The sequence below is a fragment of the Trichomycterus rosablanca genome, chromosome 5 (assembly GCF_030014385.1).
Source record: "Trichomycterus rosablanca isolate fTriRos1 chromosome 5, fTriRos1.hap1, whole genome shotgun sequence".
NCBI classification, from domain to species: domain Eukaryota; kingdom Metazoa; phylum Chordata; class Actinopteri; order Siluriformes; family Trichomycteridae; genus Trichomycterus; species Trichomycterus rosablanca.
Window position 1 is genome coordinate 44,453,487 of NC_085992.1, and position 60,948 is coordinate 44,514,434.

The following is a 60,948-nucleotide window of genomic DNA, read 5'->3' on the forward strand; positions in this document are numbered from 1 at the left end:
TGGCGCTCTTTTCAAAGCCAGGCACCTTTTCTCCAGGAACCTGGTAATGTGTGGCATCACAATACCTACTGTGCTGTTGCAGTGCCTGAAGGGGAACCAACTCCACATTAGTGACCAAAGTTTTGGGAAGTTTATCAGTTATGGTTATGTAATGTCCGTGGTTAATGTCTTGGACCACTGATCAGAAGGCCAACTGGCAACTTGCCTCTCCTGCGCCCTTCAGTCATGCTCTCAACTCTCAGTTGCTTGTATGGTGTCCTGTCTCAACTAGATTAAAGCGTTTTCCAAACACATGCATCTTCAAAAAGTTTCCTCACGTTTATATTTTAGTTATAAACAGTGAGGGTGGGAGTAGTAATCGGTCATGTCTGAGAGACTGAGAGACGCTTATAGTCCGGATTTATCCGCCTTTTTGGATTCTCAAAGAAGCTTTAAGGGGAAGAAGATTTTTATGTGATGGTGATGTGAAAGCAGCGGTGCATCAGTGGCTACGCGCTCAACCTAAAACATTTTTGCTGATGTGGGTCACATTACAAATTGAATGTTCCTGTCTTGCCCATCATTCTGATTTCACTAGTATTATGTTTATGACATCATAATTAAGTCATCCTAAAATGATTTGGCTTGAATGTGGTGACTCCCACTTGCACGATGAGTTATACTGATACAAACATCCTGAAAGTGAGGACGATACAAAAATCTACCTAACTTTACCTGCACCAAACAGAAAACAGGCGCAGTGGCTGGCATGGCTCCTCGGTGAGGCAGCAACCCTTGAATCGCGCAAGGCCGAAAAAGTATGGGAATTTCCCATAACACAGGGAATTCCCTAAGCACTGGTTGTGTATGGTGCGCACTTGAAAGCCAAGTACGCTGTACCCGTGTTGGCAAAGATCAGTGCTACTGAAATTTTTTGATAAGCCAAAGTAGGACGTTGTGTTCTGAAGTTCGGTTCAGACAAAATGGTATTGTATGATGGAGTGTGAGGAGCACTGGGGCTTTCCCTGTTCGATTCTGCCTGTGTGTGTGTGTGTGTGTGTTGTTGCCCAGCTTCAGGCCTTCCTCAATAAAAATACCCCATCCAGTGATCAAAAGCTACAAAGACTCTGATGATGACTCCGTTCTCTGATCTTTCCTCTTGACCCGGTAATTCACAATGGCTTGCCAAGCAACAACAAACTGAAAGGTATGATTAGAAGATTTAGATATTTTACCCATTGCTAACTGGTGCTTGAAATCAAGCATACAATCACCCAGTCTCAACAGGCAAACACTGGAATTATAGAGTTTAATGGAGGGCTGTTCCATTTGTTTATGGCCAAAAATATGTGAATACCCCAATTATTCAGTTCAGGGTTTTATTCTGTCTGGGTGCTAATACACTAATCAGCCATAACATTAAAACCACCTCCTTGTTTCTACACTCACTGTCCATTTTATCAGCTCCACTTACCATATAGGAGCACTTTGTAGTTCTACAATTACTGACTGTAGTCCATCTGTTTCTCTACATACTTTTTTAGCCTGCTTTCACCCTCTTCTTTAATGGTCAGGACTTCCACAGGACCACCACAGAGTAGGTATTATTTAGGTGGTGGATAATTCTCAGCACTGCAGTGACACTGACATGGTGGTGGTGTGTTAGTGTGTGTTGTGTTGGTATGAGTGGATCAGTAACAGCAGTGCTGATGAAGTTTTTAAATACCGTGTCCACTCACTGTCCACTCAATTAGACACTTCTACCACTTCTACCTCCCACCTTGTAGATGTAAAGTCAGAGACGATCGCTCATCTATTGCTGCTGTTTGAGTTGGTCATCTTCTAGACCGTCATCTGTGGTCACAGCACGCTGCCCACGGGGCGCTGTTGACTGGATATATTTTTGGTTGGTGGACTATTCTCAGTCCAGCAGTAACAGTGAGGTTTTTAAAAACTCCCATCAGCACTGCTGTGTCTGATCCACTCATACCAGCACAACACACACTAACACACCACCACCATGTCAGTGTCACTGGAGTGCTGAGAATGATCCACCACCCAAATAATACCTGCTCTGTAGTGGTCCTGTGGGGGTCCTGACCATTGAAGAACAGGTTGAAAGGGGGCTAACAAAGCATGCAGAGAAACAGATGGACTACAGTCAGTAATTGTAGAACTACAAATTGCTTCTATATGATAAGTGTAGCTGATAAAATGGACAGTGTGTGTAGAAACAAGTAGGTGGTTTTAATGTTATGGCTGATCAGTGTAGGTTCATACACTAAATTATATAAAAATGTATGCTTTCACCTTTGTGTCAGCAGTATGGAGAAGGCTGTTTGCTGTTTTAGCATGACTGTGAGCAAAACAAGGTCCATAAAGACATGTTTTGACAAGTTTGGTATAGAGGAACTCCAGTGGCCTGAAGAGAGCCCTGACTTTAACCCTGCTGAGCACATCTGGGATACATTTGTACGTTGCAAGCCAAGATGTCTTAGCCAACATGACTGCATTGTCCTACAAATCCTTTTTTGTTCCACATACACTTTCTAAACACAGCAGTTATAGCTACAAAGAGGAGCAACTCCATATTAATGCCCATCGATTAGCAACAAGATCATGGTCAGATGTCCTTTAGGCCAGGGGTGTCAAACTCAAGACCCGCGGGCCAAATCTGGCCCGCCACGTTATTTTATGTGGCCCGCGAGAGCTTAAAAGACATATGATTGTTGTGATGGTTCGAGTAGTTACAGAGATGTACTTATAATTTAATGGGACTCGTGCGCCTTTAAGCGGCATCCGTTGACACTGTAGTCATGGCAACTAACTCTGACTTTGCTAAGAAGCCGTGTCACTTTTACGTTTTAGCGGCAACAGAACGCAGGGTAACGTAGTCAGTAGCGTAAACAATAATAAATAGAAGTTCATTCTCTTGCAATCCAATACAGAAGCATGGACTGTAAGTAGTACACATTTATATTCTCAGTTGTTTGTAAATGTTAAGCGAGTATGTTACAGCGTTTCAGTTTCAGTACGAATTTATCGTAATTCTGTAATTAAATACGGTTGTTACCATTACTACAGCAATTAGTATTTTTGCACTAAATGTTAACTCGTTAGCACTATTTTACGTTTGGTTAAATTTTATATTGTACTAGATGTAACACTTCTGATGCACACAGTGTACAGCTGGGAGTTGTCTGTCTGTCTAGCTGAGAACGGGGGAAAACTCTTAGCGAGGGCAGAACAATTCTTAAAATACACTGTAAAATCGTACATAAACTGCATCTCCTACAATGCATGCCGATTTTGTGACCTGCAAAGTGACACATCCCGCCACTAGATGATGATGAGAAATATTTACACATAATCCCAAAATGTACAAGAAGAGAAAATTGAAGCAGAAGGAGGAAATTTAATGAAAGATGGGAAAGTGAAAACAAGTTTCAAACAAGTGCTTCAAGAAGAAAAACCGGTATGGCTCTTGTGTTATGAGGCAGTGTCTGTGGTAAAGGAGTACAATATAAATGTAGATATACTGTACATTATAAATATACAGTATACATTTGGCATTTTGACACCAAACGCAGAATTTAGCCTCCAAGAAAAACAACAAATTGTCCAAGACTTAAAAGGCAGACTGCAATAACAGCAGGATACGCTACAATCGGCCCTTTGAGGGCCACCATAATGCAGATGTGGCCCTCTGTGAAAATGAGTGTACTTTCAGATTTCACTGTCAGCAATTCACTGTCTAGCCCTGCTAGAGCATCGTTGTGTGTGTTAAGGAGAGAGTGAGCTGTGTGAATAAGATTGTCTTTACTGTAGTTTTTGTGCACTGCAAGCATCTGTGTAACAAAAAACAAATTCCTTGTATGTGTGAGCATACTTTGCCAATAAAGCCTGATTCTGATTCTGATCTTTTGTGGTGTTACCAGGATGTGGAAAGCTTAAGGAGCAATAACAACTCAGCCATAAAGCCACTTAAGCTTGTAGTAAGTGCCAAGCTCCAAACACCTGGAAGCAAACCCAGCACTTGTGTCCGCTTCATCCCAATCAGGGTCATGATGGGTCTGAAACCATCCAAAAACTCTGGCCTGAGGGAGGAACAAATCCTGAACAGGGTGCTAATTTATCATCATTTACTCACTACAAGGGGTAATTTAAGAACAGCCTTTAAAATGCTTTTGGGAGGTGGGTGGAAACCAGAGAATGTGAAACAAATAACTGACAGAATGGAGGTGTGGCTTGAACCCAGGGCTCCAGGAACCTGATGATGGCAACACAATACCCACTAACACCTACTATTACGCTGCCTGAAGGGAAACCAACCCTGCATTAATGACCAAGCATATCAGGTACACATGGTTGTAATGTTCAGAGTGGTAGTGGTTCAGTGGTTAAGGTACTACTGATCTGGCAACATACCTCTGTTGGGTGGTTGAGTAAGGTCCTCAAACCTTGCTTAAATCGTATCCCATCTCATCTGAGAAAATTTGGTAATACATGTTTGTCTTCATGTACACAAAGTATTTTTAGCCCCTTGACTGGAAATTGAAAAGAGCAGAAGGTCAGGTGGGTCATATTACAAAATGAATGTTCCTGTCTTGCCCAACATTCAGATTTCACTAGTATTATGACATCATCATTCTGTCATCCTAAAATGATTTGACCTAAATGTGGTGACTCCCACGTCGCAGGATGAGTGATACTAACTGCTAAAAACATCCCGAAAGCGAGGACGATACAAAAATCTACCGTTATGGCTCAATCTCCTGTACGTCTGGGTTTTCTAATGTAAAAGGTACAGCCACATTTGAAGCAGAAGGTAGTGTGAAACAGAACTGCTTACTTGGCACTGGGGAGAGGAAGTAGGTGCCATGCTAACGTTAAAATTACTGGTATCATAGACAACATCTCCTTCCTCTAGACAGCACAGTGGCATAACAACATTCAAAACAATGGCTTGAAAAAGTGAGCCAGATCAGCATTTTTGAGCAAGTATCAAAGCCATCAGGGCCTCTTCAAGAAAGGGGTATGAACAAATGCATCCCTAACAGGTGTATAAAAGCAATGATATAAAATCAATCAAATGCATATATGTTTCTGCTAATAGTTAAGAAAGGTCCCTTCCTGTTCTAGCATGACTGTGACCCTGTGCACAAAGCAAGGTCAATAAACACATGGGGTGTGTTTGAAAACCTAGTGAGCTCTCTCAGTGGCATAACTACCGGGGGTTTTTGGGGGGCAGGTGCACTGGGGCCCATGGCTGGGGGAAGGGGGGGGGGGGCACCACGACATGAACTCAACCCTCCACCGCACCACCTCCCCATTGGCTGCATTCGCCAGGTCTTTATTATTATATTACAATATTGTAGCAGCGATATGTAAGTGACATTCAGCTAATCAAAATGCAGCACCCGGTTTATACACGTGCGTTCGGATGTCCTGTAGTTAGTTTATGAGACTCGCCGTATGGCCCCAGCATTGAAGTTTGGGTGCTGGAGCGAGGTAGTCTAAAGTGTTGTAACGCTCATTGAAGTCCTGACTAAACAGTTAAAGTGACTCTACCTTGTCGTGTGCCTTTATTCCCACACCTCCACCACCACATGCAGCAAAAGACCCGTAACATCTCCACCGGACGTGCAGCACTCACAGCGGTTAAATGAGCCGACCCTGTACAGTAGCAAGTGGCTAATGCTAGCGGTAATGTGCAGCAATAACAAAAGTAAAAACACAACAATATTTTTGTTAAGTAAAATATTAAAATAACTAAAAGTCAGTGAAATATCAGAATACATGTAATCAAAATATATACAGTGAGTCCACATCTGTGTGTGTAAAATCTGTTGAGGGGGGCCTAATTTTTTTTTTTTGCACTGGGGCCCATGAGCTCCTAGTTACGCCACTGAGCTCTCCATCATTTTAGACAGCATTTTACGTCATCCTACGCGCAAGGCTGTTTGTAATCCTAGATGCCTAAATATGCTCACTAGTAAGGTATCTTAAAATTTCACCAGTATTTTGACTCTAGAACGATGGAGAATCCGATGCTGCCTTAGCGGTGAAGGCAATCCCAGCATTCAGTGCGGCACAACTTTTCTCACAGAAAAATTAAAAATATGGCGGACGGTGCAGAGAAACGAACGAAGTTATTTTCAAACGTAAATAAATTATTATTGATTTTTAATTTGTATAAACTTGCACAAGTGTCCTTTATTTGCAAATTCGGGAGGGAGATGTTAGTTGACATGCTAGGTCCTTGTGCCACCTCATCCCATTGGTTTGAATGGCATGATGCTAACTGTGTTAGATTAGTTAGCGAAAACTGATGTAATCGCTAAGTAGCACTTTCGAATAACCTGCCTTATAAATCGATGACTTATTAGAATCCTCTCTACTTAGGCAGCTCAGCACTGTGTACGGAGAGACACACCCTGACAGCACTTTTTTCCCGTCTATGTGCAGGTGCCATCAATCAGCCAGCAGAAGTTGTAATTGCATTAGTTTTGAGAGAGAGACCCCATCCGACTTGATCCCACCCATATCTGAACAACAGGCCAATCGTTGTTTATGTGGTTGCTCAGCCGGCAGGCAGAGCTGAGATTCGATACGATATATTCGAGATCCCAGCTCTGGTTCCAGTGTGTGTTTTTACTGCTGCGCCACCTGAGCGGCCGTTCAATGTATTTTTAATGGGTGCAGTGAATATAGTCAGATTATTTGTATGAGCACGAAAAAGTCACTACAATTTTTTAACACAACACAGTTTAAGAACTGAAGTTGGTGCACCAATATTTCTGACTCAGCAGATTTGGTTCTATTTTTAGAAAACCAACAATAAATTCAACACGGAACAAAAACTATTTCACTTAAAGGTTAAAGCTCATGACCGCTTTTTCATTTATGCTGTAGTGTAGCTCACAATAGGAGGGGAAAAGCGCTCAAATATGCACAGAAGTGAGGAAAAAACCTTCAGCATGTGACAGGTAGGACCAAAAAGACCCGAGGAACATCATTTTTATGTCTGTCTTACATGCTAAATAGGACAAAGCCACTCTAGCACAAAGTGAAAGTTTTTTAGACAGGAAGTACGGGGGGAAGGCCCAACTTCAAAGGTCGCACTCCGGAGGTGGTTTAGCAAAGACACAAAAATAAGAACAAACTTTTCAGCTTTTGTGAAGAAAGTAACCCGACTGTGAGCAGGTTTCATCTGGCTGAGAACTTCTGAAGTTTGATTTTGGATTGAGAATCTAAAAAAAAAATGAACCAGGATCTCAGTGAAGTGTGTAGTTTTAGAATTTCACAACAGCGTAAAGTTGCAGGGTCGTCACATTTCAGATCATGTCCTTTTTTCCGATAAGAAGAGGAACTTTATGAGTAGAATGACGGGCAATGAAAACAAATTTTTGTTGCTTAGTTTAATGGATCCAATCAAATGCAGTCTGAGAGTTTCAATCAATACTGAAAAGGTGATGAATCGTTGATACATGATGATATTTATCACAATGCAACACAAATATATATATATACTGATTAGCCATAACATTAAAACCACCTCCTCGTTTCTACACTCACAGTCCATTTTATCAGCTCCACTTACCATATAGAAGCACTTTGTGGATCTACAAGTACTGACTGTAGTCCATCTCTTTTATGCTGTTCTTTAATGGTCAGGACCACTACAGAGCAGGTATTATTTAGGTCGGTGGATCATTCTCAGAACTTCAGTGACACTGACATGGTGGTGGTGTGTTAGTGTGTGTTGTGCTGTGCTGGTATGAGTGGATAAGACACAGCAGTGCTGATGGTGAATTTTAAACACCTCACTGACACTGCTGGACTGAGAATAGTCCACCAACCAAAAATATATCCAGTCAACAGCGCCCCGTGGGCAGTGTCCTGTGACCACTGATGAAGGTCTAGAAGATGATCAACTCAAACAGCAGCAATAGATGAGCGATCGTCTCTGACTTTACATCTACAGGGTGGACCAACTAGGTAGGAGTGTCTAATAGAATGGATCCACTCATACCAGCACAACACACTAACACACCACCACCATGTCATTGTCCTGTGAGGGTCCTGACCATTGAAGAACAGCATGAAAGGGGGCTATTAAAGCATGTAGGGGAACAGATGGACTACAGTAAAATTACTCTAAATTTTGTTTATTTACAGAGTGCAGGGTCAGCTATTGTACAGCACCCCTGGAGCTGAAAGGGTTAAGGGCTTTGCTCAAGGGCCCAACAGTGGCTGCATGGCAGAGGCAGCATTCAAACCCAGAAAGTTTCAATTGATAGCCTAAAGCTTTACCTACCAGGCTACCACTGTCCCATATATGCATAATATGCATGATGGATAGCTATATTCCCAGAATGTAATGTATTTTTCTAAAATGTGTTGTGTTTTTAGTGTCTCTGAAATGATCATTCTGTGTGACAAATATGCAAAGAGAAAGGCAGTCAGAAGGGGGCAATTACTTTTGCACAGCACGGTGTAATTTATTGCTTTATGTAAGACGGGACTTGCCGAGAGGAGTGGTTGAATCCTGTTTATACAACCTATGAGCAACAACTAGGGAATGTTACATGCGATCATGCTGTTGAGTAACATGAGTATCAACACGTGACATAAATGATCCCCTCCAGCAAGACTTTCCTCAGTTCTTTGTTTATTTCCCATGGTCTCCAGTGTCAATACAGAGCGTCCTCTCCTCCTCCAGGATGAACATTAAAGGGTGCGCTGGTATATGCTGATGAGCCAAAACATTACAACCTCCCGCCTATCAGTCAAAACAGCTCAGTCCACCAAAACATGAACTCCACAAGACAACTGAAGGAGTCCAGAGGTATCTGATATGAGGACATTACCAGCAGGTCATTCAACTGTACCCGTGTGGTGGATTTACATGGGTAAATAATGCACACATGGTCGGCCGTCCATTGATCTTGGAGGAAACAAGATTTCTCAGATTAGTTGATCAGCTCATTGTGAGTGCTTTTGACAGTGAACAGTTAGCATAAGCATTTTCACTGGCCTGTGACTACTTAGCTTTACACACAGAATGGTTCAATGCACTGTGTATTGCAAATTATTCACGTCATCACTAGTATTAAAATGATGTGCTACTTGAACTACAGTAGCCCTTCTGTTGGTCCATATCAAACGCCATAGTGTTCATGTCCTCTAGTATCAATAAACCTTTACCATGCAACAACCTGTCTGCAGTTCATGGCTTGTCCCTCTTACCCCGTCAGTGGGTACTCGCCACGGCCGCCTGTAAGCACCCCTTGCTTTTCCAGCCATAATACATTGTACCCTATTTAGGTCACATGGGTTCTGATGCTAATAATTTCTGCTTCCTTCAGCATGAGTGCTAAGGGAAACTACTATCAACCCAACATTTAACATTTGATTTTTTGTAATGCATTTTCTCCCCCTTTTCTCCCTTTTAGCGTGTCCAATTGCCCGATTGCGTCATGCTTCCCCTCCACCAATGCCGATCCCTGCTCTGATTGAGGAGAACGAAGCTAACCCATGCCCCCTCCGACACGTGGGCAAGCATGCCGTATGCATCTTATCACCTACACTGCACTGTGTACGGCGAGACACACCCTGAGAGCACTCTTTTCTCATCTCTGTGCAGGCACCATCAATCAGCCAGCAGAGATCATAATTACATTAGTTATGAGAGAGTCCCTATCCGACTTAATCCCACCCATATCTGAACAACAGGCCAATCGTTCTTAATGTGGCCGCTCAGCCTAGCCGGCAGGCCAGCATTTAATACTTGTGATTACGCTCGATTATATATCTGATTCTGACATTCCTAAAAATTGTCATGCACATTGTAAAAAGTGGTTTTAATGTTTGGCTCTTCAGTATATAGTGTTTATACTTTACCTTTGCATCACCTGAGCTGGGCAATAACACAAACTCAAAATTCAAACACTTACTCACTCACTTTCTATCCAGTTAGGGTCACATGGGCGGGCTGGAGCCTATCCCAGCTTTTCAATGGGCGCAAGGCACACAGTAACACCCTGGACGGGGCGCCAGTCCATCACAAGGAAGACACACATACACATACACATACACACACACACACACACACACACACACACACACACACACACACACACACACACAGACACCTTGCTGTGAGGTGACAGTGCTACCCACCAAGCCACCGTGCCGCCCAAAATTCAAACAGGTGTTTAAAAATATTAAAAACAGCACTCAGAATACAAGTACTTTATTACTTTAGGGGAATACGTGTGTAAAGAAAATTAGACTTAAATGATCTAATCACCTTTGGTTTTATTTAACACTTCATGGTTCAGCTGATTCTTCCACACCCATTTCTAACAGGGGTATAAAACCAATGCTATAAAACAAATGAAATGCTTCCACCTTTGTGGAGACTAGAATAGACTTTATTTTTTCAGCTGTTATGAGGTACCCAAGATCATAGTACGAAAAATTTGGTGTGAAGGAACTTTAGTGGCCTGCACAGAGACCTGAACTCAAACCCATGAAAGACCTTGGACAGGAAGTAAAATGTATTTTGTGAGCCAGTCATTTTCATCCAAAATCAGCCCCAACCTCACAAGCTCTTTTGTGCATGCACCCACCTACCCACTCACTCACACATACTAAAATCTTGTAAAGCTTTCTAAGAAAAGTAGAGGCTATGAGTTGCCCACAAAGGAGGGTAACTCCATAGTGATGACGTGTTTGGGCCCTTGATTTTACCTTAAATGTACACACAATGTCTTTTATATAAACAAAACACATCTTCTAAATGAAACAGCTGCTTCTTTCCTAATGGTACTACGGCATCACACATCATCATCAGGGGGAAAAAAAATGAAAATGGAACAAATATGAAAAATTTGAAGAAATCTAAGGTGCATTACGTGGAGAATTTTATCTCATCAGCTATAAAATGAAATTTGGACTTTTCAAGACAGGACACTGAGCACAAACTGAACACCAGCAGAACTCGATACAATATGGCCTAGTCTATCTCTTAGAAGAAGAAGAATGTCTTTATTTATAATAAAGATTATCTCATCTATCATCTATTATTATTTTTAATTTATTTTATGTTGTATTTTATTATGTAGATGAGTGTATATATTTTGTCATTAAATGTTTTTGTAAAGCACTTTGTGATTCTTATCTGTGAAAAGTGCTATATAAATAAATTTTACTTACTTACTTAATTTGTCATATACTGTATATATTTAGGGCGGCACGGTGGCCTTACAGCAAGAAGGTCCTGGGTTCGATCCCCAGGTGGGGCGGTCTGGGTCCTTTCTGTGCGGAGTTTTCATGTTCTCCCCGTGTCTGTGTGAGTTTCCTCCAGAAGCTCCGGTTTCCTCCCACAGTCCAACAACATGCAGTCAGGTTAATTAGAGACACTGAATGACCCTATAGGTAAAGCTGGGATAGGCTCCAGCATCCCCCCCCCCTTCCTCCCCACACACACACACACACACACACACGACCCTGATTGGATAAGCGGTTGAGAAAGTAAATGTATACACTGATCAGCCATAACATTACAACCACCTTCTTGTTTCTACACTCACTGTCCATTTTATTAGCTCTACTTACCACAAAGAAGCACTTTGTAGTTCTACAATTACTGACTGTAGTCCATCTGTTTCTCTGCATGCTTTTTTAGCCTGCTTTCACCCTGTCCTTCAATGGTCAGGATCCCCACAAGACCACCACGGAGTAGGTATTATTTAGGTGGTGGATGATTCTCAGCACTGCAGTGACACTGACATGGTGGTGGTGTGTTAGTGTGTGTATGAGTGGGTCAGATACATCAGCACTGCTGGATTTTTTAAATACCGAGTCCACTCACGGTCCTCTCTATTAGACACCCCTACCAAGTTGGTCCACCTTGTAGCTGCTCATCTATTGCTGCTGTTTGAGTTGGTCATCTTCTAGACCTTCATCAGTGGTCACAGGATGCTGCCCACGGGGTGCTGTTGGCTGGATGTTTTTGGTTGGTGGACTATTCTCAGTCCAGCAGTGACAGTGAGGTGTTTAAAACTCTATCCGCATTGCTTTGTCTTATCCACTCATACCAGCACAACACACACCAACACACCACCACCATGTCAGTGTCACTGCAGTGCTGAAAATAATTCACCACCCAAATAATACCTACTCTGTAGTGGTCCTGTGGGGGTCCTGGGAGAGTCCTGACCATTGAAGAACAGGGTGAAAGGGGGCTAACAAAGCATGCAGAGAAACAGGTGGACTACAGTTAGTAATTGTAGAACTACAAAGTGCTTCTATATGGTAAGTGGAGCTGATAAAATGGACAGTGAGTGTAGAAACAAGGAGGTGGTTTTAATGTTATGGCTGATCGGTGTATATATTTACACATGTACTGTACAATGAAGTGCCTTTTTCGCATATTCCAGCTTGTTTGGAAGGTGGGGTTAGAGCGCAAGGTCAGTCATCTCCAGGCGGCCCTGGAGCAGACAGGGTTGGGGGTCTCGCTCGAGGGCTCAACAGTAGCTACATAGAAGAGCCTGGATTTTAACTGACAATCTTCTGATTGATAGCCCAAAGCTCTACACACTAGATTACCACAGTCCCCTAATACCTATTAACAATTTTAAAGGGATTTTGAAATTGCCAGTCCATTAAGAGACCCTCATAATTTTAAACAATTTGCAGGAAGAACCAACTAAAAGGTAAATTTTGTAATATTTCCCCTTATGCAATTAGAGAACTAGATTCTGGTTTCCACTTCATGAAAAAGGTGCCACGGTACATTCACATCAGCATGACCTGGAGCTGGCTGGGTGGAGGTAGACGTGCCAAAGGTAACGTGCCGCAGTGCAGGTGGAAAGTCAACATTTAGATCGGGTTTGAAATCCGGTTAGCTGCGTTTCCCTGTCATTGTTCAAGCACCAGGAAATGCAAACCTGTTCCTACAATTAGTGCTAGTGATTGGAAGTGAGTAAGCCAACTAATACTAACTTCTGGTAAAGGAAGTGAACCGGGCTGAGATTTCAGCTTGTAGTTTTTGTAATTAAATATACCATTGCATAGAGTGGATATTAAAAAAACATCTACACACCCATGTGCCAGGTGGTTGTAATGTTAAACTCAAACCAGGATAAATTATTACAGATTTATTTCTACTTTTAATGTGACATATAATCTGTACAATTCAATTGAAAAACTAAAAAAAACAAAAAACACCTGGAATCAATTAGAGCAACCGTGTCTTGATGTTATGTTAAAATAATCACACTGCTGATGTACACCAAACAGCCATAACATTAAAACCACCTCCTTGTTTCTTTACTCACTGTCCATTTTATCAGCTCCACTTACCATATAAAAGCACTTTGTAGTTCTACAATTACTGACTGTAGTCCATCTGTTTCTCTATATACTTTTATAGCCTGCTTTCACCCTGTTCTTCAATGGTCAGGACCCCCACAGAGCAGGTATTATTTAGGTGGTGGATCATTCTCAGCACTGCAGTGACAATGACATGGTGCTGGTGTGTTAGTGTGTGTTGTGTTGGTATGAGTGGATCAGACACAGTCGCGCTGCTGGAGTTTTAAATACCGTGTCCACTCACTGTCCACTCTATTAGACACTCCTACCAAGTTGGTCAACCTTGTAGATGTAAGTCAGAGATGATCGCTCATGTATTGTTGCTGTTTGAGTTGGTCATCTTCTAGACCTTTATCAGTGGTCACAGGATGCTGCCTATGGGGCGCTGTTGGCTGGATATATTTTTGGTTGGTGTACTACTCTCAGTCCAGCAGTGACAGTGATGCGTTTAAAAACTCCATCAGCATATCTGTGTCTGATCCACTCACAGCTTCTACCTCTGGCAAAACTTTTTACAAGGTTTTGGAGTGTCACAATCTTCGTTCTAGTTCATCCCAAAGGTTTTAATGAGGTTGAGGTCAGGGCTCTGTGTGGGCCATTCAAGTGCTTCTACACCGAACTCACCCAAGCGTTTATGGACCTTGCTTTGGCCACTGGGGCACAGTATTCCTAGAGCATGCTATTTTTCTAGGTGCTAAATGTCTTGGTATGCTGTAGAATTGAGATTTCCCATTACTAAATGAAGGGGTCTTAGGCTAACTGATGAAAACCAACCCCACAGCATTATTCCTGGATCACCAAACTTTACAGTTGGCACAGTGCAGTCAGGCAGGTAATGTTCTCCTGGAATTCAACAGGAGGTTATTTTTTTATCCTGCAACTGTTTAAAGAGGAGGCTTCTCTTTACTTTACCTACTGTTTTAGTGCAGGCACATGTTGTGGAACCCTGCATTGTGCATTGCACACCCATTCTGGTAGTGTGTGTGTCCTAGGACAATTCATTCTAAACATAAATTAATAACCTTTTCCTATCTGGCCTGTGAGGGAACTCGCTACATATTTATCCATTAGCCATTGCTGTTGACCCATACCAATTAATAGCACAAATGACGTCTATGGAAGTGTGTCCTTCCTGTAGCTATTTATAGACAAGCTTTTGGTAATTTACTGGGATTTCTGTGGGCAGGTGTAACATTTTTATTGGATGGTGTTCAGGTGTTAAGGTTTTTTTGTTTGGCGCTGTAGCTTTTTCCAATAATGTGTGGGTGGTTTTTGGTAAATTTTGGCCCGGGAGAAGTTCAGGAAGTTCCCTTACCTTTACCATGATTGCTACTTGTAAAGTTGCTTTGTGACAATGTCTATTGTAAAAAGCGCTATATAAATAAAGTTGACTTGACTTGTTTACATGAAAATCTTAACACCAACATTTTCAGTGATTAAAACAGGTGCACCCTGCATGAACTGATTTTTCCATTTTGGAACAGAGGACACTGGTTGCACTGTGTTTAGGACATAAATACACTCACCGAGCACTTAATTAGGAACACCTATCTGGTACCTTTTTTATAAGCTACACCTACCATACAGATGAAATCTGCAGGTAAGCAGTTACTGACTGTAGCCCTCCTGTACCCCAAGGACACATAATAACCAGATGATGTTTGGACGATGGACCATTTTAAGTACTGCAATGACTTAGATGATAGTGACCTGGCACTGTGTGTTGTCTTGGTAGAAGTGTATCAGGTGCAGCAGTGTTGTTGGGATTTTTAATTTCGATATTTGGTATTTTACTGTGGTACCTTAAAAATGAATCGTAATTCTTTCAATACATAGATGTTCCTTACTAGTAAATGTAAACATCCTGTGCTATTGTTTTGTATGGAATGAGGTGGTGCTGCTTACCTTACTGCTTTGATGCTCTGCATTTAAAGTTCCCTCAAGGTGGTCCTTATATTTTGCCACTGAATCCAGCACAGAGATGGTGGAGAGAACCTGATTCACAGTGTTTCACAAAACCCTGAACAAGCCATGAAATGTGGACTGCGTTTGCATTTGAGAGCGCAATCATGTTTCCATGACAAGGCTTCGTAGATCTTTAATATGATTTAATTCAACAAAACAATTAAGGAAGCCACTTGATTCTTTTGCGGGCTTTTATCTCCTCATGTCACCGGTTGCAGAAAGTTCTGGTATAAACTAAAATACATTTTATAAAAAAGGCACTTGGGCGCAAGCCCACTACCTTTGGGATCCAGGGTTTGAATCCGCCAGCAGCGCTATCAGCAGGTCACATGTATATATACAGGATAAGTCTAAGAAAGAGGGGGATGACAGAGGCCACCACGATTGACCATGGAGCTTTTCAAAAATCACAGATTTAACAGATTTTTTACAGAAAAGTACCACATTTCACAGCAGTCATTAAGTAACACCCGTGTATTAAATGATAGTATGAATGGAAGCTACAACAGCACAGCCTACCTTAATGGTTGAACCTAGAACATTCAGGGATGTTGCCAGGCTTCATGTTCTGTCTCAAAGACCCCCCTCTGCGCCCTCAGAATTGGTTGAGAGTTTTACAATCTCAGTTACCTGAGTCGTGTTTTTAGCTGGTTACACTTCAACATCTTGGACAGTTTGACTAATTGATTGCAGACTGAATTGCTGTAGGATTGCTCGGACCACCTCACAGTGCAAATGAACCAGTAAACATAAACAGGCACATGAATGTTAAATCGCTTAACACAAACCTTAAATGTTGAATGACAGCAATTTGCATCATTCATAACACAGGAAAAGCCTCACTTCACGGTTCGTGACACAATTTTCACAGCCGTGTATCTGGTAGGACCTTTCTCATCATGTAAAAGCAGCACAAGGCGTAAATGTGAGAAAAATACCTGCTCTGAGCCATGCTGTTCGACCTGATGTTTTTTTTTTTACCTTGTGTGTGATACACAGCTCGTCCTGAGCACCAGCTGGACGTTCGACCCCTGGTACATATGAAAGAAACGCACACAGACATGAGCCCTGCCATTCCACTGTATTCCATCTTTCAAAAAAGAAAGACAAGATTTTAATATTACTTAACAATATGTTAAAAGGTAGCCAGTCAGGCTTCAGTGTTAATACATTATACACTCTAGAACAGATCGATCGTGTGAGTATTGTTCTTTTCTTTCAATTCGATTCTGAAAGTAGTCTGATACAAGCTGGCTACAAGTCGAAGAAAAAGAAAAAGAAAAAGAAAAAAAACGAACACTTTAAACTGCTGTTAACTGGAACTGAAAAACCCAACAAGAATAAATCGGTCAAGTATAATCCATCTTTTGTGTGAAGCAAGTGGCCATGGGTGGGCAGCTGAAATGCCTGAGTCCCCGTTCCCTTCTCAGCTAACTGTAATGAAGTGCACTGTTCGAAGCCACAGATACTGGGAAAAGAAGTTTCTTTTTTAGCTTTTAAATTGACTTCAGCTTTTTTTTTCCTGCTCAGCAGCCTTCATTCTAACTTGGAGAGTTTTCCAAGCTGGGAAGTCCAGCTACAAGTGAAAATGAAAAAAAAGAAAAAGAAACAAAAATCACAGAGTGGCATTTCTGGTTGCTTTTTTTTTTTTTTTATCCCTTACCATCTTTGCCCATTTTCTTCTCTTTAGAAACTGCAAAGCTGAGTGTTTGGTTCTCCTAAAGAACCATCAGCGACAAGGACAAGGCAAGGCATTATGGGTAATGTAGGCCAGAGGAGCAGCTGGCTGGAGCAATAGCAGCACTGGGATCAGCAGTCAGCCTGGTGAAAGGGGTGGAAAAGGAGGGCTAGAGAGAGAAGGTGGCTGATTGAATCCTGATCGTCTCTTCCAGGGAAGAACCTTCCTTCCTGGCTAGTGAGCAGCAAACGTAGCTTTTTTCAAGCTGAAGTTGGACCAGTTGATGGACAGTCGCTGTCTGGTCAGTCGGGCAGAATCCAAGCAGAACCTGAGGGCAACATTAGATTAGATTAGATTCAACTTTATGAGAACAAAAATGAACGTAAGTCCTTGTGAATGAGCATTGAGACCTTGGTTAGCCTTAACCTGAGTTTGCCGGCAGAAGTTTACATACAACTAAGAGACATGGATGTCATGGCAGTCTTGCAATTTCAATTGTTCCTGTACTTTTATTTGTGACGAATGATTATAATATTTAATTTATTTTATTAGGATTTCAACATCATGTTTTACACACTTTGGTTACATTCATGACAGGACAGGTAGTTACTGGTTACACAAGATTCATCAATTCAAGTCTTTAATGTCAAACAGAGTCATGGACAATTTAGTATCTCCAATTCAACTCACCTGCACATCTTTGGACTGTGGGAGGAAACCAGAGCTCCCGGAGGAAATCCACAGACACAGGGAGAACATGCTCTCAGGACCTGTACTGCCGCCCTAAATGATTGTATGTTTTTGGCAGTTCTTGGATTGCATCCGCCTAGTGGGACAAATTTCCTCTTGGTAAAAAGACAACTGTTTGCTTATGAACAATTTTTTGTATAGATGATCTTAGAACCTGAAGTTGCTCAGAAATTGCTCAAAGATCTGCTTTCTAAGATGCATTCAGAATTTACATTGTAAAGTTTTTGACTTCTTTTAATGGATGCAGTTGAATTAGATCTATTTGTATAAAACACAGAGATTGAGTCAACCATCAACCACTGATGATAATTAGGGAGGACAATTAAAAAGCACTTTTTACTCCACTAAGTTAAGCGTTAAGTTACCACTGTTGGGTCCCTGAGCTCTCAATTGCTTGCATTGTGATACAGTGGTGTTCAAAAAAATAGCAGTGATTTTAAAAAAGCGAATAAAGCACAAAATCATTATAATAACTTTTATTTCCATAAATGCAAATGCACTGAAAATACTACACTTTCAATTCTAAATCAAAACATTAACAAAATTTAGCCAGTTTGTGTTCATCCTTTACAGAAAGTTAAGAAAAATGAATATTAGGCTGTTCAAAAACATAACAGTGCCAGCATTTTTCTTTAAAAACTCAAAAAATGTAAGTATAAACTGAATTTTTTTTTTGAGGTTTCACTTTACTTTAAATTACTGAACTAATATTTAGTGGCATAACAATTGTTTCCAAGATCTGTGTTGTATGGAGTCGACCAACTTCTGGCTCCTCTGAACAGGTATCCAGTCCAGAATGATTAGACGACATTCCACAGTTCTTCTGCAATTTTGGGTTTTGCCTCAAAAAAACGTGTTTCAGATGTCAGAACACAAGTTCTCTCTGGGATTGAAGTCAGGGGATTGTGCTGGTCACTCTATTACCTCAATCTTGTTTGTCTGTAACCAAGATGTTTTGGGTCATTGTCATGTTGAAACACCCATTTTAAGGACATTTCTTCTTCGACATAGGGCAACATGATCTCCTCAAGTATTCTGATATATCAAACTGATCCATGATCCCTCGTATGTGATAAATAGACGTAACACCATGGTATGATAAACATCCTCATATCATAGTTTTGTACCACTGTGCTTTACTGTCTTCACAGTGAACTTTGGCTTGAATTCAGTGCTCGAGGGTCGTCTGACATACTGTCTACGGCCACTAGACCCAAAAAGAACAATTTTGCTTTCACCAGTCCACAAAATGTTGAGCCATTTCTCTTTGGACCAGTCAATGCGTTCCTTGGCAAATTTGAACCCATTCAGGACACGTCTTTTTCTTAACAACGGGACTTTGCAAGGAGTTCTTGCTGGTAACTTGGCTTCACTTAATCATCTTCTGTACTCACTGGTAACTTCAGATGTTCCTTGATCTTTCTGGAGGTGATCATTGGCTGAGTATTTGCCATTTTGGCTATTCTTCAATCCATTTGAACAGTAGTTCCACGCTTCCTTCTGCATCTTTCAGGTTTTGGTTTTCACTTTAAGGCATTTGAGATCATTTTAGCTAAGCAGCCTATAATCTGCTGCACTTCTCTGTATGTTTTTTCCTCTACAATCAACTTTTTAATAAAAGTACGCTGTTCATCAGAACAATGTCTGGAACAACCCATTTTACCCAGTATATAAGAATAAAATGTGCTATGACCAACCTGTAAAACATTTGCCACCCTCCTACATTAAATAAGGGACAAAATTGACACCTGTTCTTCTGCAGAATGAATGACTTCACCAATTGAACTCCTCACTGCTATTATTTTGAACAACCCCCTTTCAATCAATGCTTCAATTACTCAGAATGAGCGGCATGCACGTCCTAATTGTTGGGTTTGTTTTGTTTTCATTACTCTACTACACTTTCAAGTAAATTTTTTGCTACTAAAAACAGTGATTCATCAGGGTAATGGTGTTGGACTGCTATTTTTTTGAACACCACTGTATGTCTCAACTGTAAGTGAGTTTGGATAAAAACGACTGCCAAATACTATAAATGACACAGCTCACCATTTAGTCCTTGCATTTAAATCCTGCATACAATCACTTCTAGCAGTCACTTAGTGTAGCTAGAGTACCTGCTAGCATATTTATGGAGGTTGGGAAACATGGTCCACATTTGGAAAACATGGTCCATGTACGCAGTAATCTGATTTGTTGCACCACTGTGGGCAGTGGAAACTCAGTGGTTACGATACTGGTTTTAATGATCAGAAGATCGCTAAATCAAGTCCCCACCAATGCCAAGTCTCTTTTGTAATGGTAAGCAATTTACAATTCTTATAAAATACACTTCATCAGAGTATGCTCAATGCTGTAAATGTTCCAATTATTCAGTCAAAAATGAGAACAGAAGCAAAAGTGATAAACATGGGAACTTCACCAATGTCAGTAAACCTTTAACTTATAACTGTAAAAGAATCTGAGATGATAGGAGGCAATGTACGAAGTGTCGGGCGGTGTTTTCATGTTCAGGCAAATGAGCCAAAACCAAAGCGCACCTTTTAAAGTATTCCACCTCCCGCTCCGTCTCGTCCATATCAACGCTGTCCAGGTCGATGTCTTTGGGCAGAAACACGTCGTCTGTAAATAAACAAAACAAAGTTTATGATGTATCACCAGGAAACTGTGAATATGAACAGTGTTTACAAAAATACTAGCTCAGCATCATTCCTACAAATTATTACTTTAGTTTAATAAATTATTTAGTTGAAATAATTCCTCATTTCTATATTTTAGCAGAAGTAAAAGTATGTAAACTTTTGATTCTGCAGTCTTTTTCCATCACCACCACTTTACCCTGGTCAGGGTCACAATGGGTTTGGTGTCCCCAGAATCACCGGCAGCAATGCAGTAAAACCCCCAGGACACCAGGATACCAATCCTCTGCAGGGCAGCGGCCATCTCCACCTCAGGAATAGGTAATCATGTCTGTATGTAGACGCCCGACTGGGCGAAAGCACAGCTGGGGATTTAGGACAGTGATAGCATGGAACTGGACGAGTAATCTGAAGCTCCTGGGTTCAAGCCTCACCAATGCCTAGCTGGCACTGCTGGGCCTTTGAGCAGGGTCCTTAACCTCAACCTTAACCACACTTTGGTTACATTCAGGTAATTATTGGTTACTCAAGTAACCCGTTCAAGTTCTTAATGTCAAACACAGTCATGGACAATTTTGTATCTTCAATTCACCTCACTTGCATGTTTTTGGACTGTGGGAGGAAACTGGAGCTCCAGGAGAAAACCCATACACTGGGAGAACAAGCAAACTCCACACAGAAAGAACCCGAACTGCCCCACCTGGGAATTGAACCTAGGTTCTACTTGCTGTGAGGCGACAGTGCTACCCACCAAGCCGCCTGTATTTGTGAGAAAGCTGAGTGTCATTTTGCATTGTTCTGGTTTAGGATCTCTCTCATTGAGTTAGTCTTTTCCTATTTTAGTTAGGGCTTTCTAACCATGGACTTACACTTTTTTTTACACTCACCTATAGAATTATTCATCTTATCTGCCTTCTTCTTCTTACTCTTCTTGGCTTTGCTTTTGGGCTGGGGGGACTCGACTGGCGCTGCTTTCCCGTTCTGCTCCACGACCGGAGTGTTCCTCACTGGAGAGATCCTCTCCTCCTTCAGCCCGTTTTGCTGTTTCTTCCCGATCGTCCTCTCCTCTTTTTTGGCTTCAGTGAGCTGCTCCTCGGCAGGCCTGGCTTTGGGCTTGGCTTCAGTGTTTGCTGTTGGTGTATTGCTTGATTTTGAAGTGGGTTCTTGTTTTCGAGGCGTGTCTGCCGGCCTCTTTCCGGCCTCGCCATCGATTCTGGGTGGCTGCTGTTTGATTTTTGACCGGGTGTTGTTGGGTTCTGAATGAGGCAGGGTGCCATTAGGCAAAGCCAGGGGGGCGTCGGTGGGTTTTTCTTTGCCGCGCCTCGGGCTGGACGGTCCGCTTCTGGCCAGTGCTGGGGGTACGAGCTCTTTGGGTGGCTCCTTGGGGGACTCTTTGAGGCAGACAAAGGTGTGTAGCAGCTGTCGTTTGCCGTTCTGCAAGTTTTCCAGAACGTTCTGGGCACTCTGACGGAGTGGCTGAGGGTTGTTCGTGGGAGCGGGGGATGGAGAAGGTGTTTCAGCCTTGGTTAAACTACAGGCAGCCTCTTTGGCCTTGTGTTCCTTCTTCTTCTTCTTAGAGGAGAAAGAGCGCAACAGCTGCAACTCCTTTAGCCGAAGCAGCTCCTGCTTTAGTGCCTCCTCTTCTTCCTCTTTTTGCCTCTGCTGTGCCTCGAACAGCTGCTGCGCCTCCCGCTCCCGTGCCTCTGCCTCCATACGGGCTTTCTCCTCCATCTGGAACACACACAAATATTATGGGTAAAAAAAAAAAAGCCTTTTATCAAATGCAACCTACAACAGCAAGTGAGGATCAAAGACCTTGCTCAGGGGTCCAACGGTGGTAACCTGGCAAACCACCAAGCTAACACTGCCCAACAAACAAGAAACTTGCTGTTCTTGTAGCATAACAAAGTAGGGTTGGTCAGTGGCTAGACTGAGGACATTTTAGCCAGTAATCGGTTCATTCTACATTTATAATGCAACCACAGAATATCGTAAATGGTTTCAGTTTGTGTTTTAATCAGAATTGAGAGTAGAATGTTTATATCCAGTGTATATAGCTGTCTATGACATGCACAGCAGTTATGAAACAATCACTGGCATGCACATTTTTATGGGGTGGTCTTAATGTTTTGGCTTATCAGTTAATGAATTTGATTTAACTTAAAGAGCACCATATCATCAGTTGACAAAGTCTCCTGTGAACCCGCCTGCACATGGATTGGAAAGTTTATCTACAACCCTGTGTCATGACACTGACATAAACGTGGCATAAACCTGCCACAAGCACTTGACATAGCCAGTAATTACTTAGCTTTGTCCTGACATCAGGAGACAGCTAACGTCACACCTGACAGTCATGAAACTGTTTCATGACAACAAACTAACACTGGCCTGACTGGTTACTGGATCCTCCCTCAACAAGCCAGGACAAATTTCACCACATCATCTACTATACTTTACCTTTTTCTGTCGATGGCGGGCACGCTTGGCTGCTTTGGCGCTGGAGGCTGGTTTATTGGCGCCGCTGTTGATGAACTGAAGTAAATCCTCCACCTTGCGATTGTCTTCTATCCCATCCCGCTCCAGCTCCTCCTTCTTGGGCTGTTCCTCCTTCCGCTTGGTGAGCCGCAACCGGAGCTTCTCCCGCATCTCAGCATAGTTCCTACTGGTGGGGGCTGCAGGGGGCTACGCAGAACAAAACAGAGCAGCAAAATGAATCATCTCTGAAAGGATCAAACTTAACATTAATTTGGCTTCATATATAGAACGCCTTTATTTGTCATATATACATATACAGGTGTACAGTACAACAAAATTCTTTCTTTGCATATCCCAGCTTGTTTAGAAGCTGGGGCCAGAGCGCAGGGTCAGCCATCATACGGTGCCCCTGGAGCAGAGAGAGTTAAGGGCCTTACTCAAGGGCCCAACAGTATGCATGGCAGAGCTGGGATTCAAACTCTTAACCTTTCAGTTGATAGCCCAAGGCTCTACCCACTAGACTACTACTGTCCCATATTGCATAGCATTCAACTGCAAAATCAACTAGCTGTTGTCATACTGCTGCTTCTGTGTATGTGTCAGCACGAGAGAGATCTCCAATGGTTTAGTCCCAAATGGTGCTTCTGATAACGTGTTAACCCCCTCAACAGTACACTTAGCGGGATGCTTATCTAATCTGCTAATTGCATTTGTTATATAGGGCCAAATTAAGGCTGGCCTTTAAAACAATTATATACACTAAATGTGGACGCCTGACTATGACATTCCAAAACCTTTATTAGCATTCGTATGGAGTTGGACCCCTGCTTGGCAGTTACAACAGCCTTCACTCTTCTGGGAAGACTTTCCATTACGTTTAGGACAAAATTTGTGAGATTAGGCACCAATTTTGGGAAAAGAAGGCCTGGCTTGCAATCGTTTCAATTCATCCAAATTGTGTTAATGTTTTTAAGTACCTTAATTTCTGTGAAGAGCTACAAATATGCTGGAGGAGTGAAAGACCTTTCCTAAACTGTTTCTACAAATTTAACAAAACGGCATTTTTCTTTGTATCTCTATTTTACTGCATTTCATTTCACCAAACTGTTCACAATGGGTGGGGCTAAAACATCTACATTTAATCATTAGCAGGAGTGTCCACATAATTCTGACCATACAGTGTGGTCATGTCTTCATCTGAAGTACAACCTAATTAAGTTCAATTACTGAGCTCCTGTTAACGTCTGTGTGCTAGCTAAGTGTCTGGTGTCCCTGGACAGGTGGTCATTTTTCTCTCACCCCTCCATGGCCAAAAAATTCACAGTAGCAGCAGTCGCAGTATTTTCCTTCCTTCTGATTGGTGGATGTGGAGGTGGAAGAGCTGTGCTCGGAGGAGCTGTCCTCGTCTGGACTCTCCTCGTAGCCCTGGTGCTCGTAGGCTCCGCTCCCGTCGCATCGATGCCCCTCGCAGTCTGGATCACTGGGGCACAAACAGCACATTTAGATTGATCTCATGGATGGGCCACACTGATTCACACAAACCTTTATGAGAACTTCAAAAAGCTTTGACACCAGCCTGGATGAAATTTCTATCCGATCCAGCAAACTGGTACATCTGAATATTAGTTTTAAATGTAAGACTAAATTTCATTGATAGCTTGACAGCAGGGGAGGTTTTGGGAAGACCGAAAACACCATAACTAAAAGAACTCGAGCCTGTCACTTTCCATAACCAGATATCTGTTTGTGGTATTTAGTGGATGCTTTTGTCCAATGCAACTTGTGAACGAATACAATGCAAGTATTCGCAGGTTCAGGGTCTTGCTCAATCACCACTGCACCACAGATATGCTTGAATATGCACTGGACCCCACTGTTTGTAGCAGGCATTATATTCTGTGTGTGTTTTATTTCATTTCCATCAAACGTTTTATTCTGGTCAGGGTTGCAGCAGGTCTGGTACCACCAGGAATCACTGATGCAAGGCAGAAATAGCCTGGAAATGGCACCAATTCTTTGAAAAGCACAGTGATAACACTACTGAGATCTCAAGCTTTTGAGTTCAAATCTTCGCTCTGCTATCAGCCAGCAGGGCGCCTATACAGACATGATTGGCTGAGGGTTATCCGAGGGTGGGTGGGCTAAAGAGATTCCTCATTGCTGCTGCAATTGTGGCCTCTGCTGGCTCTGTGAGGACAATGTCACCTTCACAGAGGTGGTGAATAATATAGAGCAGTACGTGACTCTCCGTACACAATGCTGATTCCTGTGTGAACCCACATCATGCAGGTGAAGAGAAGAAGGTTGCTACTGCACAAGTGTCAAAGGGGGCTTGTTTTAGGTACGACCCTGCAGACGTGATGAGTGATATCTGAGTTATTGCATATGACTTGACTTGCTCCCTTACCTGCATACACTGTTCGCTCCGCTGACCGGCCCTTCGGCTGGGATGGGTGGCTGATCCATGCCGCGTACGCACAAGCCCTTGTGGCTGTCTAGAAACCCTGGGGCAGGAGTCGTACTCTTCACTAAGGACTGAGGGCCCATGCTGGGAAGGTGTGCATTGGTGAGATTGTGGTGAGAGGCACCACTGAGAGGGGATAACGATGCTAAACCAGTAGGGCTGTTTCTAGGAGCGATGGGGCTGGACTGTATATGGTCCTCTTTGACTATATTGTGGAAAACTTCACCTAGAATAGAAACACAGGATTAATCTGAGGATAACGCAACAGGTCATACATTCGCTAGCTTTATTAGCTTACAGGTAGTCAATACAACGTTGCTAATGTGTTGCCATGGGACACACTGCCTTTTCAGAGGTAAACTTAGCAAAGCAGCTCTGCTACTGGTTGATGACACAAACTTGCCAGTGAAAGTTCATCAAATATGGCCTGCGAATTTTTCTCAGGTTGAAATGCAGTGGGACACTGTAGCAGCACTGGCAGCCCAGTAGAGTCTCAAACTCGAGTGTTCACCACAGTAGTGGACTAGCACATTAAGACTTTAGCGCTATAAGCTAGTCCCAGCTAAATTCACATCTAGCTGAGCCTCAGTAGCAGAGTCTGTGGTGACCAGGCCTTGACTTTCTAAACTGGTAGGATTATAGAAACTGTTACTGTATCCCTTCATGTTTCAGCCTGGGAAAAATTCAAGCAACCAAATTGGAAAAAACAAACACAGCATGAACATCTGAATGAAATGAGCAAAGTATCAGCAAAACATAAGATTAATGTGGTTGAAGAACATAAAGATTAAGCATTAAGCATTAAGCAGATTAAGCATAAAAGGCAGTGTGTCCCTATGGTGTACCTAGTGCCGCGGCTCTTTTCGCTGACGTGTGGATGTGATTGTTACTGGACTGGACAGTGGTAGCGGTGCTGGAGACTGACGAGATGGCAGATGACGTTGCCATCACCACCTCACCCGCCTCCATGAAGGCATCTTGGTAGTTAAACAGACACTTCTTCTTTTGAGGGAGGTTTTTTTCCTTGCCATCAGGAACAGGGAGTGAAGAGGGGTCGACGGCAGGGGACGTCGAGTCTAAACCTGAGGAAAGAAATACTTTAGGATGACGCAGAACCTGTAGGTCACAAAGAAAGCAGAAGCAGAGGAACAGGGGATAAAGGAGATCAGTGTGAGACTTTGTAGCTACAGCTCTTCTTGTTCAGAGTGGAGGAAAGAAACAGTAGAAAGGAAGCGAAATGCAATCAGGTATTTGGATATGACTAGACTGGGAGGAAATTTGGGGGGGAAAAAACAGCACTGAAAACACTGGCCAGTGTTTTGGTATCCTGAGACTGAACTACTACAACTCCCTCCTAACAGCTCCTATCATGTGCACCATCAGACACTTGCAAATGATTAAAAAAGCATTTAAATCTACCCAAGCACTGCCACATGACTTTACTGCTGTACTCACTTCTCAGGCTTCCAGAAATTGTCCATATGAAATTAAAAACACAGATGCCTGCAGACAAAGCCGAAAATTAAGTGGCTGCCGCCTACCCAAAAGCACTTTATACCTTATACCAATAATGCCACAAGCCTGGCTCATCTTTAATCCCAGCAGGACTCGGGAAAGACAAGCATCAAGGCTCTTCTCTGTACTAGCACCAAAGTGGGTGATTTTTTTTATTTTTGAAGTCTAAGCTAATGGCTAATGTGTATTTTGCTTTCTGAAGTCCCACCTTTCAGTAACCTTGCAAAAAACTACTACCAGAGTTTAATAGATTTTGCTTTAACAGAATTTTAGCATATGTGTTCTTAGATGTGTTCTTTTTACATGATGAGCATTTTGTGCTGCGTTCACTGGCAAGCAGAGAGGTTCACAAGTCACAAAATACGAGTCCGAGTCACAAGTCTTTAGGCTAGAGTCAGAGTCAAGTCACGAGTCAATATAATAAACACAAAACATATATTGGAAGTGTAGCGTAGAAATAAACAAATGATATGTAAGTTCAAATAAAAAAACAACAACAGATTAGCGACTGTATTTTGCCATTTTACTTCGTGCCTTTACTTTCCTAGGTACCAGTTAAAAGCTTAGTGATAGCTCAGTGGTTAAGGTACTGGACTAGTAAGCACAAGGTTGCCGGTTCAAGCCCCGCCACCACCAAGTTGCCAATGTTGGGTCCCTGAGCAAGGCCCTTAACCCTCAGTTGCTCATTGTGTTCAGCTCATTGTGTAAGTCGCTTTGGATAAAAGCGTCTGCTAAATGCTGAAAATGAAAATGTAAACTGACGTTTTGGTTTCACTGCAAATTACAGCACAGCGGCCAAAATCCCAAACACAGCAAAAAAATCCATAATACTGCTTAACTTGGCTTATGTTCTTCCAGATGCTATTAAATTTAAGCGTGTGTCCCACTAGGAATATAATCCGTTATTTTGTAAATGTGCTTATAATTAAAAACCTTCAAACTTTTTCCGGTTGTGAAGTAAAACACGAACTCGTTAAAAAGCCAATCAAGAGTTTCATTGACAATCATGACGCCAGAATTGTAGCCTAGTGGTTAAGGTACTGGACCAGTGATCAGAGGGTCGCTGGTTCAAGTCCCACCACTGCCAGGTTGCTGCTGTTGGGTCCTTGAGCAAGGCCCTTAACCCTTAATTGCTCAGACTGTATACCGTAACGTAATGTAAGTCGCTTTGGATAAAGGCGTCTGCTAAATGCTGAAAATGTCAATGATGCTGCAAACTAAATACATGCAAATAACAGCAATTCTTACCCAAAAAATTTAAATCCGAAGGTCTGATTGGTTCAGAAAGCAGTTCTTAAAATCATTAGCGCCAATTCTGTAGGCGTGTTTCATTCACATTACCTGTTACTGTGAAGTGCACTACGTAGGGTATGCCATTTTAAGTAGGGAGCGATGCTTCATCACTACATTTAGCCATGGAGTGCGTTGCGGGTTAAGACGGCCGGAGCGTTATTAGAGAGCAGAAAATGACACGATCAGAATGATGTCAGATTTTATATATATATATATATAATATACACACACACAGTATCTCACAAAAGTGAGTACACCCCTCACATTTCTGCAAATATTTCATTATATCTTTTCATGGGACAACACTATAGACATGAAACTTGGATATAACTTAGAGTAGTCAGTGTACAACTTGTATAGCAGTGTAGATTTACTGTCTTCTGAAAATAACTCAACACACAGCCATTAATGTCTAAATAGCTGGCAACATAAGTGAGTACACCCCACAGTGAACATGTCCAAATTGTGTCCAAATGTGTCGTTGTCCCTCCCTGGTGTCATGTGTCAAGGTCCCAGGTGTAAATGGGGAGCAGGGCTGTTTATTTTTGGTGTTTTGGGTACAATGCTCTCATACTGGCCACTGGATATTCAACATGGCACCTCATGGCAAAGAACTCTCTGAGGATGTGAGAAATAGAATTGTTGCTCTCCACAAAGATGGCCTGGGCTATAAGAAGATTGCTAACACCCTGAAACTGAGCTACAGCATGGTGGCCAAGGTCATACAGCGGTTTTCCAGGACAGGTTCCACTCGGAACAGGCTTCGCCAGGGTCGACCAAAGAAGTCGAGTCCACGTGTTCGGCGTCATATCCAGAGGTTGGCTTTAAAAAATAGACACATGAGTGCTGCCAGCATTGCTGCAGAGGTTGAAGACGTGGGAGGTCAGCCTGTCAGTGCTCAGACCATACGCCGCACACTGCATCAACTCGGTCTGCATGGTCGTCATCCCAGAAGGAAGCTGACGCACAAGAAAGCCCGCAAACAGTTTGCTGAAGACAAGCAGTCCAAGAACATGGATTACTGGAATGCCCTGTGGTCTGACGAGACCAAGATAAACTTGTTTGGCTCAGATGGTGTCCAGCATGTGTGGCGGCGCCCTGGTGAGAAGTACCAAGACAACTGTATCTTGCCTACAGTCAAGCATGGTGGTAGTAGCATCATGGTCTTGGGCTGCATGAGTGTTGCTGGCACTGGGGAGCTGCAGTTCGTTGAGGGAAACATGAATTCCAACATGTACTGTGACATTCTGAAACAGAGCATGATCCCCTCCCTTCGAAAACTGGGCCTCATGGCAGTTTTCCAACACAATAACGACCCCAAACACAACCTCCAAGATGACAACTGCCTTGCTGAGGAAGCTGAAGGTAAAGGTGATGGACTAAACCCAATTGAGCACCTGTGGCGCATCCTCAAGTGGAAGGTGGAGGAGTTCAAGGTGTCTAACATCCACCAGCTCCGTGATGTCATCATGGAGGAGTGGAAGAGGATTCCAGTAGCAACCTGTGCAGCTCTGGTGAATTCCATGCCCAGGAGGGTTAAGGCAGTGCTGGATAATAATGGTGGTCACACAAAATATTGACACTTTGGGCACAATTTGGACATGTTCACTGTGGGGTGTACTCACTTATGTTGCCAGCTATTTAGACATTAATGGCTGTGTGTTGAGTTATTTTCAGAAGACAGTAAATCTACACTGCTATACAAGCTGTACACTGACTAAGTTATATCCAAGTTTCATGTCTATAGTGTTGTCCCATGAAAAGATATAATGAAATATTTGCAGAAATGTGAGGGGTGTACTTGTCACATGTAACTAATGTTGCTGACTTTTAGTGTCCACAAGTCTATTTTTGTGAGTCACGAGTCATTTGAAACGAGTCAGAGTCGAGTCTGAAGTCACTGTGTGTGCGACTTACATGCGACTTGGACTCGAGTCACCATCTCTGCTGGCAAGCTGGTTGCACATTGTCATGCACACCGTGGTGTTTAAGCTTTTTACGATACACTGCAAAACCACCTTCAGTCGGTGGTACCACTGAGTAGCAAGTTGGAAAACAATCCACAATACTGATTGACAGTATTGATTGTTCATTCACATGCAGATTTACTGTATATGAAATGTATTTTAATTGATCTCCAGTGTTGTCACTCAACGACGTCATGAATAAACAAAAAATGCAATTTCATAAATCTTTACTGCTTCGCCAATCAAAGTGTGGATTAAATCTTTTTCAAAAGCTACAATAAGCTACTGATACCAGGATTAAGACATGTAGGACTGCTATCCGAATGCAAACCCTGTTTCTGTATTTCACAGTTCACTAGTCACCATGTGTATTTTTCCCCAAACTACCATGTTTCTATTTTAAGGTTTAATTAAAAAATGGTTTTGTAAAACAGAGAGAATTTCTTCACCACGTCTGGGCTTCTCTATTCCATCATTGATTAAGAATAAATAGTAAAATGAGAACTCTCCTACTGAATGTTTAAATTTCACTGAAACTCCGGGGGGGGATCCCACCACACGGCACTGTAAGATCGAAAGCTGACATGACACATCTTTGATAAGAAATAGTAGTGTAATGTAAAATTCACACGCTTCCTGAGATCATAAGCAAATGTATGACCTTCATAAGGAACAGGTTTCGTAAGCTTCAGTGGCATATTCCTACAAACAGGTCGACTGATCTCCACACTGTTTACCATCAGCTCAGAACCAAAACAGATGATTTAAATCCACAAGAAACAGAGTACAGATGATCATGTCCCTACAAACCTTAATAGTGTGTTCAACATGAGCACTAGAGATGACATCACAGGCCAAACAAAACAAAACAAACAAACTGTAATCTGGTTTAAAAGTGCACTTGTACTCAGATGCTAAAAGCACTGTGGCGTTTTGATAAATAGAAGAAAACCACACTGTGATCAATGGCTAGGCAATTTAGGCAGGCTGCTACAACAGGTCTGATTCCAAGGTACCAAAGGACTCCCTTAGATGTCTTGTAGCATCCATGTATTGGTGGGTCAGGGCTGTTTTGACGCTGTGATGGATGGTGGTTCAAAGTTTTGGTGCAGCAGTGTATTAGATTTAACTTTAAGGCCTTAGAGGCTCCGCAGCCATACTCCAGGATTCCGGTTTATCTTGTCACCAGGTAGTGGCTCCTGCAGCAGTACACTGGGATCCCAGATTTTCAGTCTGTGTGTGTAAAAATCACCAGGTAGTGGCTCTTGTAGCAGTACACAACGTTTACAGTTCTTCAGTGTAAGTGTGTGTGTGTGTGTGTGTGTGTGGGGGGGGGGGATCACCAGGTAGTGGCTCTTGTAGCAGCACACTGGAATTCCAGATCTTCTGTGTGTGTGTGTGTGTGTGTGTGTGTGTGTGTATATAAAATCACCAGGTAGTAGCTGCTGCAGCAGTACACTAGGATTTCCAAATCTTCAGAGTGTGTGTGTGTGTGTGTGTGTGTGTGTGTGTAAAATCACCAGGTAGTGGTTCCTGCAGCAGCACACTGGGATTCCAGTTCTTTAGTGTGTGTGTATATGTGTGTGTGTGTGTGTGTGTATATGTGTGTGCGTATAATATCACCAGGTAGTAGCTGCTGCAGCAGTACACTAGGATTTCCAAATCTTCAGAGTGTGTGTGTGTGTGTGTGTGTGTGTGTGTGTGTGTGCGTAAAATCACCAGGTAGTGGTTCCTGCAGCAGCACACTGGGATTCCAGTTCTTCATCATGTGCGTGTCCCACAGGTTTTCAAATTTGAGCGATGGACAGGACAGAGAGGCGCTCCAGTCCCCCGCTCCACCACTGAAGCAGCTCTGGTAGATGTGATCAGGCAGAGCCGGGCTGAACACCTGCTGCTGCTGCGACTGCTTCATCCCTGCGTGGTTCGAGAGCGGCGCCGGAGGCAAAGTCTAAAAAATACAGAACCACGTAGCAGTGAGACACACAGCAACAGTATGTGTTATTAATTACATGCACACCATGTACATTTCATCTCCAACATTGCACCTACAACTGTTTCCACAGCTAAAGGAAGACTTCCCAAGATTTTGAAGTGTGTCTGGAAATTTGTACCCATGAGGTTAAGTACTGACGTTTGGTAAAATAGACCTGATTTGCAATCAACATACCAATTTACCCCAAAGTTGTATATTGAGAGTAAGCTGAGGGCTCTGTGCAGGCCACTGGAGTTTCTCCACATCCAACTTGTCAACACTATTTATTTATTAGGATTTTAATGTCATGTTTTACACACTTTGTGTTTGACTATGTTTAAAAAATTTGAATTGATGAATCTACCTGTCCTGTCGATAATGTAACCAGTCATGGACAATTTTATATCTCCAATTCACCTCGCTTGCATGTCTTTGGACTGTGGGGAAAAAACTGGAGCTCCCAGAGGAAACCCTCACAGACACAGGGACACCATGCAAACTCCACACAGAAAGGACCCAAACCGCTCCACATGGGAATCGAACCCAAGACCTCTTTGCTGTGAAGCGACAGTGCTACCCACTGAGCCACCATGCCGCCTTCTGTCGATACTAGAACAAAACTTCTTTTTTTTTTTTTTTTTTTGCACATGCCAGCTTTTTCGAAAGTTGGTGGTCAAAAGACATGGTTACAGTTAATAGGGTTAATATGGACCATGGTAGCCTAGAGAGTAGAGCTTTGGGTTACTAATCAGAAGGTTGAAGGTTGGGTTGAAATCCCGTCTCTCTGCTCTAGTTGTGTCATGGTCTCATGGAGTTAGGCAGATTTGCCCTGTTGACACAGTTTTTACCACTTACCGCTGCACTCAATTTTGATCTGATTGAACTCTAACTTACTTTACACCTATTACGCATACATGAAATGCTTAACCGTGGCACACTTGAATTACTGTATTTTTTTTTTTTAAACTTACAGCTTTAACACTCATTTTATCTAGTATCTGTTTACTCAATCCGAATCCTCCAGGCCATGCAAGCAGGATGTAGGTCCCTTGAGTCCGATTTCTCTTAAGGTTTATTTCTTGTAATATTTAGGGAGTTTTTGCCTGCTACTGTTGCCCTTGGCTGCTCATGAGCGTGTTTTGGTAGTAAAATGTGTAACGTTGCTTTGAGACAGTGTCAAGTGTAAAAAGTGTTTCAGAAATACGCTGTACACAAATTCACAATAACAATAAAACATCCCATAAGATTTGTCATCGAAATTAATCAGGGTTGTTTCCCCAAGTTCATTTCTAGTAATGTGACTTTCATTACGTACATGGTTAGGTAAAACTGTAGTAAAAAGTAAAACTGAAACATGGCTGAGTGCTGATATATAACTACATTGCGCCCACTGTTGGTAAGGAGGTGATCATGCACAACACATACAGCAACACACTCCTTTAAAATATGTATTAGGCATTAAGAGTGGTGCTGGACTGTAAAATTTGTATAATTATAAACCTTAAAAAAATGACAGCTGGGAAAGAAGATGTGACCGAAGCCCTGTGATGGATTAGTGCCTTGACTAGGGTATTGCTGCCTTTTGCCCAGAGTTTCCAGGTGGAAATGGACCGCCGTGACCCAGATAAAGTTGATAGCAGTTGATAAAGTTAGAATAGGTCAAGCCAGGGCCGGAAATGCATCAAAGAACACAAATTCAACCAAAATTGTTCAATCAAAACATTCAAAAATAATGGTAAGGAGGTTCATTTGTTTATTAGGATTTTAACGTCATGTTTCACACTTTGGTTACATTCATGACAGGAACGGTAGTTACTCATTACACAAGATTCATCAGTTCACAAGTTTATATCGAACACAGTCATGTGTCATCACTTACATGTCTTTGGACTGTGGGAGGAAACCGGAGCTCCCGGAGGAAACCCACGCGGACACGGGGAGAACATGCAAACTCCACACAGAAAGGACCCGGACCGCACCACCTGGGGATCGAACCCAGGACCTTCTTGCTGTGAGGTGACAGTGCTACCCACTTAGCCACCGTGCCACCCTTGGTAAGGAGAAAAACCACTACTAAATGTTGGTGGGCTTTAATCCCTTAGAGAGCACTGTATTCAAAACCAGCAAGTTTTTAAATCACACAATACCACAATAGCTCCAAAATACTTGGACAAACATGTGTTAACAAACACTGCATCTGCATTTACAAATGCAAGCTAAGACTGTACGCTGCACAGTGGAAGCTACATTTCAGCAACATTAAGAAATACTGCAAGCTTCTCTAAGCTCAAGGTCACACAGAATGGACCCGTGCACAGCGAGAACATGTATTTTGGGCTGACCAGTCCACTGTTTGATTCGTTCCACTGAGATCTGGAAGCCAAAAAAGATAAAGACTACATAAATTTACAACTTAAAATGCCAGGGTCTGTTATGGTATGTGTGTACCCAATTGGCGCCCATGCCATGGTTATTTGCACATTTGTGCCGGCACCGACGTCTTTGTCACATGCACATGCACACAGCATGTCGGGTGCTAGACTGGCCTGGCTGCAGTTCAGACCTGCCTCCTATTCAACGTGTGTGTATAAAAGTCAATAACATCTGAATAGTTATTTGGAATAGTTCAATGTTTACAAAAACAAATAAAAACAAAACAATGATTTTCATTAGGAAAAAGCTAAAAAATTGTTTATGGGTTGTAGATGCTTGAACATGCCTGCAGTGTGTATGTTGTGTTAGTCTTGTCATGGCATTGCTTTAATTGCTGTATGAACGTGCTGCTGACCTTGCTGTGTGTGATGGGAGGACTGGAGTAAAGTGCAGGAAGCAGTGGTCGGGGCAGATGGGGCAGGTTGTGCAGTGGAAGGTGACCGTGGATGTGGGGGTAGAGGTGGAGCGCTGGGTGAGCTGGACTTTTTTCTGAGAAAAACTGATGAGGTGCAGGGTGCAAATGTCCTGTGGGCGGAGCGACGGTGCCCAGTCCTGCTGTGCCGCCGTCCACGCTGGCCTGGCTACACACGTGACACTCGCATGGCCGCTGCACCTGCTCCACCTAAACACACCCCAAGCAGAAACACAAAAACGTATTTATCTTGTTAGAACCCGTGTCCAAACAAGATTGGTTCACGTGAGAGCAGCATCAAGAGTAAAACGTGCTATGACATTCAGGATGGCAAAAGGACACCCAGTTCTGGTGACTGAACTCACCAGTGTGTTGCAGCACAGACAGCATCCAAACTGACAGTGATTAGTAAATGTAACTGTGGCTGAAAACTATTGGTCAATTTCAGGTACAAGTTTCACACTTAAGGAGCATTCACATAAGAAGTGATATGCGCTCCGCTCACCATGAGCATCTGTCGTTTTGTTTAGTGCTTGGCTTGAACGAAATAACATCAAAGAGCAATATGAGACGAATCTACATTTGTGTGGAATAACCATCAAATCCACTCTAAAAGCTTCCACATAACTTTTTAACTTTAGTTACAGTTCAGGGTTCTGAGAAATAGTGAGAATCAGCTTTTTTGAGAGTCTAAAATGCATATCACTAAAAAAAGCTTAACGTGGTTTAAAGTACTAAAAGAACGACACAGGGACACTAAACCTCTCTTAATTAATACTGCTCATAAGTTCTCTCCACTAACTGCATTCCTCGGCCGTTGTTTTAATACAATAAGTCGCGTTAAGCTTTGTTGACTTTAAGCGCTGTTTATACTACCTGTTACTGCTTCATATCAAACAGTTCGTCTCATTGGAGGCACTTTGAAAAGGTAAGCGGCAAACTGGTTCAATCAGGTCAAGTTAGAGCCTATAGGCCGTATTCAGCTGAGTGTTTTACGCTTCGTTCACAGCCAAGCAGAGCACATACTTGGCGTAACCGCTTTCTGCTGGTAGTACACTTAGCCCCAAGCTGGAAACCAAGTCACAATATGGACTGAAAGAACTGATGGTTCATTCACATGCAGTTTTGTATGTAATGTATTTTTGTTTATAAAACAGCATTTGAGGACGCAAGTTCATAAATCTTCATTGCTTCAATCAAAGGACATTAAAACTTACTAAAAAGCTATGAAGCCGCAATAATCATATAATAAATAACATGATTAGGAAATGCAGGATTGCTATCTGAATGCTAACAGTCTCAATATTTTACAGCTCACTAGTCGCCATTCATATCCCCACCCCCAGTGCCATAGTTATAATTTTCATCAGTCTCTTTCCGCCATGGGGGAGCGGTGCTTCTAACTGTCATATAAATTGTAAATTGTAAATTGTGTATTGTGTATTGTGTATTGTTGGTGGCGTTTTGAAAAGGTCAGCAGCAAACTGGGTCTAAATTCAATAAGACTGAACTCTGAGCTCGACAGCAAGCAGGATGAAAGTCCCATTAGAATCTAGTTCCTCTCAAGGTTTCTTCCTTGTAATATTTAGTTTTTTCTTGTTACTGTTGCCCTATGATCACTAGAGGTTTTTGGCCTTAGAAATGATCTCAAACACAATTTACAGATTTCAAGCATCTGAATAAAGTACCTGTGTGTGTGTGTAGGATGGAGGTGGACTGTCTCTCTTCCCTCGAGAGAGCTCCCCCCGTGATCCTGGAGCCCGATTACAGCTCAGTCCCTCCAGTTCCTCATCATCTCCCTCAGAGGTGCTGCTGCTGCTCCCCTGCAGAGACTGGCAGAAAGATAGAGAAAGAGCATTTGAAGAATTAGCTGTCACAATCCAACTACAACCAGTCACAAATAGACAGGCTTTTAACCTGAGATAGAACTACAAAACAGATTCCAAGTGCGACTGCATGCCTGATTTACCATCGATCAAACACATGGCAAGATGGTGCATGATGGTGCTTTTGTTAACACAAAAACAGTACAATGAGCTAAACACTTCAACCACTGGACTGCAGATATCGGGAAAAACTGAAAGGAAGATGAGATGCAGCTTCACTGTAATGCAAGACAACTCATTCGCCAAAAGGCTAGTAAAACCTTTCATTTAAGACGTGTAGTTCAAGCAAGAGGTCACCGCTGGACACTGCTGAAGCTAATAGAGCAGTACGGCTGCATCTTAAATCACACCATCATACTGAAAAGCACCCCCAATTGATACACTGTTTAATATATTCAAACTCTGCAGCACACAGGATGCGGTCTGAGACGCAGCCAGGACATACCTTTTCCAGATCCCCAGACAGCACAGTAATTAAGGACATGCTGTATAGGAGGTATATGATGAACGGTACATTGAAGCTAAATAAAGAGATGCACCCAAACCCCTCAAGCTGAACTGACGTCTTTTTAAAGAACATTCACTGTTAAGACTTTGCTTGTTTGAATTTTTGCGTGTGGTGTGGACTAAAATCTTCTAGTTTGAGGTGGGTTTGGAGAAAATCTGTGGGTATGGCAGCTTTGACTTCCCCCATACAGTAAATCTTATTAAGCCTTTAATGGTCTAATCAAGAAAATAATGTTTAAAAATTATTTATTTGCATTTCTTAGTGTCTTGGGACTATACCAACAACAAACAACTGATATTTTTTATTAATGCACACAATATTTTATAATGAGCCTCTACCAAACAGTTGACATGACCACAAAAATGATGCAACCTCACGGATCATTTTTCAGCTGCTAGCTTTAAGTTGACATATAGGTTAGAAAAGCTGTGTTCTTAAAACCATCTACCAATATTTGAGTTTAACACATTAACCAAAGAGTAGATACGGCCCAAACAAGATTATATAAATACAGCTTATTTTTACCCATGTATTTACCCAAATGGTTGAGCAGACCATTAAAAGGTTAAGACAATGCCAACAGGCCTTGATAAACCGTTTCAGATTTTGTTTTGAAAATGTGGCATTTAATGTCTGGGGAAGATGAAGTCAGGGCCGCAACATGTCAGCCAATCAGAAAAAAACTAAGCAGAACGCTCTGCTATTGGACTGAAGTGTACCTGATGGTTGAGAGTGCCGTTGTCTCCTCCGTTAAGCTGAGCATGGAGACCGTTCATGCTCGCCACCACCCCAGCATCCTCATATCTGCTGAGTGGATATATAGACGACAACGGAGGCACTTCATCCTCATCATCGCTTCCTCTGAAATAAAAAAGAACAGGTTTATGAGCAAAGTGGCCTGAATTCATTACATCTTTACCCCATGAAAAAATTTAGGATCTATAAGTCTGCAAATATTTATAGCTAAAACCTTCAATAACCCGTATGGCTTTTGATATTAATGGCATGTAACAAGACACTTTTATCCAAAGCGACCTACAACAGTGACCAAATACAACGCAAACAACTGAAGGTTCAGGGGTCTAACATTGGCAACTTGGCAGTGGTGTGGCTTGAACCAGCGAACTTCTGATAACTAGTCCAGTACCCTAACCACCCAGCCACTAAGAAGTGTCAACCAATTAAACTCCTGGGTTGTGACTCACAATGTCGGAGGCCCATCCTGAGGCAGGAGGAGGCGCGGATGCTGCTGAACTGTGATGGGGGAGCTAGAGGCCGATCCAGACCCAGACCCAGACCCGGAGCTTCCTGACGACATGCTTGGAGGATGAATCCCAGACAGGTAGTCTCGAGGAGGATCTGTCTGCAGGGGTAACTTCATGTGCAGCTCCTCACCGACAGGGGCATCCATAATGCCACACGTGAGAATGTGAGAGAGGCTGCAATCGTCACAGGTGCACCTAAAGGGAAATACACATCACTGATGATCCATGTTTAAACCAGAAACTGAGAACACTCATCACACTGTGTTTAAGCCTATAGGAGGTCAGGGCAGGTTTTTAAATGCTCTTCGTGGCAATACTGTGGGTGTTTAAAGTTGACATACACAGATGTGTGCGTCAAGCAGGCTTGGAACTTAAATGATTCCTCTGACATTTTTGGGACTAAACAATTGGAACACAAACTTCTTTACTTATATATTTACTAAAATTAATAAAAAGATCTACTGGTAATAAATACATGCTGGAGCGCTGCGGTTAGTCCAGCAGTGTAATTTGCTAACACACCACAGTTGAGATCTCAAGCTTGAAGTCCAGGCACTGTTATAGGCAGGCTGGGCACACAAACAGGCACAATTAACAGTTCCTAAGAGAGTGGAGTCAACGGGTTCCATAAGTGCTGTGCAATTGCAATTTCTGCTGTCTGGTCGAAGCGCCTGCACTGGTCGTGAGGTGTTTGCTGAGTTTAAAGCACATCTATCCATACACGATCCAAGAGACTCAAACACTGGCAGGTGACTGGCAACTGCTCTTGCGTGACATATGTCCTGGTATTTCCTCTCAGTGGTATTATGAAAGTAATATGATCCACATTTTAAAATCAGTACCAAGCCAGTACCAAACTGGAGTGTTTAGTTGCTGTTCAGTGTGAAACGTACCTTCTTCGATAGTTGCAGTTGGGACAGTCAGGTATGCTGAGTCGAGAGGACAGCATCTGCTTGACCGTGTCTGTGAAGGTGCTGTCACCTGCTAGAGACTTCTTACTGTTCTGTAAGAACTGTAACACACAGCATACATTTCAAAATAAACAAATATATTATATTAAAAAAAAAACTAAAAATACTTTTGACATGCTCAGCTAGCACTGCAAAAAATCTGTTTATTTATTAGGATTTTAATGTCATGTTTTACACACTTTGGTTACATTCATAACAGGACAGGTAGTTACTGGTTACACAAGATTCATCAGTTTAAGTTTTTAATGTCAAACACAGACATGGACCATTTTGTATCAATTCACCTGACTGCATGTCCTTGTACTGTTGGAGAAAAGCCTGTGAAAAGCCACACAGACACAAGGGGAACATGCAAACTCCACACATAAAGGACACGGACTGCTCCACCAGGAAATCTAATTCAGGACCTTTGTGCTGTGAGATGACAGTGCTACCCACTAAGTCACCCTAAGTTCATTAACTTGGTGCGCTTTCCCCTTGGTTTGGTTTGTCTACACACCAACAAAAAAAAAAAACAACACACCAAAATACAAACGTGTCTGAGGCAAATACTGGTAAGCACAGAAAAAAGGTCTGGGGTTTTGGACTACTGAACCTGCACATGGAGCAACACCAGAGACAGCATTTGTTTAGAGCTGTGGTAATTATACCAGGTGATATACCAGACTAAACTACATCAGTAAAATGCTGAATTCACTTACAGGGCACTGCTTCAGACTTTGTGAAAGCTGATATTTAGAAGGTAAAATGACATGTTAGTTGGATCAGATCGAGGTTCAATCACATTCTCACCACAAGGTGAGGACAAGACCGAGACCTCTTCTCAAGGGTGTCAGTGAGGTTGCAAGTGCGATTGCTGTGTTTACACTTACCCAAACAAAACAAGCCAAGGGGAAAAACAAACCAAAGTTTGACTTATTCAGACTATAAAGTGGTGCCACCGGCCTGGTTGGGTTCCAACAGACACAGTTGGGTTTTTTAGGAAAGATTACAAAAAGCATAGCATGATCAGGTGTCCCCTCATGGCCAGCAACTTCACATATACTAAATGGGCCTATGTTCTAGGCTGTGGCTTGCAAACTAAAAAATGTATTCAAAATGTGCTACAAATTAGTGCCAAGTGTTACCTGCTCCTCAAAAAACCTCCTCTGTTTAAAAATCTCTCCATCTTCTTTGAGCAGCCTCTGCTTGGTTCTTAAGGACATCTGGTACAAAGGAGAACATGTGCATGGGTTACTTTTAGGCAAGTGAAAGAGAAAAAATGATACAGCACATGAGTGGGAACGAACGTCCTCTTACATTTTTACTGATTAGAGATTTATGAGGCTCTGTGCGCTGATGTGTCAGGTTCTGTCCTTCCACCTTGTACAGCAACTAGAAATCAGAAAGAGGGACAACGCTGGTCAAATAAAAAAAAAACATGTTCTCAATAAAATTTTTATTTGTTCCAGTGTATATTTACTAGGTGTTGCAACAGTGGATCACTCTGGTCCTCGTACACAATTTGGCACAGTTTTTACACCGGATGCCCTTGATAATGCAAACCTGCTTATTTTTATCCGGGCTTGGGACCCGCATTTAGAGCGCACTGACAAGTACAACTCCCACAAGCTAGACTGTTTGAACACCCGGCTCCCTCAGTCATAGTTAATCGTGTCTGTGTAGATGCCCACCGAGATTTAGCAGGCACCAAATCCATGGAACCACCGAGATTCAAACCCTGGATCTCAGGAGCAGTGGAGTACATTTACATTTTTGGCATTTAGCAGACTCCTTTATCCAAAGCGACTTACATTACAGTTACAGTATACAGTCTGAGCAACTGAGGGTTAAGGGCCTTGCTTAAGGGCCCACCAGCAGCAACCTGGCAGTGGTGGGGCTTGAACCAGCGACCTTCTGATTACTAGCCCAGTACCCTAACCACTAGGCTACGGCTTGCCCCTAGCATACTGTTCCGCGACAGCACCCGACTAGCTTGATTAGAATCTCAGGGAGGATGGGGTGGCCGAAGCCCTGTGATGGATTTGCACCCTGTCCAGGGTATTTATGGACCCTCAGCAACCCTGACCAGTACAATGAAGTTGATGAAAATAAAAACATACGCAATACGTGTAAGTTAGCAATGGAAACAACCACTAATGTGGGATCACAGATTTAAAAATGTTGCATGCCATTTGGTACCATGCCATAGAAAAGGGGCAGATGTGAATAGGAAACAGTTTAAGGTTCCTCTGAGAAAGGTAGACATGCCATGGCTTAGATGTCTGAGCATGCTCAGTATCCTGTTTTTAACCTTATAATCAAAATCACAACACTGCCAAGAAATGCATGTAAACTTTTGACCTCAACTGTATCATAAAAAAACACTTATAGAAGTGAAAAGTTCTCTGGTCAGAAACAGTGCAGTGCGGTGAGAAGTGTTCAGGAAAGTCTACCTGCTCGTCCACGTAGTCGTCTATCCTCTTCCTACACTCCATCCACTCCACGGCCACGACCTTCATCTCCAGCTCCAGAGCATGTAAACTGTCCAGCAGCGCCTTGTACATGTCCTCACTGTACGAGTCATGAGACGCAGTGCCTTGCCTGTATCACACACACACACACACACACACACACACACACACACACACACACACACACACACACACACACACATCAATCTAAAACTGTATTCTTATTAAGAAATGAGTCTAAAATGAAGTCTTTAAACCAACTAAATGAAATCTAATGAGTGGAAACTGGCACATACTTGAGGTGCGCAACCAGTGCTGGAAGGCTGCTGTGCAGGATGGGCTCAGAGAACACCAAACTTTCAAACAGGTGCTTGTTGTGTAGTTCCCACGTCACCTGGAACCTCTTGAGATGCTCTTTTTCCTGTAGAGCAAAATAAAAGAATTTAATGCTACAGCACAAAAATGTTTAGATTTGTTGTGTTGTGTTGTATCGCCATTATAAGCTCTGTATTTATTTATTTATTTAAGTTTTAACGCCATGTTTAACACATTGGTGTCATTTAATGGCAGTAATAGGTATTATGTATGCGTCTTCATATTTTGGTCCATATTATATGTTCATTTTTGGTTGCAAGGTAGGTTAAAAGTCAAGCTCTGTATTTAGAGCCATCTCTATGGCGTGCCATTTGTATGTTTTTAGAACATTATTATTACAAGAAAGGTGTTTGAAAAGGTTGAGATTACAACAGAGTTTTTTTTTTTTTTACCCCTTTTTCTCCCCTTTTAGCACATCCAATTGTTCAATTAGCATCGTGCTTCCTCTCTGTCTATGCCGAACCCTGCCCTGACGAAGGTGATTGAAGCTAACCCGTATCCCCTCCGAAACACGAGCAGCAGCCAGATGCATCTTTGCCACCCACACATTGACGAGTTTGGCGCCACCCAGCGCTGCATGCGGAGAGACACACCCTAAGGGCACCCTCTCCCATCTCTGTGTAAGCGCCTCCAATCGGCCGGCAGAGAACGCAATCGCATTCTGACAGAGAGAGACCCACATCCGGTTCTTTGTCCCACCCCCCATATGACCAACCGGCCAATCGTTGCTCATATAGCCACTCAGCTTCGAACCGGTAAAGCAAAGCTGGATTCGATACCACGCTTCTCAGAATACAGCCCTGGTTGCAGCGTCTCTTTTTACCGCTGCGCCACCTGAGCTTGAAAGGAGCCGTTTAAAAAAAAATGTCTTTTATGTCCGATCCCATCAGGTACAGATTTCTGTCCTGGGTAAAAACCTCGCATTCACATAAAATATGTTTTATTGTTAGGGTGATTGGTCAATGAAGGCACTTTGGGGCCTGTTCTCCTTTTAGTAGGTGTCCGTGTGTAGGTCTTGAGTGTCCTATTCTGCATCATGTGAGCGCTACTTGGGAGTTCATTTTGTATAGTTGTACATTTCGTTGAATTTCCCTGAGTTTGTTATTTTCTTGTAAGTCCCAGTTCTCCTGCCATTTTTCTTGTACACAGCTCTTTATGAGGGGTCTTAAGTCTGTTGGTGGGATGTACATTGGTGTGACTGGTTCCTCTGCTGCTCTTTTGGCTATGGTATCTGCTTCCTCATTTCCCCTAATACCCTTGTGGCCTGGTGTTTAGATTTGTATTAGGGAAAAGCATCCTGAAGGATCAGAAGGTTTTGGCATAACCAATTCAATCTGTCTGGCACAATCATCCCCGCCAGGGTCAAGGGCTTAATTTTCCCCTTTCTGATGTTCGCTTTAATTAGCTCTGAAGCTATTGGCCATTTTTGCATTGTGCTGGTACCACATGATTTAACTGATATAATGAATAAGGTAACAATTACAAATTATTTTGATAAAACATGCAGCTAAGATAAAACAATGAACATTTATTCTAAAAATGCTTAATACTAACCAGAGTGAGCAGGAAGCTGCTGATGGTCCTCGCAGCCTGGCAGAGGGCGCTGTACTCTTCCAGCAGCAGTGAGATAAACTGGTGTGCCTGCGGAGGGCCGTGAGTGGCCCCAAGACCATCTGGGCCCGCTGACAAGTGCTTCAGTAGCCGAACCTTCATTTCCAGGACATATTCGCGTGCTTGCTGCTCTAGCCGCTGGTACAGTTGATACGGGTCCTTCTCACAAAGCCTGTCATCAAGGGGTGAAACCAAAAAAAAATCATTACATTACAATGTGTACAAAACCTGCTTTAATGTTTGGACAACAGCCTTCACTCCTCTAACAACGCTTCCCTGAATTAGCATGTCTGGGGAAATTTGAGTAAATAAAGCATTTATGATTAGGTTTTAGGATAGAAGAGAAAGACTAGTCAGGTTTTAGAGACTGGTCTGAAATCTATCTATCTATCTATCTATCTATCTATCTATCTATCTATCTATCTATCTATCTATCTATCTATCTATCTATCTATCTATCAACGCTGTGTTTACTCTTGTGAGTTATATTCACAGCAGGAAAGGTTTATGTGGGTGCTTTGTATCTGTTACGTAATCTCTGATATTCTATGTGTATTCCTAATTTAGTACTAGTCTGGTCTGAAATCAATGTTCCCAATCATACCAATGGAGTTCAGAAGAACTTGAGCACAGCAATGCTGATGGTAGTTCCTTACAGTTCATGTGTTAAATGCAGCAGATTCGATCAGCATAAAGGAATGAGGGACTTTGTTACGGGTCAAATACAGATGTTACGATGACCTGGTCAACCAGGACTCACTGATTACAGAGGATATGAACGCTATCGTGTCTAATATGGACCTACAGAAGAGCTACAGTGGCTCAAACTGCAGATCATTTTAATCCTGGTGATGAATGAGGTAAATGTGACAAAAGTGCATCAAACCCCTCTGTGTATAAAGCTGTCAAAGTGCCTATGCTAACCAATGACCATTGTAAGACGCACCGACAGTGAGCATGCAGGCATCGGAACAGGACATCAAAGCAATGAAAGAAGGTCGACTAGTCTAACAAATCTTGCTTTCTCAAAATCATGTGGACGGTTGGGGACGTGTGCATTGTTTATCTGAGGAAGAGATGGCGCCAGGATGCACTGTAGGATGGATCCATCTCACAATGTACAAAAGCTGAAGGACCTGCTGGTAATGCCCTGATACCAGATACCACAGGATTCATTTGGTTGTCTTGTGGTGTCCATGTCTTAGTAGGTTAAAGCTTTTTTTTTTTGCATATTAGGCAAACATAGTATTTTTTGTAGTGAAACATGACATTTTTCTTTCATTTTTATATCAGGTCGCTGTTGTGCACTTGATTTTCGGCCCTACTAAAGATGCATCCAGGTCAGAAATTTAAGCTATTGTGAATGGACCTACCAGTCAGTCATTTTTTCTATTTTTTTTAATTAAGCGTACCTGTCCACCAGCTCTTTCATGCTGTCCTTGTCCCGGTTTAGAGGCTGGTCCTGGTCATCTGCTAGCGAGGTGCCCGTCTGTCGGTAGATGCAGCGCACCAGGTAGCGCACCTCGGACCAGTGATTCTGCAGCTGCTGAGACTCTCGTTCTGACTCGGCAGTCATCTCTCTAAAAAGTGCACACAATAGATTAACTGCTAGGGTCCACAAAGCTATGTTTTCATATACACTAAAAAACCATGCAGTCAATCCTGCAGAACATGGTAGCAAGCATGTGGTTCATCATCATGGTTCAGGGTTTTTTTTGTTGTTGTTTTTTATCCTTTTTCTCCCACTTCAGCCTGTCAATCATCCTCTCACTAATGCTGGTCCCTGCTCCTGATTGGGGAGGACGAGGCTGCTCTACGCCCCCTCCGACACGTGCACAGCAATCAAACATCTTATCACCTACACTTGACGAGTGCAGTGCAGTGCAGTACAGCGCTGTGTACCGAGAGCCACACCCTCTACCGCACTCATTCCCCATCTCCGTGCAGGCGCCACCAAAAAGCCAGCAGAGGTCGTAATCGCACTAGTCTGAGAGAGAGTCCCCATCCGGCTTAATCCCGCCCCATCTGAACAACAGGCCAATCGTTGTTCATGTAGCCGCTCAGCCTCAGCCGGCAGGCAGAGTCAAGATTCGATACGATGTATTCGAGATCCCAGCTCTGGTATTTTTTTTTACCGCTTTTACCGCTGCGCCACCTGAGCGGCATGGTTCACTGCTAGATTGACCACTTTACATCTTTACACTTTACAAGACTTGAATGACTTTTCTATTTGAACCATCCCAATTAAAATATACCCAATTTAATTGTGCACTCTGGTAACCTCTGCTGGCTGGCTAACTACCTAACTGACTGAGGGGTTTTTTTCCACAAATTTTTTTAGATGCATTTTTTTTTTGTGTAGCCAATCCGCTGCTGGGGACCCCGTTGGTGTCCAAGGAGGGTGTATATTCGCCTGACACACGCTCTCTCCGATGTGTGTGCAGTCCACCAATCCCTTCTTATTCTTCCATACATTGGTGGATTTGCACGTGAGGACAGTCACACCCCGATCTCTGCGCTCCTCCACTTTCTGTATAGCCTGGGTAGCCAAGGTCCTACACAGCGTTTATAACCCCACCTCTTAGTCTGGTCTTTTCCACCCAGCAGACTGGAGGCCAATTTTGTCTGCAGGCACTAGACAATTGTGCCTGCTAGAGGGTGCACAGCTGACTCTAATTTGAATATAAGATTATTAACACTAGTAAAGTAACACTTAACACTTAACTTTACTATTAACACTAGTAAAAAATTGGCCTTCAGTCTGCTGGGTGGAATAGACCGGACTAAGGGGTGGGGTTATAAACGCTGTGTAGGACCTTGGCTACCCAGACTATACAGAAAGTGGAGGAGCGTAGAGATTGGGGTGTGACTGTCCGTACATGAAGCTGACCTCAAACTGCAGGTTTTAAAAAATCATTTCATTTATTGCACATGAAGATTTACTCAAATCCAAAATCACCAAGTGAAAAAATAATTGTCCTCCTAAATCTAACAACAGGTTGTCTCAAAGCTATTGAATGGTTTTGAAACAGAGTCAAACACACTCATGACTAGGTGTCCACATACTTTTGGCTACATAGTATGGCCATACAGTAAGCTTTCTTACCTCCTCTCGTTGCACGCCTCGCAGCAACACACAGTGTCTGTGGAGATTGGTGTGCTGAGGTCTGGTGTAGGTAAGGTTGGAGCACCCACAATTAGCCTGCCATTGGTGCCCGCTGTGTCCTGGGTTAACCCACCGTTACCCATGGGCATGCGCAGCAAAAAGTCTTGGTTCTGCAGGAAGTGAAAGGGTAAAACAAAACAGTTTATTTTAATTTTTTATGGAGGTTGATGAAATTTTTACCCCATCATTCATTCATTCCCACACACACACACATACACACACAATATATAGTGTGTGTGTGTGTGTGCACACCAGCAGACCACAAGACAAGGATACTGGGGGCGTACCAACAGGGCTTGGTCGGAGGGTGGCGGCCGTTCGTCCTTCTCCACAGTGCGTTTGCAGTCGGGGCAGACATACAGAGGCAGCTGGAGGGCGCTGGACGATTTGGGTGACTGGCCTGTGCCGTTCGGAGCCGACTCCTGTGAGACGTTGTCTTTGCGCTCACTGCGACAGAGCAGGCAGCGATCGCTCGTGGTGTACGGCGCCCTCTGGTTCAGGCCGAAGGTGAACGGCGTCTAGAGGAGACGGACAGCACAGAGAGGTTATTTTACTGAGCATGCACCAAGTGACATTAGGGGTGCAAATAACCATTCTCTTGGTAATAAATTGGACATGATTTATTTGTTTAAATAATTACTGTTTTTTTTAATCATAGGCATTGAGCCTATGCACAATGCCTTACTTAAAATAGCATAAAAAAATGCTAATTATGTAAGGGGGTTGGCTGATGCTCCATGATAGACTGGCACCCTGTCACGAGTGTGTTACTGCATTGCACCCAGTCACGGCTTTTTGCAGACACCTTTATCCAAAGCAACTTACAGTACTGTGACAGTATATAGTTTGAGCAATTGAGGGTTAAGGGCCTTGCTCAAGGGCCCAACAGCAGCAACCTGGCAGTGGTGGGGCTTTTACCAGCAACCTTCTGATTACTAGTCCAATTTAGTCAAATCCAATTTGTGCCACTTGCACAACCCTTGATCTAATCAAGAGCAGCCAGATCCCCACGCCACCCCTTTGACAAGTGTCCGATCTGCGGCCACTTCTTTTCCCCTGCCAGACTTAGGTTCCCACACTGAGACATATCATGAATGGAGAGCCATGCTAGGCTTCAAGTGGACCCAAAAATAAATACCTTTATCCAGGTCAAGGTCACAGTGGGCCCACTGGTCGCAATGCAGTAACACATCCCTGACAGGGCGCCAGTCTATCGCAGGGCCTGGGCCTGGGCCACCCCACCCCCCAAACTCGAACCAGTCCTGGAGATCGCTTATAGCAGGCCGTCTAGCAAGTTCAAACACTTCGCAGTGATGTGCTAGTGCGTTACACTGCTGAGCGCCCAGATGTGAGCTATTTTAATAAATGTAATACATGTAATATAAATACATTCTTGATCACATCATGTCAACCATCGGATTTTGGTAAATTCTCCAGTTATTTTCACCTGATTTATAATAGTAAAGACAAAATAATGAACGGTGTAGCACTACATCGTTTTCTTAATTATTATTTAATAATTTTACAGGGTGCTCGGGTGGTGCAGTCATCTTTTACGCTAGCCGAGCACCACTGAGATTTGGGTTCAGCCTGTCGGACGTCTACACAGACTGGCTTTATCAGGTTGATGGCCGAAGCCCTGCAATGGATTAGCGCCCAGTTTAGAGTATTCCTGTCTTGCGTCCAGTGTCATTTTTTTACAAAGAAGCCCATAAAATTTTATTCATAATTGGTAATCATAGAAAATGCAAACTGTGGGCCAGAAGGTGTAAAATCTGAACGACAGAAAATATTTTTATATTTTCCGACAGAAAAAGTTTTATTTTTACTTAGTTTTTTTTGCTATTTATATTTTATATTTTATTATGTTTACACACACCGAGACCTAAGTAACTGCATTTCGTTCTAATCATGTACATGGTTTTGAATGACAATAAAGCTGAGTCTGATATTCCTGCTGCAACTCAAACCTCCTCACGCATTATGAAACCTGACGTTAAGAGAAGAGATCTGTTGGTTACCTGAAGCACTCCAGAAAAGTCTGAGTTCACTGGGCCTTCAGAAAACTGGGGTGTACCATTTAAGGGCACCTGAAAGAAAGAAAATACATCAGTGATTAGAATACACAGCAGCAAGAGCAGAGAAAACAGTTTACTAATCTAGTTGGTTGGTTGGTTGAGTTTTATCGGCATTATAAGCTCTGTATTTAGAGCCATCTCTATGGCGTGCCATTTGTATGTTTTAAAACATTCTTATTAAAGAGGATGTTAAAACCAATAAAGGAGTTTTAGGATACAGAGATTACTAATCTAGTAATTTCCAATTCCCTAATTGTAGATAAACATTTTACATTTACGGCATTTAGCAGACGCCTTTGTCCAAAGCAACTTACGTTAGAGTGACAGTATACAGTCTGAGCAATTGAGGGTTAGGGCCTTGCTCAAGGACCCAGCAGCAGCAACATGGCAGTGGTGGGGCTTGAACCAGTGACCTTTTGATTACTTGTCTAGTACCTTAACCGCTAGGCTACAACTGCCCTCCATCCACCACCATATGCACCACTCCAGTCCTGGCCCAGGACAGCTGCAGTCTATATACAGTCCTGTGAAAAAGTATTTGCCCCCCACTCTATTTTATCTGTTGCTGCTCATTTAATAATATGAATACAGTAGACCAATTAACTTACAAATTTAATTGGTTCGGAAGGGCTGTTCTTAAGTCAAAATGTTCAAATGTTCACGATTTACCAAAGTGAACCAGGAGTTTATATAACGTGCTGATAGAATCGACTCAGATGTGACCGGGTTGAATTATCTTTTTAAAGTAAATATTACAATCAGCAAAATTACATCGTAAGAGCTTTCAGATGGTTTCTGTACGATTGTTGATGAATGGTGATGTGATGGTTGGCGCTTCGTAGCTCAAAGTCTGGATCAATCCACTGAGCTGTTAACTTAACATGATCTTTATATATCACACGATCGGATCGGCTACTTTTAGGAAATATCGCCGATAGCATATTTTGATTAAAAATCGGCCGATACCGATTAGTAGCCGATCGATCGTCCCAGCTCTAGAATTAATCCATGCCAGACCTCACAAACCCCCTTACCTAACCTTTCTAATGTCTTAAATGGTCATTTTTGTTATAAATACAAGTATATTTCCCTTAAATCTTAAATTATAGAACAGACATTCCTGTAATAAACAATAATAAACAACTACACAGTAGTACTGTGCATAAAAAACACACATCACATTTCAGTACAGTACGTGTGCTGTACACCATAATACATTGTATCTACCAGAAACAACAATAACTTTCATATTTCTCTATTATTTCCTTCTTTATTTTAATAGTGTTGTATTTTGTAGGTGTAATTGCACGAAAGAAAGAACACTTTACTCAGCCGAGTTCCTTCTTCTCTCTCACACACTCACTGTCTGATACACAGTGACAGCTACTGGCAGGAGTCATTATACAACAACAAATAGTATTAGATTCACCTTTTTTGGGGCCATTTTAATATTGAATTTTACAAAATATAATGAAAACACCGAAAAAACTCTGTCCGCTGTCCGATTGTTCGCTCACTGTATATACAGAGAGAGAGAGACGGTTGGAGTAAACTTGTTCGTGACGTCACGTGTTTCGCGAATTTCGATTCGTAATCCGAAATTTGTTCGTATGTTAAGTTGAAAAAGATCGCTCGTAACCCAAAATGTTCATATGGTGAACGGTTCGTAACTCAAGGGTCAACTGTACAGTGGAAGGCTTTCAAGCTTGAACTGCCCGTTTAGGGTCTTGCCACAGCACCTCAATAGGAATCAAATCAGGATTTTGACTTAGCCAAAACTTTAGCTAAGAGCTTTAGGTCACAAACTAGCAAGCAGACATTTTTCATTAGCCAAGATTTTCTAATACAGAACAGAAGTCATGGTTCCAACAGTTATGACAATCGTCCAAAGCAGCCCCAGACCATCACACTACCACCACCGTCTTTTGTTGTTGGACTGCTGCTTTATGTCAGAGTTCTTAGCAATGACCTTGTATCCCCTTCCAGAGTTCAATGACTTTGTCTGATTTCTGTATTTAAATCTCTTTAGAATGTGGCATCGGGTGCTGCCTTTTGAGACATTCTAGCCTGCTTCACATTACCAGACAGGTTCTATTTAAGTGATGTTTAGATTCAACAGGTCTGACAGTAATCATGTCTGGGTGTGACTAGTGAAATTAAACCCAGGTGTCAAGTGTTTGGTTAAGTAGTTGATTTAGTAGCTAAGGGTGAAATTACTTTTTCTACACAGGGCCAGTTATAGGAACAGCAATTGGTGTTTTCTTGGGTTCTTCATCGTTTAATGCTCTGAAACATATAAGTGTGACAAACATGCAAAAATAGAAGATATTGGGAAAGGGCAACAACTTTTTCACAGAAAGCCCACAAAGACAAGTAGTTGCCAGCCAGTTATCACGTGCCAGTTTTGGATTCCCACACAAACCTATTCAGGGTTCCCTATTCAACCCTCCCTCCCTCAGACATGGCCAATGTGTCTGCTGGATGCCTGAACAGATGGGTAACAATGCAGAGATTTGTACTTGTGAGCTCAAACACTCCGTGGTGTAATAGCCTGTCAGACTGCTGTGCAACCCAAGAGCCCAAACATGTATGTCACGAAATACATTTTTAATATTTTCATATCTATTGGCTGTATCCATAAGCCACAAGCATCATGATGTCTGTTTACCTCGATCCACCGCCGGCACACACAGCGGCTCCATGTACAAGCTGCATTTGGAGATTCTAATCCAATCAGGAAAACCATATATGTATTTATATTAATGAAGTCAGTGCTCCAACCCCAAGGTTATTTTCACCAGCCAGTGACAAACTTGCACAGACAGCAGTATCTCGTACAGAGTCGCACACTACTATCTGTGAATTAACCATCCCTTCTGCAGGTGCCTCAACCTGCCAGCAGAGGCCACGATTGCAGCAGCAATGAGGAACCTGCTCTTCCTCTCTCGGACACAGCCAAGCGTTGATAGCAGGTACATTTATTTATTTACTCTTTAGAATTTTAATGTCATGTTTTACACTCTTTGGTTACATTCATGACAGAACAGGTAGTTACTGTTTACACAAGAATCTTCAGTTCACAAGTTTAATATCAAAACACAGTCATGGACAGTTTTGTATCTCCAATTCACCTCACTTGCATGTTTTTGAACTGTGGGAGGAAATCAGAACTCCCGGAGGAAACCCACGCAAACACGGAAAGAACACGCAAACTCCACACAGAAAGGACCCGGACCGCCCCACCTGGGGATCGAGCTCAGCTGTGGTGGGCCAAAGCATTAGACCGCTGTGCCACAGTGGCGCCACTTCTTACCGCCCAACTTACACCAGCCTTTCACTTCATCCAATTCCAAGATCATGTGCATGAACATGTAGTTGCCACAATTGACTAACACAATTCTCCTGATCAAGCTTTCCACAACATTACAGAGTGTGTCTGTGGGAATTTGTGCCAAGTTGATTAAAAAAAAGCATTTGTGAGGTCGAGCACTAATTTAACATTTACATTTTCAGCACTTAGCAGACGCTTTTATCCAAAGCAAGTTACAGTACTGTGACAGTATATTATCTAAGCAATTGAGGGTGAAGGGCCTTGCTCAAGGGCCCAACAGTGGTAACCTGGCAGTGGTGGGGCTTGAACCAGCGACCTTTTGGTTACTAGTTCAGTACCTTAACCACTAGGCTACAACTACCCAACTACCCAACTACCCTAATTTAAAAAAACTGGTTCACATCGATTTTGATTTTATCCCAACAGGGCTGAGGTCAGGGCTCTGTGAAGACCACTGGAGTACCACCACACCTAACTCATCAAACCACATGGTTGTGCAGAGGGTCACGGTCATGCTAGAAAAGACCAGGGCATTATACAAACTGCTGCATCAAAGTTGAAAGCATTCAATTTATTATGTAGACATAATTGTTTACGCCCATTACCACTGTACAATCATCACTGTTACAAATATAGTATTAAGTATTTAGGACATGTCTAATCATTTTCACTGCATGTGAACTTCACGCTTTTTTTAATCTAAAAAAAAAACACAGTAACCTCAGCTAGACTGTCAACCCCTCAGCCCCGCAATGCACAGTTACTGATTTATTTTCTACATATTCACACCCAGCTCAGCAACACAAATCACTTCTCACTATATGGATTACTTGTGTCAGTGAGATACGTTATCTGGGGGTTGTTGGAGGGTCAGACAATTTCCCAGGCAACAGAACTGTTAACAGTAAACAGCGAAGAGCAGTAACAATACGGAACTACAAGACTTTTACCTCAGCACCGTATCTATTGACTTTCCATGTTGTTGATGTATATAATGAACCGGAGTATGCATGTTTAAAGCAGACCCTAAAACACACTGATCATGGTTGCTGGTAGTGGGTTGGCTTTTGTACTGTCCCATCATACTGTGTTTAAGTGGCACAGTAGTCTAACACACAAGCCCACCATCAAAAGTTCGAGTCTCGGCGGTGCTACAGGTCTGGCTAGGCAGTTAATAGGCTTGAGGAAAAAGGAAGGTCATTTTTACAATACATGAATGAAGGCATGGACGTCTTTATTTGTATTATATACACCTACACATGGACAGTACAACAAAATTTCTTCCCACATATCCCAGCTTGTTTAGATGCTGGGGTCAGAGTACAAGGTCAGCCACTGTACAGCATTTTACACACTTTGGTTACATTCATGACAGGACAGTTACACAAGATTCATCAGTTCAAGTTTTGTCAGTCAAGGACAATTTTGTATCTCCAATTCACCTCACTTGCATGTCTTTGGACTATGGGAGGAAATCGAAGCTCCCGGAGGAAACCCACGCAGACACAGGGAGAACATGCAAACTCCAAACAGAAAGGACCCAAACCGCTCCACCTTGGAATCGAACTCAGGACCTTCTTGCTGTTAGGCGACAGTGATAGCCAACTAAGCCACCGTGTTGCCTGCCCAGAGAGTTAAGGGCAGAGTTGGCAGAGCCGGGATTTAAAGCCACAACCTTTAAATTGGTGGCACAGCTGTATAGTACGCTGATCCGGGTTCAAACCTCGACCCTGACCAGGATAGAGTAGTTGATGAAAATGAATGTATGAATATATACGACACTAATGTCAAGAAGAGCTTTAATATAGTGACTGCTTCTCAACTCATTATGTGAAGCATGTTTAGTTAGCACTTGTAATTAACTGTCTGCTACAGAATCTGTATAAAATCTACGGTCTTAAGCTGAATTGGTTTAGCAAGTTTATGATCATCCTAATGTTTTACATCACTGCTGAGTTCACTATGTTACACTGTTCCTTATTAATTATGTATTTACTTATTTATTAGGATTTTAATGTCATGTTTTACACACTTTGGTTACATTCATGACAGGACAAGTAGTTACTGGTCACACAAAATTCATCAGTTCAAGTTTTTATGTCAAACAGAGTCATGGACGATTTTGAATCTCCAATTTCTGGGGACACTTGCATGTCTTTGGGCTGTAGGAGGAAACCGGAGCTCCCAGAGGAAACCCATACAGACACAGGGAGAACATGCAAACTCCACACAGAAAGAACCCGGACCACTCTGCCTGGGAATCAAACCCAGGACCATCCAGGAGCCACCTTGCTGCCGTGCTTATTAAATAAAACATGAAGAAGTGATGTGAAGTTTTGAGAGTGTTTATACTGTTATAAAATGCTAGAAGCTTGTCAGTTACAAGTTAAAAGAGGCACATGTAACTTTTGCTGTCGCTTTTGTTGTCTTCTCTGTATTACAGAGGTTTGCCTAGTAGAAGAATTGTATTTAGAAATGAATGTTTGCCAGTTGCTGGATAAGCTGAGCTGATATAATCTCTCATTCATGAGGGTTGTGTTCACACAGATGTATTGTCATTTGTCCTTTGTACCCCAAAAATCCATCCAGAAAATCCATTTTGCCTGTTATTGTGGCCAGAAATTTGAACAAAACTTGATGGGCTAAAACTGGTAGATATGGTCTCATATAAATTGTTTTTTTAAAAACAGAACTCATGCCAGGTAGCTGAACGTATTTACAGTGTTTATTTTAGTTATGTATATATTATTCATAGGGTGCTGTTTTTAAATGTGTAAAACATGTAGGAGCATAAGAATGTGGACACTGTTTCAGGCTATTATATGAATAGTCATTTATACATACACAAATACCTGGGCACAACATTGTTTCACCAACTGAATATTATAAATTGTATGTTTATTTTATGAATATTATTCATTTACTTTAAAGAGGACATTTAACAATGCAAATGAATTTGGTTATTTATGTGTGTTTGTTTATTAGGATTTTAACGTCATGTTTTACACTTTGGTTACATTCATGACAGGAACGGTAGTTACTCATTACACAAGATTCATCAGTTCACAAGGTTATATCGAACACAGTCATGGACAATTTTGTATCTCCAATTCACCTCACTTGCATGTCTTTGGACTGTGGGAGGAAACCGGAGCACCCAGAGGAAACCCACGCAGACACGGGGAGAACATGCAAACACCACACAGAAAAGACCCAGACCGCCCACCTGGGGATCGAACCCAGGACCTTCTTGCTGTGAGGCGGCAGTGCTACCCACTGAGCCACCGTGCCGCCCAATTTGGTTATTTACCAGGTACCACACATAATACTGTGAAAGATTTAGGGAATTCTCAGAAATCTCAGTTTGTGTAGGGCAAGGCTAGAAAATGCAGATATACAGACAGATATCTCAGCGGTTAAGGTACTTGGATAGTAATCAGAAGATTAGTCGGTTCATTCACTGCTGAGCGGCTAATGCCAAGTTCACACTACACGACTTTCCCAGTCGTCAGGTCGCTGTACAGTTCACACTACACGACTGAATCTCTTGCACTCGGGAGTCTTTCAGTCAGTGTATATTTCACACTACACGACTGATCGGCGATCGGGGGTTTCACACTACACGATCCATCACCAACTGGAATCGCAGGTGAGCTTCTCTACGTTTAGTCACGAGAACAAACGCGAGAAGTGACGAGGGGTTTAATGATACCATGTCCAAAAATGCACGTCAACAAGTAGCGAGTGATCAAAGTTTGTGAGCTGATGTGCAGCGTAAAATCAAAGAGGAAAATAAATGAATCTGAGTGGATTTGGCAACACAAACAGTATAGATGGTTCTGTAGTAAGTTGGAGGTTAATTAATAATTTTGTAATGCAGCGTGGGTGTTATGTTTTGTAGAGGATCAAATCAGAAATACTGTAAAACGTGTGTGTGCCGGTGTATCCTGATATAAACTATATCCTCTCCTGCATTTCCCCTCACGCTGTATCCTGTGTTCTCATTGGCTGTTCGACATGTCACTCATTTCCAGTCGTACATCTGAGATCAGATATCTGGCTTGCTAGAAAACTCGATCCAGTCGCCGAGCGCTCGGCGAGCCGGTCGGGTCGAGTTGTTGGATAGTTCACACATAGCGACTGAGAGCCGAGTTTTGATCGCCGAGCAAACGCTGAGTTGCTCCCGACCCGGAAAATCAATCGCCGACCAGTCGCCGAGCGAAATCTGGCCAAAAATCGTGTAGTGTGAACTAGGCATAAGTTGCCACTGTTGGGCCCTTGAGCAAGGCTCTTAACCCTCAATTGCTCAAACTGTTTCTGATTTGGATGAAAGCGTTTGCAAAATGTCAGTAAATGTAAATGGACTTAAATTAAAACAGCTCAATTGACGGACAGACATACAGATAGATAAAGACAGAAAAAAAAACATGGGTGGATGTATATACAAAAACACAGACAGACATAGATGGATACAGACAGAAAGCCAGACAGACATGGATGGATGTGTATACAGACAGAAAGCCAGACAGACATAGATACAGACAGAAAGCCAGACAGACATGGATGAATAGAAACAGACAGACAGACAGACAGACAGACAGGTAGACAGATAGATAGATAGATAGATAGATAGATAGATAGATAGATAGATAGATAGATAGATAGATAGATAGACAGATATATAAATAGATAGATAGACAGATATATAAATAGATATATGGATAGAAACAGACAGACAGGTAGATGAGTAGATAGAGAGATAGATAGATAGATGGATGGACGGACGGACGGACAGACAGACAGGTAGGTAAATAGATAGATAGACAGATATATAAATATAGGTAGATAAACAGGTATATAGACAGGTAAATAGATAGACAAATAGACAGATAGACAGATAGATAGACAGATATATAAATATATATATGGATAGAAACAGACAGACAGGTAGATGAGTAGATAGAGAGATAGATAGATAGATAGATAGATAGATAGATAGATAGATAGATAGATAGATAGATAGATAGATAGATAGATAGATAGATAGACGGACGGACGGACAGATAGATAGATAGATAGATAGATAGATGGATGGACGGACGGACGGACAGACAGACAGATAGAAAGACAGATATATAGATATACAGTGGGGAAAATAAGTATTTGATCCCCTGCTGATTTTGTAAGTTTACCCCCTTACAAAGACTTGAACAGTCTATAATTTTTATGGAAGGTTTATTTTAACAGAGAGAGACAGAATATCAACAAAAAATCCAGAAAAAAAACATGAAATAAACGTTATAAATTAATTTGTATTTAATTAAGGGAAATAAGTATTTGATCCCCTACCAACCAGCAAGAATTCTGACCCCCACAGGCACACAAATTAGTCCTGTCCCTGTATAAAAGACTCCTGTCACAGAATCAGTTTCTTCCATTCAAATCTCTCGACCACCATGGGCAAGACCAAAGAGCTATCAAAGGACGTCAGGGACAAGATTGTAGACCTGCACAAGGCTGGAATGGGCTACAAGACCATCAGCAAGAAGCTTGGTGAGAAAGAGACCACTGTTGGTGCGATAATTCGAAAATGGAAGAAATACAAGATCACAGTCAATCACCCTCACTCTGGAGCTCCATGCAAGATCTCACCTGGTGGGGTAAGAATGATTCTGAGAAAGGTGAGGTCAGTCCAGAATTACACGGGAGGAGCTTGTCAATGATCTCAAGGGAGCTGGGAGCACAGTCACCAAGAAAACCATTAGTAACACACTTCGCCGTAATGGATTGAGATCCTGCAGTGCCCGCAAAGTCCCTTTGCTCAAGAAGGCTCATGTACAGGCCCGTCTGAAGTTTGCCAATGAACACCTGAATGATTCAGAGAAAGCTTGGGAGAATGTGATATGTTCAGATGAGACCAAAATTGAGCTCTTTGGCATCAACTCCACTCGCCGTGTTTGGAGGCAAAGAAATGCCCGGTGGGGATGTAGGTCTTGTGCAGGTCTACAATCTTGTCCCTGACGTCCTTTGATAGCTCTTTGGTCTTGCCCATGGTGGTCGAGAGATTTGAACGGAAGAAACTGATTCTGTGACAGGAGTCTTTTATACAGGGACAGGACTAATTTGTGTGCCTCATGGGCACATAACCGGTCTGTGGGGGTCAGAATTCTTGCTGGTTGGTAGGGGATCAAATACTTATTTCCCTTAATTAAATACAAATTAATTTATAACTTTTATTTAATGTTTTTTTTCTGGATTTTTTGTTGATATTCTGTCTCTCTCTGTTAAAATAAACCTTCCATAAAAATTATAGACTGTTCAAGTCTTTGTAAGGGGGTAAACTTACAAAATCAGCAGGGGATCAAATACTTATTTCCCCCACTGTAGATAGATAGACAGATATATAGATATAGATAGACAGGTATACAGATATAGATAGATAGATATATAGACAGGTATATAGATAGACAGACAGACAGACAGACAGACAGACAGATAGATAGATAGACAGGTATATAGATATAGATAGATAGATAGATAGACAGGTATATAGATATAGATAGATAGATATATAGACAGGTATATAGATAGACAGGTATATAGATAGACAGACAGACAGACAGACAGACAGACAGACAGATAGATAGGTATATAGATATAGATAGATAGATATATAGACAGGTATATAGATAGACAGGTAGATAGATAGACAGGTAGATAGATAGGTAGATAGATAGATAGATAGATAGATAGATAGATAGATAGACAGATAGATAGATAGATAGATAGATAGATAGATAGATAGATAGATAGATAGATAGATAGATAGATAGCAGCTGATGTGTAGGCAAAAGATAGAAACACGGACGGTCAGGAATGCATATCCAGACAGATTTGGCTCTGTTGACACTGTTGGTATACAATAGCTCGGGGAGGGAATGAACAGGGAGGTTATTGGGAGTTGGCTGATTACCTACAATCATCTGAAGCAAACCTAGCAGGAATGTCAACAGCTAATGCTAATGCTAACCTAGTCTGAGTAGCATTGTTAGCACGCACTGATCACTAATTATTAATCGCAGCAGAGTTTAATGCAGTTAAATGAAACGAATTAACCGTCAGCGTCTATGCTAAATAAATAATAACATCCAGTGATACTGACTGAATGATATTCATATAAAGCAGGACAGGGAGAATTCCTGTTAGGCCAACCAGCTCAGAAAGCTGCTGGTACCTGCACTATGATGTTACTCATCCCTCACACAGTGTGATCTGGATTTGTTTACCTCGACATTGAAGCCCAGCTCGGTGTTTCCTGTTGCTCCTGCTGATAAAAAGCTGCGACCAGAGACGGCTGTAGCAGAGGCCTGAGCAGCCCGGCTCGCTGCTGAAGCCTCGGACTTTCCTGCAGCGCTGGTGGCGCCGCCCCGCTTGTTCTTCCTGCGCTTCGCTCCCCGCTTGGCATCGGTGGGACTCATTTTATAGCCGCACAGAGTCACACAGACAGAATTACGTCCACACAAGGAGAGCTCTCATAAAAGAGAAGCCTCGGGCTTTAATTTCGTCAATACAATCTGAATTAAGAAGAATATTTTTTATTTTAATAGTCGATAATATGAGAAGCCTAACCCTATCTGCAAGACTTCAACTTCCAATATGGCCAACTCAACAGCAGCCAGCCAATCAAGATCAAGCCCTTACGCACGAGCCTCAGTGCTGTGCTGTGGAATGATGGGAAATTGAGTTTTTTTATATCACGTCAAACTACAAATAACGAGAACTGGTTTAATTTAACAATATAACCAAGGTTTCAATTTATACTTAACATATTTAATCTTAAATCACAATATGACACAGAAATAAGACTACAACATAAAAATTAACTCGATTGGATTGGAATACATAACTCAAATATAATTGGTTGTGATCTAGCCAAGGTAAATTCCCTGTACAATAAAGTCATCAGGAAGAGTGCTTTAAAAATAGCAATCCACCTCACCCAGCTTTTTCTGTCTCTTCCTTATAGTAGGTGATACAGACTGATAATAATCAAACCACGCTGTCTCCGAAACTGCTTCTTTGTCCCATCCATCAGAGAACTGACTTCCAAACTGCACTTAATGCCTGTCTTTGGATCTAGTTCAACATCATTTCTGTTTAGCAGTTTTAATAACACCTGCAATATAAGCACCAACTATGTTGTAGCATTTTCTAGCTGCCACTTAATGTATTTTGTGTTTGTAACAAATTCAAATAGCATAAACACAGATGTATGGGAATAAGAATCTTAAATCTTAAAGTAAATTATAGTTTTAATCAACAATAAAATATGAGGCAATGCCACAAATAATATACAGTAATAGAACTTTCTATAAC

At 42.2% G+C, this 60,948-nt stretch overlaps 1 protein-coding gene across 1 annotated transcript; it reads right to left on the bottom strand.

The window, feature by feature from the left end:
• Positions 1–16,401: 16,401 nt before the first annotated feature.
• fam193a (family with sequence similarity 193 member A) lies at positions 16,402–60,193 on the bottom strand. Its single transcript, XM_062996210.1, has 23 exons — positions 59,859–60,193; positions 49,185–49,253; positions 47,451–47,681; positions 47,104–47,273; positions 45,410–45,577; positions 43,941–44,169; positions 42,308–42,432; positions 41,994–42,141; positions 40,858–40,932; positions 40,686–40,763; positions 39,481–39,599; positions 38,528–38,782; positions 38,042–38,183; positions 36,617–36,760; positions 34,872–35,138; positions 31,831–32,059; positions 26,182–26,418; positions 25,280–25,562; positions 24,172–24,352; positions 22,855–23,079; positions 21,282–22,125; positions 20,296–20,377; positions 16,402–17,333 (listed from the first exon to the last, which is right to left on the bottom strand). Exons 1-23 carry the CDS (start codon positions 60,048–60,050, stop codon positions 17,240–17,242), a joined length of 4,587 nt encoding a protein of 1,528 aa, XP_062852280.1. The 5' UTR covers positions 60,051–60,193; the 3' UTR covers positions 16,402–17,239.
• Positions 60,194–60,948: the final 755 nt, after the last annotated feature.

Excerpts from the sequence above, each read along its gene's own strand:
- fam193a (XM_062996210.1), bottom strand. The coding sequence starts at position 60,050 with ATGAGTCCCACCGATGCCAAGCGGGGAGCGAAGCGCAGGAAGAACAAG. Across the intron at positions 49,254-59,858 it reads AGCTGGGCTTCAATGTCGAG|GTGCCCTTAAATGGTACACC; the intron begins GTAAACAAATCC and ends TCTTTCTTTCAG. Across the intron at positions 40,933-41,993 it reads ACGACTACGTGGACGAGCAG|TTGCTGTACAAGGTGGAAGG; the intron begins GTAGACTTTCCT and ends TCTGATTTCTAG.